The sequence below is a fragment of the Cynocephalus volans genome, chromosome 12 (assembly GCF_027409185.1).
Source record: "Cynocephalus volans isolate mCynVol1 chromosome 12, mCynVol1.pri, whole genome shotgun sequence".
NCBI classification, from domain to species: domain Eukaryota; kingdom Metazoa; phylum Chordata; class Mammalia; order Dermoptera; family Cynocephalidae; genus Cynocephalus; species Cynocephalus volans.
The window spans coordinates 74,034,111-74,106,199 of NC_084471.1; the positions used below are offsets into that span (position 1 = coordinate 74,034,111).

Genomic DNA, 72,089 nt, shown 5'->3' on the forward strand with positions numbered 1-72,089 from the left:
ACCTGCCAGAGAGCTGGCTGCAGGCCGGCGCTAGATTCAGTCTATGCTGGGGGGATACAAAGGTGAACAAGACCCAAGAAAGATCTACACAGTGCTACAAAGGCACCCAGAGCGACCGGTCGTCTGTGCCTAGCAGAAACCTGGTAGACTTCCTGGGCAAGGCGGTCCCGAGCAGGGTCTTGAAGGCCCAGCTGATAGACGAGGGATGCAGAAGACACGCCCCAGCCCAGCACAGTGCGCAGAGAGTGGGGAGACGTGCGGCCAGGGAGGCGGAGACTCGACAGAAACCACACACCCGGTGGGGTTGCCACTGCACGATCTAACAGCCTGGGCCAGAGCACATGGAACAGGGAGAAGTCCTGCACAGGAATGAAAGCTCAACAGCGATCACACACCCTGTGGTACGTGATCCACCAGCCCAGCAGAGTCCAAGCTGACCAGAAAGGTGGATCCCCGGAGAAGCCCAAGACCCGAGGCAACCACACACACAAGGCACTAGAAGCCAACTGAGCAGTCACGGAAGGAGCCATACGAAATTGGCAACCACAACAACATCCTAGTTAGTCATTAGTCTCAAACTGGTGGACTGTGAAACCCCCTGCCACAATGAATAAACACCAAAAAAAAGATACCAGAAATACAAAAAATCAAGAAAGTACACCACCAAAAGTTAATAAATCTCAAACTCTAGATCCTATACAACAAGAAGCCCTTCAAATAACTGACAAGGAATTTCGAGTGATAATTCTAAGGAAACTGAATGAGATACAAGAAAACTCAGCTAGACATCATGATGAAATGAGGAAAAGTATACAGGATCTGAAAGAGGAAATGTACAAGGAAATGAATGTCCTGAAAAAAAATGTAGCAGAACTTGCTGAACTGAAGAAGTTATTCAGTGAAATAAAAAAAAAAAAAACGGAGAGTTTAACCAGCAGGCTTGTCGAAGTTGAAGAGAGAACCTCTGAACTTGAAGATGGGCTGTTTGAAATAACACAAGCAGACAAAAAGAAAGAAAATAGAATCAAGGACATAGAAGAAAATCTGAGAGAGATATCAGACAACCTCAAGCGCTCAAATATCCGAGTCATGGGTATTTCAGAAGAGGAGTAAAATGGAGATTCCATTGAAAACATATTCAACAAAATAGTGGCAGAAAACTTCCCAGGTATAGGAAAAATCACAGATCTTCAGATCCAGGAAGCTCGATGAACTCCAAATGTATTCAACCCAAAAAGACCTTCTCCAAGACATGTCATAGTCAAATTGGCAAAACTCAGAGACAAAGAGAGAATCTTAAAAGCTGCAAGAGAGAAGCGTCAAATCACCTATAAGGGAGCCCCAATCAGGTTAACATCAGACTTTTCATCACAAACCCGAAAAGCTAGAAAGGAATGGGATGATATTTTCAAAATACTAAAAGACAAAGATTGCCAGCCAAGAATACTCTACCCTGCAAGGCTATCCTTCCAAAATGAAGGGCAAATAGTATATTTCTCAGACAAACAAAAACTGCGGGAGTTCACTACCACACGACCACCCTTACAAGAAATCCTCAAGGGAGTACTGGGTTTGGTTCCTAAAAAATAACTACCACTGCCATAAAAACCCAAGAAAAATCTAAACCCGCTAGTATAAAAAAATGGCATTCATGAAGAGAAAACAAGCTAACAAAAACACTATCTACAACCTAAGGAACCAACAAACACAGAAAACAAACAGTAAATCAGAAAGCAAGGAACAAAAGACACCTAAGACAACCAAACAACCAACAAAATGCTAGGAATAAATCAACACCTTTCAATAACAACTCTTAATGTAAAAGGCTTAAATTCCCCAATCAAAAGACACAGACTGGCTGACTGGATCAAAAAGCAGGACCCAACTATATGCTGCCTACAAGAGACCCACCTCACCCATGAAGATTCACACAGACTAAGAGTGAAAGGATGGAAAAAGATTTACCATGCAAACAGAAAAGAAAAATGAGCTGGAGTAGCTATTCTTATATCTGACAAAATAGACTTTAAACTAAAAACCATAAAAAGAGACAATGAGGGACACTACTTAATGATAAAAGGACTGATCCATCAAGAAGACATAACAATCATAAATATGTACGCACCCAATGTTGGAGCAGCCAGATTTATAAAACACACTCTATTAGAAATAAAGAAGGAAATAGACACTAATACCATAATAGCAGGGGACCTGAACACCCCACTGTCAATATTAGACAGATCATCTAGGCAAAGAATCAGTAGAGAAACACAAGATCTCAACAAGACTCTAGACCAATTGGACTTGGCAGATATATATACAGAACATTCCACCCAACAACCTCAGAATATTCATTCTTCCCAGCAGCACGTGGATCATTCTCCAGGATAGATCACATATTAGGTCACAAATGAAGTCTCAATAAATTCAAAAAAATTGGAATTATCCCATGTATCTTCTCAGACCACAATGGATTAAAACTAGAAATTAATAAGAAATGAAACTCTGGAAACTATACAAACACATGGAAATTAAACAGCATTCTACTTAATGACATATGGGTCCAAGAAGAAATCAAGCAGGAAATCAAAAAATTTATTGAAACTAATGAAAACAATGATACATCATACCAAAACCTGTGGGATACTGCAAAAGCAGTATTGAGGGGAAAATTTATTGCATTAAACGCTCACTTCAGAAGAATGGAAAGATGGCAAGTGAACAACCTAACACTTCACCTTAAAGAACTAGAAAAACAAGAACAATCCAAACCTAAAGTTAGCAGATGGAAAGAAATGATTAAGATCAGAGCAGAACTGAATGAAATTGAAAACCAAAAAGCAATTCAAAAGATCAACGAATCAAAAAGTTGGTTTTTTGAAAAGATAAATAAAATTGACAAACCATTAGTATGGCTAACAAAAACAAGAAGAGAGAAGACTCAAATAACAAAAATTAGAAATGAAAAAGGCGATATTACAACTGATTCATCTGAAATACAAGGAATCATTTGAGACTACTATAAACAACTATACGCCAACAAATTTGAAAATCTGGAGGAAATGGATAAATTTCTGGACACACACAAGCTCCCAAAACTGAACCGTGAAGACGTAGAAAATTTGAACAGACCAATAACAATAAAGGAGATTGAAGCTGTTATCAGAAGGCTCCCAACAAAGAAAAGCCCAGGACCAGATGATTCACAGCAGAATTTTACCAAACATTCAAAGAGGAATTGACACCGATTCTTTACAAACTATTCCAAAAGATTGAAACGGACGCAAATCTCCCAAACTCATTCTATGAAGCAAACATCATCCTGATACCAAAACCAGGTAAAGATATAACCAAAAAAGAAAACTACAGGCCGATATCCTTGATGAATATAGATGCAAAAATCCTCACTAAAATTCTAGCAAACAGAATACAGCAACACATACGTAAAATTATTCACCATGATCAAGTGGGATTCATCCCAGGGATGCAAGGTTGGTTCAACATACGCAAATCAATAAATGTGATACACCATATTAATAAACTCAAACACAAGGACCATATGATCATCTCTATAGATGCTGAAAAAGCATTTGATAAAGTTCAGCACTCATTCATGACAAAGACCCTCTATAAGTTAGGTATAGAGGGAAAGTATCTCAACATAATTAAAGCCATATATGCCAAACCCACTGCCAATATCATCCTGAATGGGGAAAAGCTGAAAGCTTTTCCTTTAAGAACAGGAACTAGACAAGGATGCCCACTCTCACCACTCCTATTCAACATAGTGTTGGAAGTACTAGCCAGAGCAATCAGAGAAGAGAAGGAAATAAAGGGCATCCAGATTGGAAAAGATGAAGTCAAACTGTCCCTGTTTGTAGATGACATGATCCTATATATCGAACAGCCTAAAACCTCTACAAAAAAACTGTTGGAATTGATAAATGATTTCAGCACAGTAGCAGGATAGAAAATCAACACAAAAAAATCAGTAGTATTTCTTTTCTCCAGTAGTGAACATGCAGAACGAGAAATCAAGAAAGCCTGCCCATTTACAATAGCCACCAAAAAAATAAAATACTTAGGAATTGAGTTAACCAAGGAGGTGAAAAATCTCTATAATGAGAACTACAAACCACTGCTGAGAGAAATTAGAGAGGATACAAGAAGATGGAAAGATATCCCATGCTCTTGGATTGGAAGAATCAACATAGTGAAAATGTCCATACTACCCAAAGTGATATACAAATTCAATGCAATCCCCATCAAAATTCCAAAGACATTTTTCTCAGAAATGGAAAAAACTATCCAGACATTTATATGGAACAATAAAAGACCACGCATAGCCAAAGCAATGCTGAGCAAAAAAAATAAAGCTGGAGGCATAACACTACCTGACTTTAAGCTGTACTACAAAGCTATAATAACCCAAACAGTATGGTACTGGCATAAAAATAGACACACTGACCAATGGAATAGAATAGAGAATCCAGAAATCAACCCACACACTTACTGCCATCTGATCTTTGACAAAGGCACCAAGCCTATTCACTGGCGAAGGGACTGCCTCTTCAGCAAATGGTGCTGGGATAACTGGATATCCATATGCAGGAGAATGAAACTAGATCCATACCTCTCACCGTATACTAAAATCAACTCAAAATGGATTAAGGATTTAAATATACACCCTGAGACAATAAAACTTCTTAAAGAAAACATAGGAGAAACACTTCAGGAAATAGGACTGGGCACAGACTTCATGAATACGACCCCAAAAGCACGGGCAACCAAAGGAAAAATAAACAAATGGGATTATATCAAACTAAAAAGCTTCTGCACAGCAAAAGGAACAATTAACAGGTTAAAAGACAACCAACAGAGTGGGAGAAAATATTTGCAAAATATACATCTGACAAAGGATTAATATCCAGAATATATAAGGAACTCAAACAACTTTACAAGAAGAAAACAAGCAACCCAATTAAAAAATGGGCAAAAGAGCTAAGTAGGCATTTCTCTAAGGAAGATATACAAATGGCCAACAGACATATGAAAAAATGCTCCACATCACTCAGCATCCGGGAAATGCAAATCAAAACCACACTGAGATACCATCTAACCCCGGTTAGGATGGCTAAAATCCAAAAGACTATGAACGATAAATGCTGGCGAGGTTGCGGAGAAAAAGGAACTCTCATACATTGTTGGTGGGACTGCAAAATGGTGCAGCCTCTATGGAAAATGGTATGGAGGTTCCTCAAACAATTGCAGATAGATCTACCATACGACCCAGCTATCCCACTGCTGGGAATATACCCAGAGGAATGGAAATCATCAAGTCGAAGGTATACCTGTTCCCCAATGTTCATCGCAGCACTCTTTACAATAGCCAAGAGTTGGAACCAGCCCAAATGCCCATCATCAGATGAGTGGATACGGAAAATGTGGTACATCTACACAATGGAATACTACTCAGCTATAAAAACGAATGAAATACTGCCATTTGCAACAACATGGATGGACCTTGAGAGAATTATATTAAGTGAAACAAGTCAGGCACAGAAAGAGAAATACCACATATTCTCACTGATTGGTGGGAGCTAAAAATTAATATATAAATTCACAGACACACACACACACACACACACACACACACACACACACACACACACACACACACACACCGGGGGTGGGGGGTGGGGAAGAAGATATAACAACCACAACTACTTGAAGTTGATACGACAGGCAAACAGAAAGGACATTGTTGGGGGGGGAGGGGGGGAGGGAGAAGGGAGGGAGGTTTTGGTGATGGGGAGCAATAATCAGCCACAATGTATATCGACAAAATAAAACTTAAAAAAAAAATAAATAAACATAAATAAATAAATAAATAAATAAATAAATAAATAAATAAATAAAATAAAAGGAAAAAAAAAAACCGCAGATAGGGAAGACCCAAAAGAGAGGGACACATTAAAGGTGTATGGAGTGGTTAAGTGTGCAGGTTCTGGGATCCCACTGCCGTGCTCCACACAACATTCTATTTGTGTGGCCTTGAGTAAATTTCATTTTCTGTAAAATGGAGATACAAATAGCATCTATCTCAATAGGATTATTGAGAGGATTTCATGAAAAGTACATAGAACAGTGCATGACACATAGTAAACTTCAGTAAATGTCAGTTATTTTTATTTTTACATAAAAAAGAGATTATTAATGATAAAGTCCCCAAGGAGGCAGTAGAGAATGGTGTTTTCATTATTTATTGCTGCAGAACAAACTACCACAAAACTCAATGGCTTAAAACACAATTTGTTATTATCTCTCAAGCTTTGTGTGTTGACTAGGCTCAGCTGAATAGTTCTCTTAGGGTGTTATGCTGTTGCCATCAGAGGGTGGCTGGGGTTGGAGCCAACTGGAGGCTCAATAGGACTGGACATCCAAGATGCCCCATTCATGTCTACTGCCTTGATGTGTCTTGGTGTCTGTCTCTCTCTGATATTCTGTCTGCCCTTTTCTAAGTGGCATCTCTTCTCTAGGCCCTCCTCATGTGACTTGTTTTTTGGGCTTCTCTCAGCAGATCTTTGGGTAGACACACTTCTTGTAAGGTGACTTGCTTTAAAGAGGCAGGAAGCAGAAGCTTCTAGGCCAGTTAAGGGCTACACACAGCAGCTCTATCCATCAGCAACATCTGGGGGTGAACATTCAAGATACTGATTTTAATTCTGATTCAGAGAGTGCTGAGTGATGCCTGACATCTGATTTTTAGCAAGCTTTATGCAGATGGTTCTTATGCACAGCTGGGCTTTGAAATTACAGAGTCAGGAAACCAGAGGAGAAACACTGATTGCCCCCATTGGTTCTCAGCATCAGCCCTCTCCTATCCTTCCCCATCCAAGTTGCTGTTCCTTTTAAAGATCATAAATTCCCTTTTTCAATTTCATGATTATCTCCTCACTGTGAATTATTCTTTTATTTTAATACCATAATTTTTAAAGAACACCTTCTTTTCTGAGTAATTTAGAACCATCAAATCAAATTAATTCAAAGTTAAACATGGATTTCACATTTATAATGTTATCTTATTGATGAGACTTTATTTATGGAAAACATCTTTAAATGGTCAGCTTTTCATTTGAATCTCATTTTCTTTAAAGAAGCGTCCACTTTCTGTAATTCCACCACTCTCATTATTAGACTGGCTTGGTTTCCCTCTATGAACCAGCCTTGATTCTCTGGTCTATTTACTCCTTTTTGAGCACAATAAGTGACTCTACCCTTCCACACCCCGCTGTACGTGTCAGCAAAACTTTGACCTTTCCACCACCAAATCGACAAACTGCTTGCATGGCTATCTCTTCCGTGTTCTGTGTGGTTCCAGCGGAGGATCAGAGACTCTTCCTTCCACAAGTAACCTGGATCCTGTCACTTCTTCTGTTCTTAAGGACAGTTCTTCAGTTTTTCTTCTTCTTCCTTGCATCAAGAATCTCTCTTTTCCTATCAGATTATTCCCATCAGTACACAAAAATGATCTAGTATTGCTAAATTTCTTTTTAAAAACCCTTTCTCACTTCATATTCTTTTCTAGCAACTGCCTCATTTCTAGCTTCTGTTTTATGGCAAAAATTCTTGAAAGTGGCTTTGACACAGTCTCCATTTAACTCTCCTGCATTTCATTCTTCATTTCAATCCCTCTAGCTGATGAATACTTTTCATTCTTATCTTTATAAAGATTTCAGCAACATTCAATACACTGGACCACTTTTGCATTCTGGAACCACTGTCCTCTCTCAGCCCCTGTGTGTGACACCACACCCTCACACTCTGAGGGTATAGAAGGCAGCTCCTAAGATGGCTCCCAGTGATCCCCACTCCCACATGCCCTGTGTAATCCCCTTGCCTTGAGTGTGGGATGGACCTAGAAACTTACCTTCTGAATGCATAGAATATGGCAAAAGTGATGAGATGATACTTCTGGCATTAGATTACAAAAAGACTATGGCTTCCATCTTGCTCACTCTCTCTTGCTCTCTTTCTTGTTTTTACAGAAGCCAGGGCCATGCTGTGAATTTTTCCCTGGAAAGCCTCATGTAGCAAGAAAATGAAGGAGGTCTCCAGTTAACAGCCTGTGAGGAATGGATCCTGCCAACCACAAGTGGGTGAGCTTGGAAGTAATGCTCCTCAGCTGAGCCTTGAGATGATTTGTGGCCCCAGCCAGCGCCTCAACTACAGCCTGTGAGACACACTGGGCCAGAGGACCCCTTTAAGCTGAGCCGATTCCTGATCCACAGAAACTAAGAAAATCAATATTTGTTATTTTAAGGTGCTAAATCTTAGGATAATGCTTCAGGCAGTCATAGATAACTAATACATAGGGTTTACCTCAGAGGTCAGCAAACCATCTGGCCCACCACCTGCTTTTGTCCTGCCTGCAAGCTAATGATGATTTTTACATTTTTAAATGATTGGAAATAAATAAAAAGTATAACAATATTTCATAAACATAAAAATTACATAAAATTCAAATTGTGTCCATAAATAAAATTTTCTTGGAACACAGCCATGTACATTCACTTATGCATTGTCTATGGCTGCTTTTGTACCATAACTGCAGAGTTAAGTAGTTGTGAAAGAGACCTCTCATGGCCTGTGAGGCCTAAAATATTTGACTGTTTACAGAAAAGGTTTTCCACTCCTTCTCTACCTTCTTTGCTGGCTCCACCTCCTCTTTTCTAACTCTAAATGTCATGCTTTCTCACAGCTTTGTCCTGGGCCCTAAATGGCTCTGTGCGTGCGTGTGTGTGTGTGTGTGTGTGTGTGTGTGTGTGTGTGCGCGTGCGTGCACACACAGATGGCATTCAAAAACATGGGAATGGTTTGGATCTCTCTCTGTAAATAAAGCATATATCACATAACATGAACATTATATCATATAACATATTACACATATTATACTTATATATTACTATTTGATGTTTGTACTTCTATATCTAATAAGCTTCTCAGGCTTAACATGTCAAAAACAGTAGTCCTCTGCTTCTGCGACCTTTAAAACCTGCTTTTCTTCTATTCTTCTTCATCTCAGAAGATACCATTATCTAGACAGACACTGAGTGGTTCTCATTTTCTCCCTGTTTCTCATCCTGTATATACAATCCATCAATCAGACCTACATATTTTATCTCCAAAATATATCTTAGAATATATTCAATCCATCTCTATTAGCTCCCTAAACACAGTGTTCATTTTGTTTTCTTATTACTAATCATAATCTATAATTATTCTGTTTATTTAATTAATAGTGTTATTTGAATAACGCAGGGAATATCGCTTGAGAATTATGCCACACAATTTAAGTGGCTGATTATCAAACAGTGCTTACTTCAGAAGCTTTGTAATATTACTCTAAGTTTCCAAGTAAATGGAGTTTCCAAATAAATCAAAGCTTAGAAACTCAATAGAGGACTGGGGAACTAGAAAAAACTGTAGGGATTAATTTCTGTTGATGTACCGAAAACGCCTATTGTATTTTACATGAGACAAATTCTTACAGGGAAATGACACTCTAAAGCAGAGATGAACACATTTAAATTTGGTTCAGAGAGCCTGGATTCATAGCCTTAGAGCAGAGTTTCGCAAGGAATTACCTTCTGTGTGTAGTTCATAATTTTGCAAGTAAATGTAAAACACTTAATTCAATGTTCATCTGAAGGGATTATTTTGGAATAAATATTGGGGAATATGACAAAATTCACAGTGCAATGTATACCCTCACTTTTTGTCCAAAACAGTAATTCAGGTCAAATTAGACAACTGTGTAGGATTTCAATATGAATGGGAGGCACCTGTGACTCTGAGGATATTGAGATAATGGAAAACGGTTGAAAAGACTGCTGCTCAGTAGCATCCCGAGTGAGTTCCTCCAAATCTTTCAGTAGTCTCTCATTTCACTTTGGGCCAAGCGCTAGAAGTGGAAAAGTGGTTAGAAATGATCAATGAGCAAGTAATGCCAAAGAAATTGAATGGCCTGGGAAGCCTCCCAGTTACAGAAGAAAGTCAGTAAAATAGAGCTTGAAGGTAGAATGCAGGGCACGGAGATGCACAATATCCGAGGCATGGCAAAATAATGCACAAAAAGCCAAATAGGGCCAGCCAGAAAAGACATGTGCAGGAAAAGTAGGACAATAAGAGCACGAGTCCCACCAGAGCAAAATGGAAAACATATTTATAAATGTCTTTCAGAGGTGAGCCAGATTTTTAGAATTTATTTTGAAGACCTGAGAGTATAGGGGGGATAGGATGGGGTGGAGGGAATAAAAGAATATTTAAGAAAGTATAGAATTATATACATTTAATTGGGTGATGTTATTAAAGTAGTAACATGTTACTGCACTTTTTTTTACAAGATGTTTTCTTTTCTTTTCTTTTTTTTTTTTTTCCCGTTTTGAAGAGAAAAGATCTGGAGTATTAGGATATAGTCTGCCCAGGGCTCTGAGTCGTGAGTGCGTGTTGAGCTGTGGAGAGAATTCAGAGAGTTAGCAGTTATTTCTCTTTGACTAACTATGCACCAGCCGGATTTCCAGCAGGTTACTAGAAAGGTTACAATGATTCTCTTGAACCTTCTTTCAGTGAACAATAGAACCCAGCTCCTCACAATCTCATCATCCTTCTAAAGATGTCTGATTGTTGGAGCAGGTGCTCAGAGGATGCCAGTGAGAAGTCAGCAATTCATTCCTGGACTTCACCATCCAGAGTCCACATTATAGGGCTGCGAGAAGGCTTCTCTCTCCAGCAAGCATAGAAACGTCTCTTGCACAAAGGCAAGAATTCAGCTGATCATGGCAGAATAGGGAAGAGCTTCTTCAGGCTCCATTATAGAGGTCCAATTCCTACTGGAACTATTGTAAGCATGTGCTGTTAAATTTTTTTTTTAACCCGTCTGTTGTATTTGTCTATTATTTATAGGGTGTGAGGAGGTACATTAAATGGATACACATGCAATAGAACCATTAAAATAAACAAAAGATCTGAAGTCAAATAGGGAGAGAACACACGAGAGAAATACTTGTTCAGACTGTGAGTTACTGCAATTGAACTCTAAAATTAGCTCAACTTCCTGGCAGCCAAAACACGTCAGGAAGCACAATGGGCTGTACAATTCTCATGGCCTGATAAAATTAAGCACTCTAGTTCCTGAGGAGAGACAAGACTTCCTCAGAGGCTAAATTCACAAAAGAATGGATTCCAACTTCTAGATAATTCTCAAATACTCTTGCTTCTATCATCACTGTCACAAAGCCAGTCCAAACTTCTAGAATCTCTCATCTGGATTAACCATCTCCAATCAGTGTCTTCAGATCCTAGCATAGTTTCCATACCACAAGAGGGATTTTTATAAATGTAAATATAATCATATTTCATTGCTTTAATGACAAAGTCCAAAATCCCAAGGGCTACTTACAAGGTCTGGTATGATCTGGCTCCAACTTGATTCTCTAGTCTAATGACAGCTCATGTCTAGGCACATGTTTTCCTCTGCAGGCTTTCTCTCCTGCTCTCCATACCCCCTCTCCTTCAAGAGCTAACTCACACTCCCTATTATTCTACACCTGGCTACCCTATAGGTTTGACCCACCTGTCCCTGACGGCATTTGACTTTTCGATAATGCTCTTGTTTGGGGCCAGATTTCAGCACAGGCTGAAATGGTTCTTTAAGGATTTGCAGCAAAATGGCCTGAACCTATTTGGCCATTCTCAATTATTAGGTTCTTTTTCTTTAATATCAGTATCCTCTAATAACTAATTAATTTAAGTGATATAGAACCATCCCCATTACCCCACTAGCAGGTGTGAAAATGAGTGTCAAACTGAATTCAATAACACATTTATTTATTTATTTATTTTTATTTTTTTAAATTTTTATTTTATTTTATTTTTTTAACTTTTATTTTGTCGATATACATTGTGGTTGATTATTGTTGCCCCTTACCAAAACCTCCCTCCCTCCTCCCTCTCCTCCCTCCCCCCCAACAATGTCCTTTCTGTTTGCTTGTCGTATCAACTTCAAGTAATTGTGGTTATTATATCTTCCCCCCACCTCAATAACACATTTAAACATTCATGTGCAAGCAGGTACATAGTCATATAATATGTTTGTAAGCTCAATGATGTCCCAGCTCTTGGTCCTTTCAAGTTCATACCCTGTATGAAAGATTCACTTGAGGAAATGTGACAAGGTTCCAGTTCTAGAATGCTGCTAATGTCATAGTTGGGTTTAGGCAACAAGAGTTATTTAAGTCAGTGACAGCACAGGGGCTCCATTCTGGAGGTTACACACTTTCATATAAAGATAGGACTGTTTTTCTTCACATCTTAACACTATTTACTTATCCAGTGATGTCATTTATAGCGTCCATTTTGGAAACTAAAAACCCTCTGATGTTAATTGAAGATAAAGATAGAGTACAGCCGAAGATGGTGGAATAGATGGTCCCCAGTATCACTCTCTCCCACAAATCAACCAACTTACAACTATTAAAAAGCAATGACAACCAAGCTGAGGCCGCTAGAGCTCAGGGAAAGAGAAGGAGAGACCTACAGAGTGCATGAAGGAAGAAGAAGCCACAATGACAGAAAGAAAGGACCACTCCTACCATTTTGAGACCTGGCTGCTTCAAGCCTGGCCCTGGTGAGCACATGGAGCAAGAGCTGACAAAAGCCACACCTGTGCCCTTCCTATGAAGTTGCTTGGAGGCAGCAGGGGAGAAGAGGGCCTTGGTGGCCCCCAGATCAGCAAGACCACTAACAGGGTTCCTGTGGACCCACATAGGAGTGAAGGGCCACAACAACAGAGAAAAGGAGCCACTCAGAGGCTGGTGAGTCATTGCATGGGACTAGCTCACAGTCTAACAACCCATGAAAAGTGTTTGGAGTGTGAGCGGTGGGGGAGACAGGCCCACCAGAGGAACACTGGGGCACAGTAAAGACAGATGATCTGCCCTCCAATCAGCACAGGCCCACTCTATGTAGACTGGTCAGGAACAGAGAACTGCAGGGGGCACAGTTTACTGAATAACCTCAGGTCCAGACCAGAGTTTCCACACAACCCAGGTGTACCAGACCTCACAAGACCTGGAAGTGCTTACAAGGTCAACCATTAAAACCTGAGCTGCACAAAAAGCCTTCCCCAGAGAATCAGCAGCAGAGCAGCAATTTAGCTCAGCTATAGGGCTCAAGTGCTGGTCCCCACAGGATGTTTCCCCATTTTAGAAGTAAGCAAAGGATAACAAATTAGTTCCAGTGCAGAGTTTAAGTGGTAGGAACAGTGAATAATCCAACAGAGAACTGAAAGAAAAAACAAAATACCCACAGACAAGATGTAAAGTTTGATATTAACTAGCAAAGGTCTCACTTCACCAAAAAACACCTATAAAACCTAGAAGGACTAGAAGACCCCTGGGCCCCCAAGACAGGGAAGGGGGAGGGCCAGTGGCTTCAGCCATGGCCCCTGACACCCACAACCAGCCACGCAATGACCACTGAGCCACCATAGGAAGTGCCCCCTGCTCCTGAATTGGGACAGTAGGGGTCCAAGGGCCTTGGCCATGCCCTCCTGACACCCACAACCAGCCCAGAGATGACCACTGAGTTGCCCCAAGAAACACCCCGGGCTCCCAAACTGGGGCAGTGGGAGGCGAGGGCTTCAGCCACACCCCCGATATCTGCATTAAGCCCAGCAATGACCAAACCACCACTGGAAGCTCCCTGGTCTCCCCTGCAGTAATGAGGGGGGTGCCATGGGCTTCAACCATGCCCTGCCTCCTTCCTCCTTCTCTCACCCTATTTCCTTCACCCTTCTCCTCTTCCCCTCCCACCCAACTGCTGTGCAAAAACATCTTAGTATGTAAAAGCAGATGGAATCAGGGAGTGACCCCTCCTCCAGCATCCAGGCACACTGCCACTACCCCGGGGCCCACCCGGGGTCCTGAGGTATGGAGCCAGGGATGACTCCTCCTCCTGCAACCAGGCAAGGAGCATGCCAAAAACACCACTTCTATTTGGGTGGCCCACCACAGCCACCACAATAGCCACGGCTTCCACAAAAGTGGCTAGATGCCACAACCACCATGCAGATGGCTCGCCAGTCATTTGAGTGCATTGACACTAGGAGAGTCACCAGCAGAGACCAAAGAAAAGAAGAAAATGTCTCTCTTCACAAAGCCCATGCCAGAGTGACAGAAGAAGCATTTACTCTATGATAATATTGGGGGACCTGAACACACTTCTCTCAGCACTGGACAGATCATCTAGGCAACAAATTAACAGAGTAACCATTACTCTTTCTGAAGGAGAGAAGAAATCTAGGGTTATCAGAGTGGGGTGGGGGGAGAGAATGGGGGAAGGGGAGAGATTGGACAAGAGGCATAAAGAATAATTACGATTTGTAACAGCATGTATGCTAGTCATATTGATTTGATCAACATACTTGGTCAATGTTGAACCCTCAAAATATGTATAATCAATTATGATTCAATAAAAAAAAAAATCAGTATAGCCATTATGGGAAAAATAAAAAAAGGAAGATAAAAATAACTGAAGTGTTTATAGTAGCCTCTTCTGAATTACTGGTTTTTTATTAGATTAAGTGCCAACTAACCAGCCCTAAAGCATGTGTCAGCTAGAACTAAATAACACACGTGTATAGATCCCGGTTTCTTAGGCCAAAGTATTTTAAAGTAAATAACTCTACACATTACAGATACACAGCATTCCAGAGAGCTAAAATAATACTGAAAGATAACTAATAGTACTTAGAAAATAGAGAAATGAATTTTTACATCTCTTAGCATGCTAGCAAGTATATTTTTTCTCAACTATATTTTTGATAGAATTTGGAGAGACATTAGTTTAAGACTGAATTCTCAAGCAAATATTCTCTAATGTATGCTGAAAAATGATTGCTTTGCTTTATACATCAAATATGCTGGTGGCAAAGTTGATATTTATAAACATGTGGGAGAATTATTTGTACATTTAATTGAACAGAGGGCTCAATTGTGACTTGAAGATTTCTCTACAGCAGCAGGCTGATACTGCTCAAATGCTGTACTAGTAATCAGGACCCCACTGCACAGAGGTCTGAGCAATGGGGTTCAGAAGACAATTTTGGCCTGGGATATTTTAAGGGTAAATGTTGTCACTTGGCCTTGATGAGAAAAGAAGTTTGCTGTGGTTTCCACAGAATGTTTTATTTTGAACATTACTTCCAACTGGATGATTTGCTATCAAGTTGATTTTGCCCTTTTGGTTATTACATAAATTACTCGAGACCTACATTTTATGCTCATCAACTTCACTGTCATCAACAGCACATCATGTATAATGATGTATTTATCAAATAATTCCTAAGTATAAAGCTACACATGAGTATTAATTTTATACAGGAATTCATAGAATATGCCAAACACCTGGACTTTGAGGATCTTTTGGTAAAAGTTCATTTAAATTTTGTTTCCTTAAGCAAATGTTTCAGAAGACTTTTCCACAAAACTTCTATTAAACAGTAATTTGGTGAAGAAGGAAAGTGTATATACAAGGCCTATCTTTCTATCACTCCAAAATATGTAAAATTTAATCTAAAAAAGTCTATGTATTTATGGAGAGAATGTTTATTAATGTAAAAAATATTACTTTTAATATCACAGTAGGAAGCCAGTCAAATCTGAAAGGCTAGTTTTATAGATGTCAAATCTTCCCCCCTCCAGACTATTATACATATTTTATGTAAATATTCAGATGTTTGTTATTATGTAGACAAACACCTATATAGTCGTTTCATTTCACTGGTAAAGTATGATTCCATTGTTTTAAACATTATATATACCCCTATACACACAAGTGCGTGCATGTGCATGAATTTGTCTGTATGTGCATGAAAAGAATCTGGAAAAATATATTGTTGGCAGTTGCTTTGGGGAGATAATTGGTAGGTGATGAAGGACTTCTTTATTTTTATTATGGAAATTTAAAAAATAAACAAAAGCAGAGAGAATAGTTCAATGAGCCAACATACTATTATCTATCTTCAACAATCATACGTTCCCGATTGCTCTTGTTCTGTTTCATTACTTTCCAAACCCCATGGATTATTTTAAAGCAAATTCTAGTTATATCATTTCATCAGCAATTACTTCAGTATTTATATCTATATGATATGGTATCTTTTGGAAAATAAGATCAATACCATTATCATATCCAAAAAATACACAATTATTTCTCAATATTATCAAATATTTAATCGATGTTCAAATGTCCCTAATTATCTCATCTTTTTACTATTAATTTGTTCCAATCCAGATTCAAATCACATCTACCTGTTCCATTTTAGCTATCTGTCTTTTAGGTCTCTTTTAAAACTGTACCAGTTCCCTTTTTCTCTTTTTTTCCTTGTCATTTATCTATTGATGAAATGAGTTATTTTTTGTGTAGAATGTCCCATATTCTGGATTTTAGAGATTGTACCCCTGAAAAGTCATTTAATATGTTTCTCTATTCTCTGAATTTCCTGTAAAGATTTGGTCAGATTCAAGTTTTATTTCAATAGTTTGGGGCAAGACTACTTTACTATTATTATTTTTTAGATCTTTTATTTTTTTATTTTTTAAATTTATTTTATTATTTTTTCTCCCTGCTTTTTTTTTTTTAAATTTTATTTTGTCGATATACATTGTGGTTGATTATTGTTGCCCCTTACCAAAACCTCCCTCCCTCCTCCCTCTCCTCCCTCCCCCCCAACGATGTCCTTTCTGTTTGGGCAAGACTACTTTAGAGGCTGGGATCTGATTAGTCTTGGATAGCCTTGGTTGGATCAATTTAGCTCTGCTCCATGTGGTCTCTCACCTTTCAGCAGCTTATCCCAGGCTTATTCTTCTAGAGATTGCAGGGGTCCAAGGATGAAAGAAGAAACTCCTAAGTTCTTTTCTCGAGCCCCTTCTTACTGTCCCATGGGCCAAATTAAACCACATGGCTAAGTTCAACATTATAGTGGAAGGGCATGAATATGGAGAAGCCACTAATTTGGGCCCTTATGAGGAAACACACAATATCAGGTCGTTTGTCTTGTGATATTAAATCGACCAATGAATTCAGGGGTTGTTTGATCCGTCTACCTTTCAGGTAATACAATAATTCTACCATGACTTCTACATTTGCTAGTCTGTATCTAAATTCTTCTGTAAAGCAGCACTTACCCCCTATCAATTATTTGATTATGCTGAAATACAGGATAGATGCTTATTTCCATGCACTTGCTAGTTTTCAGAAGAGTGCCTTAGCATTCAAGCATTCCAAGGGGGCCGATGAGTTCTGTTGTTTTGTTAGATGCCATTATGAACTCATACATTTTTAACTGATATGCTATGTTTCAGTCCATTACAGTCATTATTCCTTTTGATATTCAAGTTGCCCCACCTTTTCCTAGCAAGAGCTCCTTCAGTTTGGCTCCTGTGTCTTTTTGATGTGACCCCAAACAGCTTTGCTGCTTTCTTAAATGACTAGATCTTCCATGTTCTTTCTGCTGCAGAGGTAGTTTCAGCTATTTCTCTGGGCAACTTTGGTTCCTTTTACTGGGGAATATTTAGAGACCACAATCTGGGCTCTAGAGAGAGAGTTTTAAACTACAGGTTTTGTGTGACAACATGATAGTTTTGCACATGGGAAGGCTATGTAGGTGTCTGTTGTCTTAGTGTACCAACCTCTACTTCATTTTTCTGGGAATGTCACCAAAGTCCTCTGCCAGCACCTTTTAAGCTAGAACTGGAGAGAGTTAAGTTACCAACAAAATTTTGAGAGTCAGGTCCTAAAGCTGCCACCAGCCATATTTTCTACCATGTGTAGGAAGCTCGTTTGACATCCTTGGTGACTTCAGTGTCTATGGGGACATTCCACCTAATGCCTCCACCTGCGATATCACTAACCTTCTCAAGCTCATTGGCTTGGACTTCCTTCCACTTCAGCTTCCCACTCCCATGGCCATCATCTTGGAACATTTCATTAACTGGAACTCTATTTCTGAAATCTCAATTCTGGTACTTTCCTCTGCTATTTCTTAAATGGCTATTCCAAACCTGCTCCTAGCTCCTTTCCTCGCTCCAGCTGACTCTACTCTCTTGTCCTCATTTTCAGCAGACAATCTCCTTTTTAACTTTATGTTAACAATGACTCTAATCTGATTCCCTTTAAATGGCAGGTACCGAGCAAGATGCTTTGAATGCATTTTCTTATTTACACATCACAATAGCTCTACAAGTTAGGGATTAAACATCCCATTTTACCCACAGTAAAATGAATTTTAAGAGAGGTTAAATGACTGTCCCATGAGTGTTCAGTACCAGTATATTTTGATTATCAAACCACTCCAACTTACTGGCCTAAAATAATAATTACTTACTATTTCTCAGGAGATATTTTGGGTCAATTGGCTGGTTCTGCTGTGCTGTGCTGGGCTCATTTATGTACCTGTTATCAGCTGGGATCTTGGGGCAATTCAGCTTTGCTCTATGTGGTCTCTGATCTCCTTCCATGGGCTACTACAGGTTTATCCTCATAGAGATCAGAAGAGTCCAAGAAAGGAAGTAGGAACACCCAGGTGCTTTTTCAAGCCTCTGCTTGCTGTCACGTGACTGAGTCCAGAGTCAGAAAGGGAGGGAATGATAAAGCTGCAGGGCAAAGGGAACTCATTCATTTGGACTATAAATGAAACCAATCTACCACACAAAGTGAATAAGTTATATAGATGAGTTTCAAACCCAGATCTCTCTTAACAGAGAGCCCATTTTCTTTCCTGTATTCTCCACAGCTTCTTCACCAAGAAAATGGAAGTCATGAGGCAAAAATTCTAACACTTCCTTCCCCCACCAACAAATCTCACTGAGTCCATCCATTCTTACCTCCTTTTCTCTCATGTGAGGGCAAAAGCTGTCCCTTTGTTCAATTTTAATTGTCCCACTTGGACTGTGGACCTTACTACCCCTACCCCGTGTCCCCTCGAGGACTTTGCTCCATCAAACATCCCCATCTCTCCTTCCCCTTTAGCCTCTCCTCTGCAGTACCTCGTTTCTCTCACCGTACAAAGATACTCATCTCTTCTTTTAACCCTAGCACTCCCCTTTCCCCTATGGTTCTTCAACCTCTACTTCCCCACTTCCTTACCTTCTAGTGACTCTTAACCTCCCACGAACTAGATTCTGCCTATCTTGCCCCCACAAAAAGGCTCTCGTCCAAGTCACTAAAGAGCAAGTTACCTTTTTTATTTTTGGTCCATGGCATTTATAGAGTTAGTATATTAAGGTAGATGAAGACGAACTGTGGGCACCAAGTCCTAAATTTTAATGGCATTACCTAGTGAAAGTTTATTTTTTCATTTGTGTCATATCTACTCATGTCTTTGCTTGTTGGCCTTCCATGTGGTGATCTAGGGATTTAGACTCCTTTCATCTTGTGGCTCCACCATCCCCTAGGGACTTAACATCCTCAGGTGGACCTTTGCATCTGGCAGCTGAAGAGCAAAGAATGTAGAAGACTGTATGGGATGTTAGAAAGGGACAAGACTGGTGGAGAAACGTATCACTTCTACCCTTATTGCATCAGCTATCACACAGCCTGCAAGGAAGGCCGGGGCATGCATTGTAGCTGTCTTCCAGCTACAATGCAAAAGAAACCGCCGAGCATACAGCAGTTCTTTACCAAAGTCTGCCCTCCTCCTTTCTGAAACTTCTCTCCTTTATCTTCCCTGGCACCATTCTCTCTTGGTTTCTGTCCTCAAATCCTGACTACTTATTTTCAATCTCCTTCACACTCCTCTTTCTTTTTTTCACCCCCTCCAGCACTGGCATCCCCTAGTAAATTGCTCTTGATTCATTTCTCTTTTCATTACATATTCTCCCTGGAAGATTCCATAAACATAGATGGAGATCATCTATCTCCATTTTGTTCATGCCACTATGTAAAATCTTCTCCTCTTCCTGTAAGTCCCATCTTGGTAAGTTTGGTACTCCGTTACCAAACCAAAAAACTGGAAGTGATTCTCTGTTCCTCTCTTATCCTCCCTAACCAAGGTTTCTCAGCCTCGGTACTACTGACATTTCGGGCCAGAGAATTCTGTGTTGTGCGAGCTGTCCTGTTCACTGTAGGATGTTCAGCAACATCCCTTGCCTTTACCTATTAGATGTCAATAGGGACACCTTTCTCACTGCCGTGTTGTGACAAGCCCAAAGACCTCCATCCATTGTCAAATGTCACCTGGGAGGGGTGAGATTGCCTCCAGTTAGGAGTTAATATGTATGAAGTATTCAGTAAATAATGGGTAAAAAGGGGGGCTAGATATGGGAATGCCAGTGATCATATAATCTCTCTTTTCCTTGCTCATCTCAAAAGTTGCTATCTCACATCCTACCACTATTCGCATTTTAAGACTCAGTTCAAGGGAGACTTCCTCTAGAGAATTTTCTCTCACACTTTTCATTCCAAATTAGAATTCTATTATCAGATGTCACTTGTTTTTCTCTCCCAACTTGGTTGTAAATTCCTACAAGTCAAGAACCAGATCGTTCTTCTCTCTATGTTTCCAAGACCACTGCAAGTGCTCTACAAATATGAAATGTTCAATACAGCTCTGTTGACTAAATCAATAAATGAATCAATATTGATAGTACACATCAGTCTTGAAAATTACTTCCCTCTCATTTAGCATCAGGTGGTAAAATTGTCCATTGGATTAGAAAAGAATTCCAACTTTACTAATTTAACTTACTAATTTAACTTACTAATTTGGGGAGGCTGGACCTTTAAAAAGTTTTAGACATAGCTAGCGTAAATGAAACATAGATCGACCAATTCACCAATAGGTGAATTTTAATAAGGACATTTATCTTACTAAGCCTAACAACTCCAGCCAGCTTTTTAGTAAATTGAAGACAGCGACCAAATGATTCTTAGGATAAAGAGGAAAACTATACACGTGACTTCAAATTTTGCAGACATCCTTAAAAAACCTTATTCCAAATAAATTCATCTAAATTTGGACAAGAGAGTGGCAATGGTAAGTGTTAATTGCCAGGCAAGTCACAGTTTTAACACTCCATTGATACAGGGTTTCCAAAATGAGCAGCTTTTAAAATTGCCTTGTAAACAGCCTTTTAAACACAAACACACACACACACACACGCACACACACACACACACGCACACACGCACGCGCACACACGCACACACGCGCGCGCGCATTTGCCCAGCTTCCATTTAGCAAACTATTAATAAATTTAAAATTTCTTAAATTTTCAGGAAAAAAAGAAAGAGCGGCTGTAACCCTAAGTAATGCAGTGTTTTCATCTCCGTCGCTCTGCGGAGGAGTACCCAAACACTACTGGCTAGGAGGACTCGGTGGTGGCTTGTCTTCCCTGGGTTTTGGACCTAAGCATCTGCCATTTGGCATTTAACCAACTCTGACTACGATCTCCTTCTCTAGATCAAAATTTATTAGATCGTGTCTTCTAGAGTGAAGATGCTGTAGGCACCTCTCTCCAGAATCCTTACAACAAGTCGTATTAAAAGGTGACCCGAAATGAATCACTGGACACAGAAATTTCTTAAGAGGTCTCCAAGAAAAAACACGATTCCTTTCCCCTTAAAACACAAGGACCTCATTTAATATGCAAACGACTCACTCTCTAAAAGGTAACTCTTCAATGAAACAATCACAACAGTCTCAGTAACACGTAGGACTTTCCCTAACGACAACAGTCCTTCAAACCTCTAGCGACGCCGTTCATTTTCCCTGGATGCCCACGGGTTCCTAAAGAACTGACCCCAACACGTCCAGGGCCAGGGGCCGCCCAACAGGTGGCACGCGGGGCCCTCTCCCGACGTGAGCGCCGCGCGCCTGCCCGCCCTCCGGGCGCTGGGTGCCGGCGTCCCCCCGACCTCGCGGCCCGGCCCAGGGGCTGGACGGGCTCCAGCGTGAGGGTCGGGGCTGGTTCGGGGAGGCCGGGCCGCCTGGCTCGCGTCGCCTCCACGCCCACCTCCTCCCCTACGCGTCCCCTCCCCTGGCCACAGCACGAACTCCCGGGGCTGCTCTTATTGTTGGCCGCGTCTGTCACTTTGCGGGCTGGGTGACATGAATGGATGGGCTGGACACACCTTCCTTCCTTTGCACAGGGAGCGGGAGAGAGTCCCCCGGCGCTCCCAGAGCGTCCGCCGCGGGCCAGGGAAACGCACAGCTGCCCCCTCCCACCCTCACTCCTCCCACCCCCTAAAAAAACGCCCAACGCAAATAAGTACTACCGCTCCGAGCCTGCCGCCGCCCCCGGCGCCCTGTGCTCCCGGCCGGCTCGGCGCGCTCCACCCTGCGGGAGGCGACGGCGAGAAGCGGCGGCTCGGGCTCCGGTGCGGGGCGCGCGGGCGACGGGCGGGCGCCGCACTATGCTCCCCAGCGCCGTGGCGGCCCCCGCCGGCGCCTACTGGGACGTGGTGGCGTCCTCCGCGCTCCTCAACCTGCCCGCGGCGCCCGGCTTTGGCAACCTGGGCAAGAGTTTCCTGATTGAGAACTTGCTGCGGGTCGGGGGCGCCCCGGCGCACGGGCTGCAGCTGCCCACGCCCCACGGCCCGGCGGCCGCCCTCGCCCCCGCCGCGGGCAGCGCGCAGCTCCGGCCCCTGCCCGCCAGCCCGGTTCCCCTCAAGCTGTGCCCTGCGGCCGAACGAGTCGGTCCCGCCGGGGCGCCCTACGGCACGCGGTGGGCTTTTCAGGTGCTCAGCCCCTCGGCGGACGGCGCGAGGCTGCCGGGCCGGGGTGCGGGGGACCGAGACTGTACCTTCCAGCCGCCAGGCCCAGGTGAGCCAGCTCTCCCCTCCCCAGCCGCGGCCCCAATCCGGGGGCGCCGTCGGTGCGCGCTGCACCGAGGGGGCGCCGACCCCGGACCTTCCTGGAGCATCTCGAGCTTTAGTGAAATGCCACTTCGCGAAAGAAGACAGAGGACCACCATTTTTTGTGATTCTGTTTTGCCCCATCCTGTCCCACTAGTCTCCTCCCTATCCTCTTCTCTCAGCAAGTGGGGGGGGGGGGGACACCCTGAAGGCATCCCTGGCTGGGAAGGGCAGCCCCATCCCGGGATCCCGGGGCTGGCTGGACTAGTTTCTCAGGGTTGCCCAAGTTCAGCATGTCTAACCCGCGTGCTCCTGTCCCAGGGCCGCGCGACACCGGCTCTCCCGAAAGTTCTGGGCAAGGAGAGCTTTGCACGGCCCGCTTTTGGGGCTTTTGCCACTGCAACCGTTGCGACGGTCGGGGTTCTTCAAGAAGACGCGCAAAGATCTTTGGAAGGGGAGTTGCGCAAAGTTTTGGCTTTCTCCACTCTCACATTTTGGATCACTTAAGGCGCAAATAAATCAAGGCCGAATTTTTCTTCGTGCTGAGCTGAAAAACAGCTGAATTGGCAACTGGAGTAGGAAGTTCAATGGATGGGAATTTACGAAGGAAGGGTAGTTTTGATTTAATTGCCGTATAAAACCGAACTGGTACTGGGAAGAAAGATGCGGACGGTTTAGTCAAATATTAGCTGAAGCTTATGGAGGGTCAGCCGAAATTGGCGATGATAAAAGGGAAAAAGCCTTTTAGAGGTTCAGAAACTGAGATCCAATTCGGTTAATCTTTTTTTTCTGGCTGCGTCCTTGGACGATCTTAACTCATTCTTTTAATCCCGATGGGTTTGTCCAGAATGACTAATAGATGCTTTTTCAGCAGTTTCCATTGTCCCAGCAAACTGCCGGATCCAATTTATTGCTAATGGCTTTATAGAATTTAACATGTTTAGAACCTGTCCTGGTCTTTCAGTTTGAAATGGTTCCTAACAGAATGGAACAAATATAATTATATGAACACAGGTCTCATTCACATAATGTAAAACCTAAGTGCTAGAAAGCCTTTTGCACCCTGGGAGAGGAACAAATATAGTTAAGGCAAAGTTTATGTACCTGGGAAATGTGGGCCACTCTTCTTTTTGAAGTATTATTAGGAAAACTGGAAATGTATAAGGCAGGTTCACATAGACAAGTGTTAGTAAATAATGTCTTATAAAAATAATATTTCCAAGAAAATTTGATGTTTTGCATAACTTTTGGGGGTTTATCATTGTGTTCATAGAAGCTATTTTCCAAGAATTCTTAAATTATTCATGATCATTATTGGCTACTAAACCATTGAAAGTTATTTAATTTTAACCTTTGCAGATTTAACAAATTAAATTTAAATAAACTAAATGAAATGAGAAACAAATGCAGATATTTCAAAACCCTCAAAAATAATTTCATATGCATGTTCATTTCATTCAAAACATTGCAATTATTGGGTAAAGGGTTTCCTAACTATATTGTTTTACTTTCAAGAACAGGCTCATTCATGCACACTTATTAAATCCAAATCCAAAAAGGATTTTTTGGAATAATTAGAAGGGCAAAAGAATTTTTATTTCCCTTTGAAGTATACTAATACGGTGTAAGTGTATATTCATATTTTTCCAAATACTTTATTCAGTCCTCACTGAAGATTTGATGTTCTCCTAGGTTAATTTTTATTTTAACAAACAACTTTTTGTTTCAAAAAATTGTTTTTGTGAAGAATGCATCAATTTTTGAAACTAGTAAAATATATAAAGAAGAAAATTAAAACCCTGTAAATTTGTGCCCATAAATATCCTGCTTAAAACCAGCATTTACATTCACTTATTTTATAATTTGGCAAAGAATATAGTTTCTGAACATTGCCCCAGTTTTATTTAAACGACAGACTCTTGCCTCACCAAATGTGGAATTCTTTTATACAGGGTAGAATTATAAAGTAATAATGAGTGACAACAATTTTAGCTACCACTTGGAAATTAGATGGAGATGAAATAGTGATCAGTGTTCTGTAGAGAGTAAAAAAGAGATAGAAAAGCGATTGTTTTTTAAAAAAATAACAATATCTCTTTCTGAAATCAATGAACAAGCAGTTCTGATCCTTTAGACACTAACTTGGGAGTGAATCACAAAGTGTGATTTTAATAATTTCAGCATATTGGCTACCTTCTTTTTCTCAACTTTAATTTGTTGAGTGCACCAGTCTAAATGTTCAGTAAGAAAACCCCACAGTTATTTTTAAGTATATTGGTGAAAAATAGCACCATTTAACTAGGAGATTTATGCTACTGCATGCATTTTTGCTTCATTATTTTTGTTATCTATTATTAATTATATCACATTTCATTCATTCAGCAAATGTTTCCTGAATGTCTCCCATGTGTCGGGCTCTGTTCTAGGCCATTGGCATAATCAATGAAAAGAAGAGATGACTTTCTCTGCCCTTGTGGAGTTTACATTGCGAGTTCTGTACTGCTGTATAGGTTACCAGTAGTTTCATAATTGTTAGCTCCTCTGATCCTCATAATAGGCCAGCAAGGTAGCCATTGGGATTCCAATTCTTTTCTATAATGGAAAAAATTATTTAACTTACCAAAATCTTTTTTTTTCCCTCCCAAGTATCACTTTAAACATCTGTGGACTTGTAAAAGAGAAAAAAATTGTCCCAAATCTTCAGGCTCCTACCTTAGGTTAGTCTCTCATTGACTATGAGAAACTAATGAGGAATAATAGGATAAACAATTACGTATTATCATCATAGTAAATCAGACTGTGATTTTGTATCAGTCCATAACAAAAGAAATTGGCTTTCCTTTTCATCTTGTTATAAGTCATATATGAAAGGTAATGACAGTTAAATGGTAACACAAATTTACAGGTTATGGATGAAAATACAGCAGTCAGTGCCTCTTCCATGAAAATTAGCAAGTCAGCATTTGGAGCAAGGAAAGGAACACTCAGGCTACATGTTGTCAAATTATTTATATAGAGTAGTTTAAATACTTTACTTTAAAAGTCAAAAGGCGTTCCTCAAGGCTTGAGAGGGGCACATTTAATGCAATAGTGGGCAGTAAATAGGTTCACCTCCAGGGGTTGTATCTGGGAAAAAGAAGTATTGGACCTGTTATAGCTTATTAGTGGAAACCAGGAGGCTTTGTGAGTAAATTCTAATAATCAGAGATCCTACTCCAGAAATTCACTAATGTCATTATTTGGAAAATATTAATATTAATAGATTAAAATATTCATGTCATAATAAAGGAAGGTCTTGATATGTAAAAAGCTGAAAATTAAGATTTCTCTTGGTAATGAAAATGCCATCAATTTTGTAGTTGATGGTTATGCCATTGAGTTTCCTCAAAGTAAGTGGAACATATAGTCTTGTTTTTTAAGAACATTTGTTATGTTAAACATTTTAGAAAATTTTTGACATAAAAATAATTTCCTGAATATGATTTCCTATACTGTTTATTAAATCTACTCCTTGTGCTGCATATAAAAGGATTGGAAAGCAAATTTTCATTCTGGATAGGTGAGTTGAACTGTTCTTTTTTTAAAAAGTAATTTTGCCGAGTAAGTTGTATTATGTAGTAGAGAAATGGAAGATCCATAGTGTTTTTTTCTGGCTCCCAGTTAGGGTTGTTTCTTACTACTTAACATGCACTCTGGTTTTCTTGTCTACCTCCCGCTCCCAGGTACTGTTTACTTATTAATTGTTGGTTTGGTCTGGATCTACTTACACTTAGGTTTTGTACTCCAAATGGTAGTTTTTCCTCCTTCGTTGAGATACACTGAAAGTATGGAATAAAATAGCCTCTCTTATATTTTAGCCACTTGGGGGAAGAAGATAAGGGATCTGTGCTCAAAATGGAGATTCCAGTCTAACTGAAAACTTTGTGACCTGATTTATTCAGCCAGAGTTTGTAATTTTGGTTGCTAATACTATGCTCTAGATTTGTTATGGCAAATAAAAATCAAGGAATTTTGAGTGTTGATGATGTTGACTCAGACCCTCACAATGAGAGTGGAGGGTTCAGAACAGGACAATGACGGAACCCATTCTAGTGGTTCTTTGCTCTGGCCATCACCCTAGTCATCCTTTGGTAGAATTTGTAGGTATTCTTACTATATCTGTATTTTTCTTTTTGTAATCTTCTTAAGATATTTTTGTATTTAAATTAACTTATTAATAACTTTTACATAGTTTTTGAGTAATCAGCTATGAACAGATTGTTATATGGTCCCTAAATTAACAAACACCTTCAGGCTCAAGGAGTAGTTCTTGCAGTGAATAGAGCCAAGGAACTAATAGACAGTCCCTTTACTTTTGGTAATGATTGAGTAAGCCACACTCCTTACAAAACAGTGTCTGAGTTGGAACTACAATGGGATAACAATTTGTGTACATTAATTTGCTTCTGACTTTAGCACCTATCCCTCCCCCATCCCCCAACATATGCTTCTCTACTTTGCTGTCACAACAAGCAAATTACAACCTGGTAACATGTATTGAAGCTGTTGAGGTTTAATAATAAAATGAGTAAATCCAGTGGCAGGTAGGAACATTTTAGAATTTTCCACCTAATTCTTATTCACTTTAGGGACTTGAGCATTATTTTAAGAGGTACAGTGATTTGAATGCCCAGAAATTTATGAATGAACTTAAGTAGAATTGAATGCAGGTTTCAGAAGGTTCAGGATTACACTATATGAAGCCAAAGAATGCTGTATGTCATGGGCAATTTGAAGGGATTGTCAAGGGGATTTTATCTATATTTGTTTGCCATCAGTGTGACTTAGACGTTGGAACAGAAACTGTGTGTTAGACTTGTTGTATTCCTCCTTAAAGGTGTCACCTTCTTCCTGTTCTTGTACCCACCAGAAGTCTTTTCTTATGTAGAAGACACTTTATGGTTAGGTTTGCTGCTTAACAGTGGTACCAATGGTAACAACTTGAAAGTAAAGGATACAGTGTTCATGCATAATTACTGTTTAATAGCTCTATTCTTAAAATGCTTTGAGATCCTTTGCTGTGGAAGTTTTAACAGAAGTGAAATATTATAATTTTTAAAATATTTAAATAACTGTGTCCTTATGTTAGGGTGGGTGGTAAATACTTCCTTAACTCCTCATTCAACCTACTTTCCACCACATTTCTGTTGCTGACATTGTCTGTAACTTTAGAAGCCATCTTATTGTGTCTTTCAAGAGGACTTGATTTGAGACCCGTAATAGTGTTTGTCCACTTAATCATGGGTTAGGAGAGGCTCTAAATAGTTTTTTCTTATACATACAATGAAAGTACACAACTTTTAAGTCAGTTTAAACAACTAAGTTTTCATTCAAATGCACCTGGGGTCTGCCAGGAATAAAAAGGCAAATTGTAAAATGAAACAATATGATTTTTATCTAGGAATGCTTGTTAGAATCCTCACTTAAGACTTCATTAGATCATGTTTCTATTTTATACTCTCTTAGTAAGAAATTGGATTTTTGCGTTAATGCATAACATGCTTACCAGACCCTTGTATATTTTATTCCAAAATATTTTATTTTACTTGCAGTAATGTTTCCACTTTTAATGAAATCTCTCCTTTCATTCTTTTTAGCCTCCAGTCAATACTTAACTTGGCAATGCTGAGTGATTCATCACTTTATATAAAGTTACCATAACCGATTTCTTTTTTAAGAGCATTATTCATTTTGTCAACCAGCTATTAGTTGGGAATATTTCAGGGGCACACTTTTGTGGGTTATGTGAACAGGAAACTTAAGGCACTAAAATTCTTTCTGAAGTCAAAGATCAAAAAGCCTCCATAAGTTTTTAGACTTTTCTTTTGGAACCAAAGCATCTGCAAAAAGGAAAGAAAAAAGAGAAAAAGGAAAAAAAATTGAGTCTTTTTGTGTATATTGCTGAATATTTAATTGTTGTGTTTTTAATAAATATTGTAGAGATAATAATTTTATTAATTCTAAGTGGTTATCAGCAATAGAATATATAAAATATATATATATTTCTAGAAACTTTTTGAGAAGACTCAAAATTTCTTGTTCTTTAAAACTTTAAATTTCGAATACTTTTAAATTAAAATATGTGAAGGAGCTAGTAAGTTATCTTTTGAGAAACTTTATGTTGAGAATAAAAACCATGACTGCTGGTAAGTTTTTTAATAGACTAACTTAAGGCTGTATTGAGTTTAGGTGCATTGAACCAATTCTATAGTTACATTGGATCTGAAACAAAAGGACAGTCTGATTCTTCAAAGCGGGAACAGAATCATTCCTATTTGTTTACATCTTTTCTATGAGTGCTTTTGCATCACAAATTGAATAGTTGTAATAGAGACCGTATGGTCACAAAGCCTAAAGTATTTGCTATCTCGCCCTTTATAATAAAACTCGGCCAATGCTTGCTCCAAAGCATAAATGGCAAATTGGGAAGAATTTAAACTATCATGTAGTTTTCTGAGCTGGTTTTTAGCAGCATTTCTATAATTTTAAAGTCTAGATTCAAGTCTAAGCTCTTCATATTACTGATTGCATATCTCTAAGCAATTTGCATAACCTTGTTGAGCCTCTGTTTCCTCATTTCAAAATATGAACAGATGTTAGGGTCAGCATTGGACTTTCAAGAACGTACTTCAAAAGCCCATTGATGAGATATAGGAGTAGATGTTAAAAACTCCTTTACGCTATTTTACTATAAGTAAAATATTGGTAAAAGGGGTATTGCTGTGTAAGGATGTCCCAAAATTTAGAGGCTTAAAGAAACAATTTATTTTCTCTTCAAGTCTTGTGGGTTGACTGGACTCAGTCTGGGTGATTCTCACTTGGAATCTCCTGAGGTTGCACTTAAATGTTGGTTGGGGCTGCAGTCGCTTGCAGGTTTGACTGGGCTGGATGCCCAAGATGGCTTCTTATGTGGCTGGCAGTTGATGCTGGCTGTGGACTGGCTGCTCAGCTGGAGCTGTTCATTACAATATCCACACATGGACCTTCCAAGTACCTTGACTTTCTTATAGCCTGGTGACTGGGTTCTGAAAGGGAGAGTTCCAATAGCAAACATTCCCACAGTTTTGGAACCATGGACATTCTGGAACTTCCAAGACTAGGTCCTAAGAAACTTCTAGAATATTACTTCTGCCATATCTCTTGGTTAAACAAGTCTGCAAGACCATCCTGAATTCAAGAGAAGGGGAAATAGACCTCACTTTTGAATGGCAGGAGTACCAAATAATTTGTAGCCATTTCTGCTACAGGGTGAAATCAAGATAACCAACCTCAGACACAATTCCTGCCAGGTCTGTCTTCTGCTGGGGTGGACCAATGCAGGGATTAGTCACATTGAATGGTACTGCTGGGAGCTTAGGGAGCCTTCACAAAATCTTTCAGAAGTAGAGTTTTGAGGGCTACAGTTCCCATTCTCTTATGGTGTTCTCTTCTGTGACATCATCTTCATGGTAAAAGGAGCAAGCCATTTCCTCAGATTTGGCTAATTTCTTCAGATCCGTGTAGTGGAGACTCCTTGAAGGGTGAGGCAGCAGATACAGTGACCTTGGGCACCTGTGATGGTCACAGTGAGCCAGTGTCCCACAGCTTGAGGGGAGGGCGGACTTGTTGGTGTTGTGAGCAAAGATGAGAAGAGGTCGGGGGATGTGTCCAAACAAATACTTATCATTAACTATTGCTACAGCACATTGTTACTGTGGTGGGGCTTCGCTTTAGCCCTTCCATATTCCACTGCATTTCATCCATCAGTGTCGGGCCCATTTTTCTAAAATGTCACCTTGGTCATCTCCAAGCTACTCAGGAAAACCTAAATCATCCCATTGACTACAGATCTAATACAAACAAATACGGATCAAATACAAACAAATACAGACCAAATACAAACAAATACTTAGTCTGGCCTTTAAGACCTTTATTCCACTATCCGTATTTAGCTCTTCTAGCTACTTGCTTAATGTTTACCTCCTTAGCCTTGTCCCAGTAGCTGGGCTGGTGTCCTTAACCTGCCCCACGCATCACCATCATCTTTGCCTCCTTTCCTTTGTGGATCTTTCCTTCCTGGGATGCCTTTTTTTTCCTCTTTTTTTTTTTTTTTTTTTTTGCCATTTCAAGTACTTTCCAAATCAAGGTCCATATTAAGATGGTTCTCCTGCTTAAAGCCTTCTTTGACCAAGCATTCCTAACAGTATTCTTTTTTACTTGCTTCTGTATTTCAATAGCAGCCTGGACCATACTGCTTCTTTTTGTATACTCTCTTGATATTGGCTTCAAATTACATGATAATGGCAGAAGGAAAGGCAAATATATATTGAATGCCTGCTGTGTGGTGGGCATTGTTTTATGTTCTTTTCAGTGGTCTCATCCTGGCCACACATTATAGTAATCACCTGCAGAATTTTTGAAAAAATGCTATGCTAGGGGGCCCGCTCCTGGTTATCCTGATTTAACCCAATTGGTTTGGGGGCTCTGTGTCTTTGAAAAGTAGCCCAGATGTAATTCTAATGTGTATTTAGGGAAATGCACAGTATGAATTATTTTAGATTGCATCTCTTTCTTAGAGAATGTGTCAGGTTTAACAGAACAATGTTGAATTTGGAGTAGTGAGAAATTTACATTTCATTTCATTGATCAACAGATTAAAATGTGCAAGTTAAGGAACATACAAAAACACAAATTCTTCCAGGAAGGAAAACTATTCTTTTTTATCTTTGTAGTCCAAGCACACAGTACAATGGTTGGTACTTGGTAGGTGGGCAATGTGTATTATTTGCCCTGAATTAAAAGGACAGAATCAAACAAGTAGACACTGTATTTGATTTATCTTCTTGAGAGCTGTACCAGAACATTAAGGTCTTTGTTTTTCCGTCACTAAAATATGTTTGAGGCAGAAAATGCTGACTTCCATTGTTTTCTGATGAAAGGTAAAAGATGAATTTTATCTAACTCGCTTTCCCTGGTGATTGAAGGCAAGGTTTGCAATTGGATCACATAAATGAATTATTTCCAGATTGACTGTGTGAGAAAATAAATTAAACCTCATTAGATAAGTGATATTTCTTAGGTCTAATTACTAAAGACAGATGTTTGCCGTTCTTTAAAGTCTTGTTTTTGAGTCCAACCTACTCCAGATAGTCTGTTCAATTGTGTATTATTTTCAGATCAGAAGTTTAGATTTCTTTATTCCCAGTGCTCATGTACCTGGCTCTTGAAGGATGTCATTAAAATCATCTTCTGAAATTAATTTTCCTGTTATTCTTTCCTAGTAAACCCTTTAGTTTCCTTGGTAAAATATCTTGCAACTTTCTCTGATTTCTCCTCTTTCTTCTTAAAATATGCTGCCCAATCTACACAGCATTGCAGTGGGCTTCTGAAATTTATCTGAAGGTTTTATTAGTGGTCTGTAGGGTTCTTTGAAATGTCAGCTGAAGTCAGTCAGTACCACGGTTTGCATTGATAATAAAAAAGAATGTGGTTTTACACTGTTTAGATGCCTGTTGTTTTTTTCCATTAGTAAAGTAGAATGAAAAGAACAAAAAGCAATTAAAATATTATTGTTTTCTAGACAACAGAATTTTGAAAACCATTTCTGTGCAGCTAGGTTTGTAACCATCCTTGGCTGTGGGATACTTATATCACAGAACCGTCCAGTTAGTAAGTTAAAAAAAATCAAGCAAGTTCACCATTAAGTTGGCTGTAAATTCCCATCTTAACTAAATATTTAAAATAACTAAAGAATATTTTGAATCTGTATCTTCAAGTAAGTAAGAACATCTGATTAAGAAGTGTAGAAAGTTCATGAAGTTTTCTATGAATATGTGATTTTAGTCATTTGCAATCAGACACGCCCCAGTTTAGTTCCAAAAATTTTAAGTCATTTTGTTTGTAACTTGTAACAGTTTCCTACAGAATCTGAAAGTTAAATTTGTTGGTGGGATATAAAATTTGAAGCATCCTGAAATGTACTAATAGAACCTAACTAATATCATGCTGTAGAATCTGACCATGTGCATTTTTTTCCATAGGAAAGGCCATTTGTTTTTCTCTTGTGGAAATTTTGGGAGAGATGTTGATTTTCCAGGCTCCAGCTCATATTGAATAACTGGCCAAGTCTCTGTGCATGAAATCTCTATCCTTCATAGCTAATAACTAGTTATTATACTAAAATCTTTTTTGTTCCTCTTGTCCTTTTTTGTTTTGTTTTTTAAATTTTATTCTACTTACCCGATCGTCTCCACCTCCTTCCCTCCCCCACCACATCATATCTGTTCACTTGACTTAAACAGTTTAAGGAATTTTTGTGATTGTTGTGTCTTCTTCCCCTCCTTTATTTGTTTGTGTTTATTTGTTTATTTATAGCTCCCACAGATAAGTGAGAACGTGATATTTCTCTTTCTGTGCCTGACTTGTTTCACTTAATATAATTTTCTCTAAGTCCATCCATGTTGTTGCGAATGTTGTTCCTCTTGTCCTTTTAAAAAAATTTGCTGAAAGTAGTCATAATCACATTCCAGATGCATGCCCAGTTGAGGTTGAATGTTAATAAGTGAATGAGTTAGCGTGTGTTAAATTTGTAGCCAGTCCAGTGCCTGACATATGATATAGTAAGCACTCCATAAATGTTATCATTATAAATACTGTTCAGTAAGCCTACGATGAATTGTTCCTACCATGATAAGTGATAAAGTAATTGCATCTTGATTGCATTAATGGGGTTTGAAATGCATGTTATCTAGGATGAAATTGCCTTGTTTTCTGCCTTTTTTCAGAGGATCTTCAAAGTAGTTTTTCAGGGCTTATAAAAGTTTTAACACATCTGTCAACTTGTCACTTTGTTTTCATCAAGTTGGATTTCCTATTTTGCTTATTACTTAAAAAAAAGTATGTGGTTTACAGATGTTAAGAGTGTAACATATATATTTTAAATTCATTTTATTGTTTTAAATGGTTATTTCCTGAGGCTATTCAGCACTCCTGCAATCACATGTTCTGCTGGATTAGCATTTGACATATATCAAAGTAGGAGCATGTAAAAAAACCAAAAAACCAAAAAAAAAACAGAGCACTTAATTGGAATTTCACAGCAATTTCCACATAAACCAGCTTAAACAAGGTGTATTTGTGCATAGCAATCAGGAATTGACTGATCTCCTTGTGTAAATATGTGTTTTAAAGAGGTGATTTAAAATAGTGAAGAAATTCTACGCAATAGAACTTCAAGCCTGGTCATGTCACAAAATGTGAAAACCAATTCATTAGCTGAAACTAGAGTTGTTACTGTAGATTTTGATTAAATTTTTTTTTTTTTGTAATTACAGATTTTGATACTGTTACGTCGATTACGGCTTTCCTATATTATGATAGGGTAATATATAGCAATATAGCAGACTGATCAATTAAAGCTGTTTTTCAGGTTAAATTTATCATTAAGATCAGATATCTCCAAACCACATTTACCACTAATGAATTTAATTGATCACTTCTGTAAAATAAACCATCCATTTTTTTATCCTTTATTTTTCTGTTTTTAGGCCCGTAGAGTTAGACTAAGAAATGTTTTTGCTAGAATAGGAAAATTTGTAATTTATATATATATACCCTGCATTATTAATTTAATGGTATCATTAGTATATGAGCTTATACTCTCTATTGAGCAAAGAAAACAAAAACAAACAAAAAAACCACCTTTTTTTTTTGATGTTTCCAGCTAACATGGTACATGTTTAATTTTAATGTATGTAAATACAACATTGCTAAATCTTTCTTTTTTTCTTCTTCTATCTCAAAACAAACAAACAAACAAAAAAACCCCCAGCACAGTAGCTGTGATTCAATTATCTATACAGTATTTATTTTGGAGGGGAAGTAAGTTAGCTAACAGAAATGCTTGAGAATAAACATAAGGAGGCAACTTTTATACTTAGCAATCTATTCCCATTTTTCAAAATGCTTCATATATCCGTAGTAATAATAAAAATGTAAATCTGCCTAAATAATTCCATACTCTTAAAATATAATTTAAGATGTAAAATTCAAATGAAATGATTTATCATTTCCATGATGGTTTTATAGTCAATAATAGAACAAATTATGATAACAATGAAACTGAAAAAAATTATAGAACTTTTTGAACACCAAAATGGGTCTCCTTTTCATACCTTTGCTTAGTTGTCATATTTTCAAAACAGTATTTAAACAAACTTTATTCTTTGAAAATCCAGATATTAAAAAACTAAAGACATTAATATTAACAAGTTTCCATTATATTGTAGGAAGAAAACTTCATTTATGATTAATTTGCAATTTTAAAGTATTCAAGACCCTGCAATGTTATAAAATTCTTACTGAGCAATACATTTATTTTGATACATTCTTCAAAGAAATTGGTTAAAATAAACACATGCTTATCAGTTGATTAAAATACAAATTTGAAATTGCTGTGTCCTTCAAAAAGGTATGTAGTCATATTAAAACAATATTCACTGAATGTGATTAAGGAATGGAAAAAAGCTGCCACTTGAATATGAAGAGAATAATTAAAATATTTATTTTCAAGTCATGTTTTAGTTTTTAAGGTAATCTGTTGTGGAAGATATATTTTAGGGTATGTCGGAGAGCAGGGAAGGGGTTATATATAGTTTTAAGTTCAACAAAATTCCCTTGCTTTTATTGTTTCAAATACTGTGTTTATAATTTCATGCAAGAATTTAATATATCTTGATATAATTTAAGTAACTTAAGAAATACAAAGCATAGAAGACCTTAAAATTGTTTGTCATTGCTCGTTTATTTCTTAAACAATGTTGTAATGTAAGTTCCTTTAACATTTAGAATACTTGCATTGCCTGCCTTCACACATCAAGTCTAATTTTAATTTTAGCTTTGTAGAGAAAAAAATGCTGAAGTCCACCTACCTACTGGGAAGGGTTTGCAGTAGGAAATCACTTCTTACTTGAAGTTTTGATATCAATTCTAATTAACGTAGTTTATATATCATTATTTCTCTCTCCCTTCTTTCCTGCTTTTATTTATATATAACTTTTCTATTTACATAAATGATTTGAGGAAACATAACAAAGATAGGTAACATAATAAGATCCATTAGAGTTAATCTAGTCCACTGATTCTTAAAGCATGGTTCTGGTCCCTGGACCAGCAGCATTAGCATCACCAGGGAACCCTTAGAAATAGAAATTCTTGGGGCTGCATCCAAGACCTACTGAATTAGCAACGTGCGTTTTAACAAACTTTCCAGTTGATTCTAATTCACATTAAAGTTTGAGGCCTACCTGTCATTCCAGAATCCACACCAAAGCTGGGAACTCAGAAATAAATAGGAGGTGTGTGTGATGGTGCTAGTGGTGTGGTGGAAATTAAAAGAAAACTAATCCACAGGTTGAGAAAAGCTGTAAGAGTTGAATACACAAAGTAGTCCTGAAGATGAGTGTCACAAAGATTTAAGAGCCTAAGTACGCTCGGTGGCCAAACACGGCTGCTTTTGATTCCTGGATGTTCTGCTGCTAATGAGCTATCTCACCCTGCTCAATTGATTCAACGCCTCCTAGTCTCAGTTCACTTAGATGAGGGTACTTCAAAGAGTTCATGGAAAAATGGAATTAAAAGATAATACAAATCTTTCCATGAACTTTTTGATGTACCCTTGTATGTGTAAGAAGAAGGATTAATTCTTGATTCTAATTTTTTCCCCTGTGAAAACCAGGGAAGTTCCTGTCTGTTAGTTTTGAAGATCATTTGTTCGGTTACTAAAACTTTACTATTTAGAATGTGCTAGGCACTCTGCAGGGTATGTCATGGTAAAAGCAAGTGCTCACTTTCAGGAAATCTGAACCTGCATTTATTTATATCTTATTAAAGGACATGGTGTAGTTAAGACACTTAACCAAAACCTGGCCTGTAGTAAGTGCTCAATAAAGGAGCACTTTCAATTATTCTTGAAATAATTGTCTTGAAAGTTATTATTCACTTTCAATGACATTCTTCATAGCTATTTTTTACTTACTGAGGAATGGAGTTTAAAATTTCACTTAAAATGTTCAATGCAAATGAAATGATTTATCGTTGCTATGATGGTTTTATAGTCAAACTATTAGAACAACTTACGATAACAATAAAACTTCAAGAAAATTCTTATAGAACTTTTTGGACACCAAAATGGGGCTCCTTTTCATACCTTTGCTATACAAGTAATCATAGCTATTCCATGAATATCCCTTGAAAATTTTATAAAGAGTACAGTACAGTAAAATGAGCAGAACAGAATTATATGGCAACTCACTATACTATAAAATACAAATGCTTTCGGGCTAACTAGATTTCTCTTGATAAAATGTGATTATTCTCAAATACTTTGAAACACTTAATGTGATTTTAAAAATACCACTTTTTTCTTATGAAATTTCTCAGTAAATTAACTAATAACAGCTTTGGAATCCGATTAACTATATTTCAAATAACCTTCTGAAAATAATGCAGTGATATAATCTCTTTAAAAATTAAACTTAAGAACAACATTTAAATTGTTTCTTGGTAAGTAGAATATCTAGGGCTGTGCTTTTTAATATCATAATCCCTAGCCACTTGAGTCTATTTAAATTAAGTTAGATTAAAAATTCTCTTAACTATTCATACTAGCCACATTTCAAGTGCTCAGTAGTGACATGTGGACACCGTACTGGACAGAGCAGACATAGATATTTCCATCACAGATAGATTTCTTGGATGGTGTTACTCTAGGGTTAAGGAAATACTTGATATTTACTATTTGTAATTATGACCACACAGAAAATGACCTATTAAGCTTGGTATTTGATAGTTTGAATCTTTTCCCCACTTCTGCCAAGACTTGATGAAATTATTTGGCAAACTCTTTGACAGATGAAGGCTACTTTAAAATGACTTTAATTTCAGTACAAGTTATAACTAAGTAAGGGCTCAGAAAATGAAGTGCTTCTACTTGGTAACTTTTAGGAAACTGCAGTTTTGAATATTGTCCAAAAGAAATGGCTAATCAATGAGATCAATGCTTTCTCTGCAGTGCCTTCCAAACCTTTTTTTCTGAGCGCCCCGCCATTCTACTCAGCGTGCTGCGGTGGGTCCTGTCGGCGCCCTGCATCCCCCACTGCTTTTCCAAGTAAGTTTTTATGCTTCATCAGCAATGCCTCAGTTATTCTGTAAACCAAAGCAGCAGGATTTAATGTGCTCTGGAAAACTAATTGGTAATGCAATGGCAAGGAGCTAATTCCTCACTAAAAAATCACAGCAATCCTATTCAGGAGGCTTCCAGAGATTTATCAAACCTCAGCACACTGAGCAATTGTGAGCGGTTTCTAATGGCATTGAAACCCAGGGCTGACACACCAAGGAAAGCGACTTGTTTTCCGTTTGATATAAAAGATCTCAGAGGGACCAGTTTGGCTCTTTCTGAAATGTGTGGCAACATTCCTTTAAAGAAGAGAAAAGAAAGCAATGGGAAGGCAAAGAAATTGTGATGTGTAAAATTTCCATTCAGCTTAAAATGTGACACAGAAAATCATTAGGTAGGTGTCTATAGAGAATAATTTAAAATAGTCAAGATCATAAAGGAGATAAATACCACCTGTTTACCATCTTGAGGAAAACTGACCAGAGCCATAGGAAATATTTTTGAGAGAACTCTTCTCCAAACATTATAAAAGCAAAATTTAAAATAGTGTCTGGGGATGGAGTGGGAATGACAGACTTCCAAAGGCTCATAGTGCATGTGTGCACAAACACTCTCACATGCAAAGAAAAATGTCTAACTAAAAGTCAAGTTCACCTTGAGCTTGAAGATTTCTAGGTCAGGTAAGAATCTGTAGGCAGAGAATTTGAGTTTATGATGAAGTAGTCCAGTGGAGGGGTGCATTCATTTCAGTTGCTCAAGAGAAAACATTTATTCAGGTTAACAGCTCTGTCAAGGTGAAAGGAGTTGATTCCGGCTGAAGCACACAGCTCTATCATGGTTGAATTCAGATCCCTGCTGCCTCTGTGCATGTGTTTTATGAATGTTTCAGGAGAGCAGTTGCTCAGCAGAATGATGCCTGACAAGTGAGGCAGCAAATGCTGGCCGTTTAATGAGCTGCAAGCTTCTGAGCATCTCTTTAGGGGGCCGATACTTTCCCACAGAGCACTTTACATGGCTGGGACCCAACCACAATGGGTAAAAGACCCGTGACCAATCGTCACTTTCACTTGGCTCATCCACACGCGACCTCACCACGATTTTTCACTCTGCAGATGAACTTTAGGAACCATTTCACATGGAAAAGGCTTGGGCAAGGGTCAGTTGCCCTTTTGTATGGCCATAAAGCAAAGCTCTGTGTGTCAGTCTTTTCTCCTGTCTCACATTCCGAGCGAATTTCTGGACACCATTTAAAGCACTTGACTGAAAAATAAAGCAGTGAATGAAGCTGACTTTTATAGACTCATTCCAGCTCATCTTCCCATATAACCCTGTCCACCTGAAAAGGGATTTAGTGGATGAGCTGAGTGTGTACAGGGACTTGCTGAATACATAGGGCCCATTATCAACTGTGGGGATTGTTTATTAACCAGGACTGATACACTACTATTTTGGAAGTGACCTATTAATTGTCCATTTAACTAGGATGTATTGAATTCAAATAGAAAAATAGAAACCATGACTAAACCTTTTACTCACTCCTTCAAGGTGGTCTGCTATGAGGGCAATTGAAAACTGTCATGCAAATTAAGGAGATATTTATCACCATATATTATAGTATCAGGAAAAGACTTCTGAAGTAGAGACTTAAAACCCAAATATCTGATACCGTATCATAGTGGTATCTCTGTAGAATTAAACCTTGTGGAGTTAGATTCCAGAAGTGGACTTTAAAAGAGGTCCCACACTTAGTTTCAATTATTTTACCTTGATATAATACTGATCTTTTACTTTAGAAAATCTCTGGCAGTACAGTTCAGGTAAGTGGAAATGGACAAAAAAATTCCATGTGACAGGTGGATGTTCATGTATGTATGTGTGAGTGTGTATGTATTTACTTTATAGTGGTGTTTTAAGAGTCTCTAAGCCATAAAAGTTTGGGTCAGTTTATTGAATAGGAATAAAAAGTTGGGCCAGTTTAATAGAGCACATAAAAGTAATGCTAAAGATATTTCCTAGATAGCTTTATCTTCTCATTTGCTTGAAAAATTACATTAGGCAGGTCTCATTTTCCTCCATCTGCTTCTCAGTCTTTCCCACTTTGTGCCTTTTGCATAACTGTTGTAAATTATGGTGTTTATCCCTGGAGGTTTATAAAGTCCTGTGTTTATCTTTTTTTTTCCCCAATTTTAAATAAACATACAAGCTGAAAATCAGCACAGCTCACAACAAGGATAGAAAATGCTGCACTTGGTTTGTCTCTCTTTCTAAAGTTGGAGTTATAAAACAATTTAGAGATGCCACAACTGTTTTTAATAAATGCTGGTGTTTCATATTATTAGTTATAGTTACAACTCTAAAATGAATTTCTTATTTTCTTGTTTGTAATGTTTGTACATATTGGCAACAAATAATGAAATGCTAGAATTATGCTGTCAATAAAAAATTTTACAAAAGTAAGCATGATACCAAGGAACAGTTAATAAGGTTTACATCTGCACAGTAATCCTTTTTATTTTAGGCATTTACTAGGTTTTCTTTTTCCTTCTTTTTTTAATAATAAGAACAATTTTTATGTCCAAGGTTTTAAATTATTTTCCATTGTACAAATGAAGGAAAGTGAATTGTCCAAGTAAACTTGTATTAGGTTTCAGCTTGGACAGCCAAAATTAAGTTTTATACTAAAAGTTTTAATAACTGATGAAGTCAGTGGCCCCCATCATTGTTTCACAATATTGACTTCCCTCTTTCAGAAGGGTAGGATTGGATCAACACATTTGTAATTATGCAAGAGAAATATCATTTTGACTCTTTTAACATGATTCATTTGCTTGTTGTTGACTTAGTTTTTCTTGTTAATGTCTTAGACTTACAAATGACTTTTTGTTGCAATGTGGAAACAATCATTCGTCCAGTGCCCTTCTTACATATAGTGAAAAGTTTAACAGGCTATTTAAGCACAACCCTTACAGTGGGGAAAAATTAAAAGGCAGTGGTAAAAGTTCTCCCCTCCCCCAAAGCAGTGTATGGAAAATCTTTGATATTGCATCCATAAAGTTCTTTTCAAAATAACACATTTCTCCACTAAAATGGAATGGAAAGTTGTGGAAATTATGTAAATAATGACTTTTTAGAAACTACCCGAAAAAGTATAGGAATCTTAATTATGGAGACTAGCTAATTGAATTAACCAGATAATTATTTTGTTTTGCCTTCAACTTGAACTCGGCCTTTTAAGAATTTTATGCTTTAAAAGACAACGTTTAAATTCAGAGCAACGTTGTAAAAATCTGAGGAGGGAAAATACTCTTCTGGAACAAACTGCTCTGCATTTTTCTTGAGAGATGAGCTTATATTCTACATTTTGAGATCATTTTAGTATCTTCTTTTTCTTGTTCAAACATTAAAGAACATAATATACTTGCCAAGTTTGAATTTAGGATTTTGTTGAAGGCAGCAGGGAAGAGACATTATTTTTATTGTTGTGAATGTGGCTTGGTTCTGTGAGTTTCCCTTTCAAAGATGGGAAATGCCCTGATTAGTATTCTTGCCACCCGACCTGGTCATGCTCTCTTTTACTGCTCTCGGCTGGAGTGGTGAGCGGGCTGAGGAAACTGACCAGGACCTATGGGAATCCACAAAAGTCTTCATATAAATATTTTTTTTGATAGAGATTTGACTTTACCACTGTAAAATCTTCAGAGGGGTGCAGCAATTTTGACATCTAATTATATCGTTTAAAACATAATTGGGTGTGTGTGATAAGCTGAATATAGGTTTTGACTTCTCAAAAGTGAAGGAAAGGGTGTTCCATAGGTAAATGACATTTGGTCAACCAAGAAGAATGTTTAAAGGAGTCAAAGAATAAAGACAATAGATTTTCCTAATTGATGGCTCTATTCAGCAGTTCTAGAGAGGTAGTGGAAGTACTGGAGTAACATTTCTGGAACTGGGTTCCTTTTTTCTCCCCAAATGTTCTTAAGCAGTAGTGAGAGGGCAGGAAGTGGGTGGGTGATGGGGGAAGGGGAACTGCTTAGCAATATGGGAGGCTTGTTTCTGATCTTGTCTAGAGTCCTCACCTGAACATAACATGAAATCTAACAGGGCTGCTTATGAAGTTTTGATTTTAGTTTCACCAAAACAAGCACACAAGTACACAGTCGGGGAGGGGAGAATGGGCTGAACAGAACAAAGTAGGAAAGGTATGTGCTGTCAGCTCAGGATGTGTCTATATAATGATAGGGGGTTGTTGAATTGTGCTTTTAGAAACAGACTGTCCAGAACAAGGGCGATCACAGTCCTTCTGAATTTCAAAATGGTCAGACTGTCTACTGTTCATTTCTGGGGGCCCACTTCAAAAGGTACATTGGACAAACTCTTGTATTAAAAACCAGGTTAAGGGGCTGGACAGTTAGCTCTGTTGGTTAGAGTGCAGTCTTGTAACACCAAGGTTAAGTGTTCAGATCCTGTACTAAGGACAAGGGTTCAGATCCTGGTTCAGAACCAGCCACCAAAATAAAAATAAAAACAAAATCAAAAGCAAGAGGGTTAAGAGGTAGGCATCAACTAGAATAGTGAAGGATCTGTATGACTAGTCAGGAATTTTGAAAGAAATTGAGTATTCTGGGGCTGGAGAAGAGAAATGATAGGGAGGACATGAGAATTATCTTCAAATTAGATCTACTGTGTGCAACGTAGATATAAAGGGTAGACCTGGGTCCAATGAGTGGAGTTTAGGAAGAAGTTAAATTTGCGATTGATATAAGGGAAAAATTTCTAGCAAATCAAGTTATATGATAAACATTGTCATTATTATCACGTGGCATTTCCAAATACTAGATTTATAGAGATTGGAGGATAGATTTTTAAATAGCGCAGGTTAGGCAAATGCTATATGTTCTCTCTCCAAACTTTAAATCTACAGAAATTACATAAGATGCACACTAGCATGTACACACACACACACACACACACACACACACACACACACTTGAAAATATGAAGGGTAAGGACACACTTCATGGAAGAGAAGACTCTAGAAGAGAAACCCCTGAAAGACAGGAAACAGGAAGTTGCAACTGTTAGGAATGCTGCTGCTGGAAAAGCTGCTCGCAGACAGGAACCATTCCACATTTGAGGAAAGCTGACTCCAGGAAGGAGAGACATAGACGGGGTTTGAAATAATTGTGTTTGAGGAAACAGTTAATGGAGGCTGATGGCGTTTTAGCTGGCCTGTTGGAGAGGCCTGGATTAAACAAATGACCTCTTGTTTCTTCCAGCTCTGGGAAGCTATTGAATCTATATAAAAGGATGAAAGAATTCTGTTTCTGAAAGAGTTCTTGGTAGCCTCCAGCCTGAGCTGAACTGAAATAATCTTATGTATTTTTTACTCAAAGCCTAGGAGGTGCTTCATAGACTTGTGCTATCACTTTCCTTACAAAATCAGTTTGTACAAAGTCAGTAATTAGTTTTTAATATGAAAAACTGTAAACTAGAAAGCCAGCCTTAAATAACATGGCTTATTAGGAGCGGCCTTCATACAGCACTCCCTGGCCTGCTGTGACCCCAGGGTAGCCCAGATAGGGAACAGATGCTGGTAGGGAACAGGAAACAGAACAAGGCCAGTACCACGGCAGGGTTTAGAAGCTCTGATGGGACAAAGGGCAGCACTAGGCATGTGTAGTCCAGAGACTTTACGGGGCTTCCTGAAGCAATGAAGTGAGAGGATGTGAAACAAAGGAAGCTGCCCAAAATGGGATCAATAATCTGGAGATTTGGATGAGTCCCGGAGAGTGTAAACATCACACAAATTACAGGCGCACTGTTAACGGCCTGGGGTTTTGTTGTATTCCAGTGGTGGAAAGACAGGGCAGAGCTCCAGCTATGTGCTCTTGGGCTGATGTCTAGAAAGTGACTGTATAGGGTCCCTCTTTGTTTTGTAGGGCTCGCTGCCTGCTATAAATAGCGCTGCCCTGTCTTTAGAGTTAGACATGTTTTCTAGAGATCGGGGCGATGGAGAGAGTCGATGGATGGCTACCACAAAATTACCTAATGCTGCGTTTCTCTGTCTCTCCCCACCTTTTCTCCCCAACAATATCATGCACACACAGCACACCTCCATGTGTAGGGCTCTTCACTAGGTCCTTCACACAAGGTTTCTCTGGATGATGGAGATTGGGGAGCATCTCAGGATCCAGGAATCATGCTTTTGAAAAGTTTCCTATCCCATGTCATCCTGCCCTTTTGATAAGACTCTCCCCACTTCCCTGCCTCTTTCCCTGCCCACTCACAACCTTGACAATCTTTGGTGTAATTTTAAAGAGTATTCATTTGCTTTGCTCTGCTTTGATGTGTGACCTCAATTGCACAACTTAACTTTCTGGAGCCTTAGTTTTTTTCCTATGAAAAATGGGGATGTTAATACCTACCTCTAGAGATCGTTAATAAGGATTATATGACATGAGGCACATACTTGACACATACATCATTGAATTGTCCAAATATATATGTTGAGCCTAAGATATATGGAAGCTGCATTATAAAATTATAATAACGATATCCTCAAATTGATAGAGCCTGTAGCACCTTGAATTGGTAACTCCAGCTTTTAAAGCCTCATTCTGCTATATGCCTTATACTATGTATATATTTATTTTTATTTTTATATTACTTATTTATTTTTTTGTCACCTGGAAGTCTCCATACAACTCAGACATTTGTCATGAATCTAGTTGGAAGTGTTTGTTGCTCATAGCTTTTCAGTAGCTTCTGAGAGAATTTTGAGTCCCCACCAAGCTCTTGAAACCCTAATATGTGTTTTGCAGGTATAAATTTGTAGGTTGAGAAGGTATGAAAACGGTGTAGGTTCATCAGTGTAGTTCATGGTTAGATCCAGAGATAGCCCATAAAAGATGCATGGCTGAGACACGGGCCGGAGCATCAGTGGTTGTAGAAGCAGGTTTGTAATATGCTTCTTGTAGGAACCCGAGACAGGCAACCAGCAAAGAAAGGAAGGATGTGATATTCTTTATCTTTGTCATAATTTTGCTTGTTGGTTTGGTTGTATTTGTGTTTGTTATAGGGCAGGAAACCTGAGGACCAGACCCAGGAGTTAATTATTTTGCCCTCCCGACCCCTCCAGGTCTTTCTTTTAGAGATTGAGGTCTGGTTTGGGTTCATGCCCTGCAAAATGTTAGTATCTACCACAATGGTGGTAATAATTTATTTGTAGATTCCCATGAAAGGAATCTTATTTTTCATTACTTAAAAATAGTTCATTAGGAAAACCTATGGGTTTCTATTAAAAATGTTAGGGGCATTTAAATAAATTTTATTTCCCCATTGTTTAATTTTACCATGTAGACCTTGGTGATGAAGGGGCTAAAACAAGTGGAATTTTGAGCCTTACTTATAAAAACTGTACTTAGAAAAAAACATTAATGTGGATATTTTTTACTCTACCTTTATAGGTCTGTAAATTTGTTTTGGACTCTAAATGTAAAAAGTTTTATTAACTCAGAAAATGTTTGCATTTCTAAAATGCTAGGTTGGTCATGTCCTTCTTGAAAGACTTCCCTTGATTAATTACCACCTAAATTAGTTTAAGTCACCTTTGTCCTAATGTACCGTCCCAGCTTATCTCTGTGTTCTTCCTAGTCAATCATACCTGCAATCTGGAAACACCAGGCTGTGTGAGATTCATAGATCCACCATGTTTCATACTTGTCTTCACTGGGCTTCATGCCTCTGCAAATATTAATCCCTCTGCTCTGCCCGTCTTTCCCTAGGTTGCCAGCAGGAGGAATTGCTGTTCTACTTGCTGGGCCTACTTTGTTGGCCTCCCAGACTCAATGCTGTACATGCCTTCTCTGCTATGGTCTGTGGTTACTCTATCGTGGTAACCTTGCTCTTTGCGACTGTGCTCTTCTCGGGCCATTTGTGGTCAACTCTGAAGACCTTAAGGATGGAATGGATCCATCTTCAATTGTCAGTCAGCAAGAGCTTGATACCTCTGTCTAGTTATTCCCAAAAAGTTGCTATAATGTTTGCTTGTTTCCATTAGAAAAGAAAACCAAACTTAAAATGTAGACAGGGAAACGATTATTTGTCTGTAATTCTTTAATAGTCTATCTTAGTGTTTATTTTTGCCTTTTTAATCTTCATTTCTCTGCATTCTTAGTTAGTTGTAAGCATAGTATACATCTCATGTATCATGCTTTAAAAAATTATAATGTATTTTCTTTGCTGTTGCCTGATCTTCATAGTCCTTATCTTTAATGGTTCTTTAAAATTTCACCAAGTGGATGATTTACTTACAAGCTTTTTTGCCTTTGGATATTTAGTTTTTTATCCTAATTTTTAATACTTATGGCTGTAGAAATGTTTGATTGGATACATTTACAAAATTAAGAATGCTGTAATGCAGAGGTGATGGAGTTTGGATGTGTTGTCCCCTCCAAAACTCATGTGGAATTTTGATCCACAATATGGCAGTGTTGGAAAGTGATTGAGTCATGGGGGTGGATCCCTCATGAATGGATTAATGCTCTCCCTGGGGGTGGAGGGATAAATGAGTGAGTTCTTGCTCGATTAGTTCCTGCGAGAGCTCATTGTTTAGAAGACCCTGGCACCTCCTCTCTCTCTCTTGCTTCCTCTTTCTTGACTCCTCTCGCCATGTGATCTGCTTGTACCTGCCGGCTGCCTGCCACTTTCTGCTATGAGTAGAAGCAGCCTGAGGCCCGTGCCAGATGCAGCTGTCCCAGAATCATAAGCCAAATAAACCTCTTTCCTTTATAAATTACCCAGTCTCAGGTATTTCTGTTATAGCAACACAAAATGGACTAATACAAGAGGAAAAAGCCAAGAATTTGAATTCAGAACATTTTGGTGCCAGCTGAGCTCTGTGTCTTTTGTGTAGCTTTGGACCTTGACTGATCACACTTCATCTGTAGTGAGGGATATCCATGCATGTGACTCTTGTGAGGGTCAAATGAAATTCAACAAGGGGAAGTAAAGTAGATTTGTGGGATCCTCGATGTATGCTAGGCACTGAAATTTTCTTACGCTATTTCGTTGAATCCTTGGAGCAGCCTTATAAGATCAGCTGAAAGAGACGAGGTAACTTGCTCCAAGTCATGCAGGTAAGTGCCGAGATCTAAACCCACTTCTTCCATACTCCAAAGTCCTTTGTTGGAGGCTTCCAGGAGAGACATGATCCCAGCAGGTTGATCTGTACACTGAAATAACACAGAAGGGCCAGTTCCAAGATATCCATATCAAAGAATGTTCAGAGAAGAAAAGCATTTAGAAAAAGATGAACATATTTAGATATTCAGATTTTTTTAATCATTGATCAGTATTTCATAAAACTTCTTAAATTTCTGATAAAGAATAGTGAATCCATTGACAAAACCTGACTTCAAGATATGATCTCGGCATGAGACAGACAAAAAGAATTAGTGCTGTACAAGGGGAAATAATCAAGATCCCATGTAAGGATGAAGGGAAAGGGCATCAATGAAAGTAGATGTTTGTAAAGAATTGGTCTTGATGACATCCCAGGGCTATGAGATAGCTAAGGAGATGCAGAGCTACAGAACTAGGAGGGAAGAGGGAGAGGTCAGTGGTTCTTCTCGCATTGTGAGGATGAACTGGAATGAGGTGTAACCCAGGGCCCAGAGATGAGCCAGGATATGTTTGTAATATTTTAGACTAATAGGAAAGGAAGCTATCATATTGGAAAGAAGCAAATAGGAAAGAAGCAAAATTGACAAGATTTATTGTCATTGTAAATACAAATCAGATCATGGAAGTATTGTGTAGGGTTGAGAGGACTTGTTTTGGTATCAGTCTTCCTGGCTGATTTGAAACCCTAGCTATGTGACCTTAGGCAACGTTACTTAACCTTCCTAAGTTTTATTTCTGTAAAATGAGGAGAATACTAATAGCATTTATGACATAGATTCATCATGAGGATTAAATGCAATAATGCACATTAGTGGCTTAACTGGCCACTTAACAGTGCAGAATGAGTGCTCGGTGCATGTTTATTATTATCATGTCCTGTCCTGCCTGAGCATCTTCTCTTGATATTCACTACCTACTAGATAATATCCCAAACCCTTGCAGTTCTCTATGCTCTAGCTCCATTCCACTCTGTAATCTCTGTGCTAGAGCCTGGCAGGTAAAAAATACAGCTGAGGCCATGGCAAATTGGGGGCCACATACTCCGTCTAAAAGGGATGCCTGGTACTCACTCTGGTAGCTCTTCCCCCAGTGTAGTTACCTTTGAAGAGGCAATGAAACCTGGGCTTCACATGAAACCTTCTAGTTACTAAATGTAGACAACTAAATCAGAATTCTCAACCAACATCTACAACTGAACAAAGCCCATCTGCAGGCTGGATGTGGTGGTTTCCAGCTTACAATCTCTGCTTCATGCCTTTCTCCAGCCTTGCAGACTTCTTGCTTTTCTTTGTATGGACTTTATTCCTTTGTGCCTTAATGCTTCAGACATGCTAGCCACTCTGCCTGGGGTGACCTTGGTTCTTTCTCTCTTTGACTGGAATGTTGTTTTAGACTTAGCTAAACCTGTTTTCTCTGAACTCATCATTTCCTCCTTTGTAATGCCAGAGCACTTTGCAGATCATTCTGGTCTAGTACTTATGACATTCATTTACTTGTTTATTCAGTGAATAATTATCAAGCACCAGAATCTTATCAGCTACAACTGTAAACCAGTGTCCCAGCTCTCCTGGTGCCTGCATTATGGAGTGTCCATCCTCCCATAGAAGATAAGCTCCTTTAGGGCAGGGACTATGGGCTGTTTGTTGGTTTCCTCAGCAATTAGCCCTGTGAGCCTGACACCCAGTGAATTAGTTTCCTATTGCTGCTGTAACAGATTCTCACAAATTTAGTGTCTTAAAACAGTACATACTTATCTTATAGTTATTGAGGTTAGAAGCCTGAAATGGGTCACGGGGCTAAAATCAAGGTGTCGGCAATCTGTGTTCCTTTTGGAGGCTCTGGGGAGAATTGGTTTCTTTGCCTTTTCCAGCTTCTTGAGGCTGCCTGAATTCCTTGGCTTGCAGCCCCTTCCTTCTTTTTCAATGCAAGAAGGGTAGCATCTTCAAATCTGTCTCTGGCTATGAACTCCTATTTTGCTTCCCTCTTCTATTTATAAGGACCCTTGTGATAACACTGGGACCATCTGGGTAATCCAGGATACTCTCCTCATCCCAGGGTCAGTTGATAAGTAAACTCAATTCCATTTACAACCCTAATTCTCCCTTGCCATGTAATGTACCATATTCACAAGTTCTGGTGATTAGGACATGGATATCTTTGGGAGGGTCATTATTCTGCCTGCCACACCTGGGAAGGAGAATGAGTGAATGAATGAATGAATGATGAATGCATGTGAACTCTCAGAGGGTGGGAACCACTACTGTGCTAGCCACAAAATGGCTGAAAAAGTAGCAAATGCCTCTGACTTCAAGGAGTTGATGGTCAGTGAAATTGGATGGGGGCTCGTGATGGTGGTTGAGAGTCCTTCAGCTCCTTCTTTGGATCTCAGATTAAACATCTTGGACTCTTGCAAACTTTCTCTGACATCCCAGATTTAGATTGGACCCCTTGATTTGTGTTCCCAAAGTACCCTCTTTAGGAATACTTCATCACACTTGTGATGCTAACTCAGCAGATGCCCTTCCACTAGATTTTACAGGTAATGAGGACAATAAAACATATCTGTTTCATTTCTGAATGTGTACTATTCAGAGTGCCTATCATAGGGTTGTGTTCAAATATTTGCTGAAAAAAATGAATGAGTAAATAAAATGAGGAATTAGAGAAAAACCAAGTGTTTAAACTACCCACTACTTGTTCTGTAGTGGGGCTTTGTAACCTGAGACCATGGACTTTCCAACAGGACAGGCGACATTGGGAGGGCAGACATATGTGCCACCCCCCCCCACTCCTGGGTAGCAAAGAGCATTTATCAGATTCTCGAAGGAGTCCATAACCAAAACAAGGTTAAGAAATACTGCTCTAAGCATGAAGGGTTCAGAGAAGAGATAATTTGGCCATGGTTCAGATAGGAGAATACCGTACTCTTCTGGGAAAGACAGACTGACTTCTTTTTAAAGCTAACTGGTCTTTTGTATCTCCCCTCCCCAGGAGAAGAAAGTGTGCTGCCTCTCCTGACACAGGATTCTAATTCTAAAGCTCGGAGGGGCATTTTAAGAAGAGCTGTCTTTTCTGAGGATCAGAGAAAGGCTCTGGAGAAAATGTTTCAGAAGCAGAAGTATATCAGCAAAACAGACCGAAAGAAACTTGCCATCAACTTGGGCTTAAAGGAATCACAGGTACTAATGAGCAGGAAGAGGTCTACTGCTCCTGATTTCTGAAGGAATAAAGTGAAATCCATTCAATTGGGAAATATTTCTTGTTCTAGCATAGTGTTGTACCCTGAGGTGTTCTTGAAATACTTTTCATAATTTTTCAGTGGGTAGAAATACTCGTATATGTTCTTATTTAGATATAAGTCCATTTGTTGCCATTGGGCTGATGGATTGTTCCCAAATGAAGAGAAATGCCAACGATGTGATATTTGCATGATAAATTGTTTGCTCTGTATTCAGTAATTTTGCATCTGCAGCACTTACACACCTTTCTTGTACATTGATGTTTTGTGTAATTGTGAATGAAACTTTCTGGCTTTTTGGGGGTCCAGAATACTTTATTTAAAGTATTCTTTATTATAATTAATTAACATCATAAGGCACTAGCATTTTCCTATTTAATCAGCTTTATAATCACCATATGAAATGAGCACAATAATCATTCCCGTTTTTTAGATGAAGACATGTAGAGCATTGAACATAAGCCTAATGTTATGTTGCAAAGCTGTTTTAGAGCTGGGCTCCCACTCCAGGCAGCCTGACTTTGGCGTTTGTGTTCTCCTTAACCTAGAGTCACCATGGAGAGTTATTCAGGGTGTTCACTGTACAAGGGGAATCTGGCCAAAGGGGATGGTGGCAGCTGAAAGGTACTCTGCTTGCCAAGCTAGGTTTCCTGGTGCAGGCCTACAGCCACCTAAATTTTTCAAATTAGCATAAAGCCCTGAAGGGCTACCAGAGGCTCTGTCTTAACCAATATGTTCTATTCTTCCTCATTACAAATGACCTGGTTTGTAACTTGGGACCTTATTAAAACCAGTTTTTATTGGATGAAACTCTCCTTAACCTTGCTTCTTTTCCCTAGGGAAGTGATCTGTCTCTGTAAACCCCCTTCAGACCCCCACAAACTTTTTTGAGTAGCGGGAAGCAGAATGTGGAGTGGTAGAGGGCAATCAGCTCAGATCAGCCAGTCTGTGCCCTCCTTGCTGTGTGGTACTAATGAGCCTTAATTGATTGATCTGTGTCTCAGTTGCTCATTTAAGAAAGCAGGAACATATAGAAATGCCATCTATGTCACAGAGCAATGTGTATATGTAACAGATAAATCAGTAGGTATATCCTGATGGCCTACTGTGTGCAAGATGCTGTGTTAGGTAGGCAGTAAGAGGGAATACTGATAAACGCAAAGTAAGTAAGACATACTCTTTGTACCCAGGAACCTGTACACCTAGTGGAAGCTCATGAAAAGTTAAATAATGTAAGACTATATAATAATACAGGGGACATCACCTAGTAGGTTAGATATACTGCGAAATAAGGAAGCTAGGTGAGTAGTTCTCAAAGCTACGCAACTGTGGAGCCTTATGTTAATCCACATCTCTGGAAAGGACACCCTTATGACAGGTCCTTATGCCTCCTGGGAAGTCTAGTGATGGAACTGTCCTCAGATGAGCTGTTGGGCCTGAGTGAGCACTGCACGGGGACTCAGTTGACCTGGCCTACATCTCATTGGTGTGGATAAAAAGCGCCATAGTTAGAGGGGAGAAAATGTGCAGGTTTGGGGGGCTGGGGAGCCTTTGCAGAGTTAGAACTAGAAGTAGGTGTTAAAAGATGGATGGTATCTGGTTTTGATCTGACAGTGCTCTGAGAAAGTGTGAAAATCTCTGATAGTAAATATCATGTTCCTAAAAAGAGACTCTGGAAAAGAGAATGCAACTACCATATTAAAAAAAATGCATGGGGGGGATGACTATAATCTCTCTCCACCCCCCAGAAAGCAACTGTTTTCCTATTTGTATGTTATCTTCTGCTTCTTATACATAAGCATATAGTTTTACATAGTTATTTGTATTGTTTTTAAAATTCAGGTGCCTCAGGAAAGAATGCCTTTGGTCTTATTGAATATGGTGGAACATCTCAGGAGTAATTTAACATTTTGTTATTTGCATACATGTCCCACTATGTATGGTATTATGGTAAACTCAAACAAAAGGGAAATCAGTGCAGTTAAAAATGAAAACTCATCTTAGTCTCCTCTAATTCAACTCCTTGGTTACTACTGTTGTTTTTAAATGGCTCTTGTTTGAATATATTGACACATCATGTATGTGTCATTGTATGTGGGTTGTATATGCAGAAACATACGATAACACTAACATTTGCATAATGCTTACCACGTGCCCTCACATTTGATGTCATTTAATTCTAACAAAGATCCCATCAAATAGCTACTTTTATTACCCCTACTTTACAAATGAAAAAGCTGAGACCCAGAATTGTGTATATATATATATATTTAAATAAAAAGAGAATCATACTGTGCACATATTTTGGCTTTTCCTGAAGAAGTGTACAACTCACCAGTACAACCAGCATGCAGATCAAGCGGCAGAAGCCAGAAGTCCCCCGAATATCACCTCCCAGTCACTTCCTGCTCCTTCCAGGAATATCCACTATCCTGACTTCCAACAAAATGGATTAGTTTTGCCTGTGTTGGTACTCTCTATAAATAGCACCGTTCAGTACATATTCTTTTGTATATGACTTCTTTCACTTAACATTGTGTTTGTGAGATTCTTCATGTTGCATGTGGCAGTAGCTCATTCAAGCTCATTGCTGTGTAGTATCACCATGACATGGGCCATCACAATTTGGCCATTCTGCAGATGGTGGACATACATGTTATTCCCAGTTTTTGGCTGTTATGAAGAATGCTGCAGACAATGTATATTTTTTTGTGGTTTTTCTTTTTCTTTCAAATGTTGTGGAATGCATCCTTCCATGTCAGTACATACAGATCTACTTCATTCTTTTTTTGACCATGGCATGGATATATCGTAATTAATAAGTTGATCCTCAACTTTAAGTTGCTTCCAGTTTTCACTACTGCATATCTTTATGCACTTTTAAAAAATTCCCCTAGAGGGAACTAGGAGTGGGACTTATATGTTAACATGTATGTACATTTTAAATTGTGATAGAATACAAGTTCCTTTCCAAATATAATATTGTATCAAATTAAGTACTGAATTACATCAAATTTTCACTCTTATTAACAAAAAGTCCCTTTTTGCAAACCATCCACCATTTATCATTTTTAAAAAATGTGGACAATCTCAAGGGCTATGGTATTTGCTATTTTTAATTTGAATTTTCCTAACTACCAAGAATTTGAGGGATTTTTAATCACTTACTGGCCAGTCTGTGAATTGGCCTTTTTATGGCTGCATAATTTTTCCTATCATATTGTCTTTTTGTTGATATGCAGCAATTATTTTGGCTGTTAATAAATATATTTGAAATATTATGATTAGTAACATTTTCCTGTTACAGATGTTGCAAAAATCTCCAAGTCTGTGGATTTTTTTATTGTGGTAAAATATGCATCACATAAAATTCACCCTTTTAACCTTTTTTTAAATGTTCAATTCATTTGCATTAAGAATATTCATTCACATTGTTGTGCAACCATCACCACCATGCGTTTCCAGAACTTTTTTTGTCTTGCAAAACTGAAACTCTGTATCCATTAAACAACTCCTAATTCCCCCCTCCCCCCAGCCCCTGGCAACCACCATTCTGCTTTCTGTTTCTACGAATGACTATTCTAAACATCTGATATGAGTGGAATCATACAGCGTTTGTCCTTTTGTGACTGCAGTATTTCACTTAGCATAATTTCTTCAAGGTTCATCAATGTTGTAGCGTGTGTCAGAATATCCTTCCTTCTTAATGCTGAATAATATCTCATCGTATGTATATGGCCATGTTTTGTTTATCCATTTATCTATTGATGAACACTTGGTTGCTTCCATTTTTTGTGAATACTGCTGCTATGAACATGGGCATACAAATATCTCTTCAAGTCCCTGCTTTTCATTCTTTTGAGTAGTTTGTGAATTTTTCATACATTTATGGTGTGTTTATTTGTATAGAAATTTCTCATTTTTATGTAGTCAGCTCTGTCTTTTCATTTGTGGCCTCTATGTTTCATGGGATGCTTAAGAAAACATTGATCTCCTAGGGCTCTAATGATAATCTCTTATATTTTTTTCTAGAACTCTTATAGTTTTTATGTTTAGCTATTTAATCCATCTGGAATTTGTTTTTGTATTTGTTAGGAGGTAGAACTTGTATGTTTTCCCCCAAATATATACATTTGTCCCAACACCATTGATTATGAGGAAACTCCTTTTGTGTTTTTTATTCATTGAGATATCACAAATATTTTCAGATGTTCAGAAAAGCGGAGGGAAGAAAGAACAGTAAATGTGATGAAAAAGGCAGGAATCACAAATGGGAACAAATAACTGTCTCAGTGAAAACCCATTAGAAATACTTGGCATGCTTTCTAGGAGTAAATACCCACTGCAAATAATAAATGTGGTCATGAATAGAACCAAATGCTCTGGTATGTACACATTAGTCCTGTTTTCTTATGAAAAGCCTTAATCACAGGATTGTAACTGAGATCCAGTTTGTTGGAATCAATTGCGTGTGGTCAATTTCTTTTGTGGCCATTTTGAACATTGCCAATCAAGTTGAAAGAATGAAGAAATTGCTTTGCCAACCTGGAACGATCTTCTCAGAATTTTTTCTTTTATTGAGAGAAATATTTTGTTGGTGTATTTTAATAATTATTTCTTTAGGTAAAAAAAAAATTGCAGTTTTTGTTTTAAAAATAGAAATCTACTAAACCCTTGGTATAAGGATGTAATGTAATACACAGGAAAAGAATGTGATTGGCTTTTAAGATATCAAGAAAACAATTGTGAAGTTTTCTGCTCAGCACAGTTGGCTACACAGTGGATAAACAGAGAGGTTAATAATAAAGAGAGACTGGAGCTGGGTGGGTGATATGAAGGTATGACTCAAATTAGGAACCACTATCATAAGCACTTTTGGCTTAATTACAATCAATTGTTATTTATTGAGACTGATGCTTAGAGTTTGATAAATCCCGGGAGTAATCAAGACTTGAAAACTGTATAAAGTGCAATTTATCAAAGTGTTATAAAATATATTCTTAATTTAGTCTCAAAAAACTACTGAATGTTTACAAGAGCCTGGGCCCTGGAGTCAGACAATCATGGGTTCTAGTCTAAGCACTTTCATTTTACCAGCTGTGTGACCTTGAGCTGGTCAATTTCTCCAAATCTCAGTGTTCTTACATGTGAAATGAGGACTTCTTACAGCCATTGTCAGGACTGTCAGGATCAAATTGTAAAATCCACCCAGTGTACTATGTAGTCTGATGCCTGGCATAAACTAAACACTTAGGTGCTATTACTAGTCCATATATTTCCTTGGGATAAATACTTTATCACAGAATAAGTCATGTTTTAAAATGAAAAGAGTCAAGTCAGTTTTGAAAGATATCAGACTTCACAAGAAGTAACCAATTTGCTACAGTCATTTTGTTTCAGAAGTGTGTGTGGAGATATTACATGAAAGTAAGTTAGTTCTCAGACATTTTTGAAGGAGTCCATGTGAAAAGCCACAGGAACTTTGCCAGGTTGGCTGTCATACTAAGGAATTCTGTAGGAGGGATAGTAGAAGCAATTACAGCTTAAAATACTAAAGTGAAATAACCTGGAGCAAGTGATCATTTTCTCCAATTATTTTATCAATAGGTGAAAATTTGGTTTCAGAACCGAAGGATGAAATGGCGGAATTCAAAGGAAAAGGAAGTGCTTTCCAACAGGTGTATCCAAGAAGTAGGCCTCCAAGAGGATCCCCTCTCTCGGTCTGCTCTGGGTTTTCCTTCTCCATGTCCTTCAATATGGGAAGTCTCCCAACAGCACTCAAGTCCAAGATGGAGAGAGAATTCTCCAGAACCTTCAGAAAGACTAATCCAGGAGAGGTCAGGGCCACCCCTCCCAGAAGCAAATTCACTCCAAGATGCCTTGTATTTGTGTTCTGAAGAAGAAGCTGGAGACAAGGGTGTACTTACTGGGGCTGTCTGAATGGAAGCGTTCTTCTGCGTTAATTTAAAAGAACACTTAACTAATAATTTTTGGACTCTAAACCAGCTAGCCTGTGCCTCATCATTGCCTAAAACCTAACAGCTTTGGAGTAATGCATGAGCTAACGCTTTAGGAAACCCTCTCCAATGTTCTCTTCTTTGGTCCTAGACTCAGGCTTAATCTGTACATGGAGTAGGATCTCCCAGGAAGTATGATGGAACTGAACAGGATAAGAGCAATAGTTGGCTCGGTTCCTGCTCTGAGTACATGTATATATGTGTGTGTCTCTACATGTGTGTACATATATAAATATTCATTAAAATGCATTAGTAGAAGCTAGCTCCTCTTTAAGTATTACATTGAGTAAATTCATTTCCTTTTATATGAAGAAAAATAAACCATCAACAGAATGTTATTCCTTTTTTGAAAATAATGTAAAATTTAGACTCTAGTCCAGACTTTCATACCACAAGAACATGTTTTAAAAAATTCTGTTTTCTGATTTTTTTTGGTATCCAGCTGTAAGTGAATTTTAACAACTCAGATCAGCGATCCTAATCAAATGAGTCACTGTTAGATGCATACAGTTTTAAAAATATATATTTAAAATGAACCCAGGCTGCCCATTTAGCCCAGTTGGTTAGAGCACAGCTGTGTAACTCCAAGGTCAAGGGTTCAGTTCCCCATACTGGCCAGCCAATAAATAAATAAGCAAATACATAAATAAACAAAATAAACCCAACAAGCAAATTAGAATTTCTGAATGTTGATTAAAATGATCAGAGATGCGAAGGAAGACGCAGCAGACGAGATGCAGGTGAAGAGCGGGGGGCCACTGCTCTCTCAGGCAAGTAGCACCGACCCAGCTGCTGTTCCAGCTTTTATTACATTTAGCAAGCTTGTGCATGAGAGATAAGCATTAATGCATAAATTCTGTTGTACTTTTCTCAAGAGCAGAAGGCCGTTACCTCCCTTCTCAAGCACTTGGTTATCTATAACGTGCCTCCTGGGAACATCCCAAGAAAGTGTTCTCACAACTTCAAGCGTTCTCAAGGATTGTTTGCAATCCTTGACATTTCTTGGTTAACTCGTTTGCGAGTTCATCAAGTGAACACGTCCTTGGGTGCTGACCACAGAAGTCCATTAACCATTTCCTTCATCTGAATGTAATTATTACTGTCCTTAATTTCCACGTCTCTGGACTTTATCGGGCCATCAGTGAAGCAGGTACCCATTTAACTAATAACTATCTTTCGATCTCTTCTCTGTAAGGATGGGCCTAGACCAGGTTTCGCAAAATAAAATGACTTTAAGAGCGTGTCAGGTAAATAGAGGGCATGGCCCATCTAAAGATATTTGAGTTCATTGATTTTTCAAATAGTGTGTTGGCCAAACAAAACATCTGTGCCAAGCAGTTTGTGATCTCTGGTCAAGACCAAAGGAAGCCATTGTGTCACAGTTCTTAAAATGTTTCCAACTGGACTTAAAAACACAACAGTGATGGAATCTATGATGATTTCTGTTTGCACTTCCAGTTATAGACTCAATTTTCTTCTTAGGTGATATACACTGTATATATTGGGTTATGTTTTTGTATTAACAAACACCACACAGATGTATAATGTTTTTTGACAACCCTGAAGTAGTATTTTTATAAAATTGCATTTCTGGTAATGATTTGCCTAGTTAATCCAGAAATTTTTACTCCAGGTCCAAAAAAAATTATGTTTTACTTTGAAGGAAATGAAGCAGAAAAATGAAATGATGTGGTTTTGAATTAAGTTGTTATTAATCTGTGGACAAGAAACATTGTTAGAAGTTTGTTATGTGGCATTTTGTTAGTGAGCAAGCTACGTGGCTTCTAATATGCTTAGCTATAGACTGAAGGTTTAGTGTTTAGAAAAGGTAATATTTCAGAAGATAATGGTTTTAATCAACACCAATAAGTTGTTTTTTAATGAATGGAATTTGAATTGGTATATGTTAACTCGTGTCTTTGTCACATGACCTTTTACTTCAAAGTCATCTTAGAAACTTGTCTTAGTGACTTATTTTGGAGAATGAAGGCAGGGATCTGCTGACAATAATTTAAATTTAAAAACCTGGTTTCAAGATGGCGGCGGCTGCGGCGGCTGGCGCGGAGTAGCTGAGGTGGAAAAGGTGGCCACTGGGCCTCAGGCAGCCGGGAAACTTGTGGACCTTCCTCTGGCCATCTCTTAAGGGAGGACTGCTGCTGCTGGCCGGTCGTGGGGGCTGAACGCCACTTTGCCCCCGGCAGGAGAGGCTGCCTCATTTACCGGCAACAGCTTTGAAGTGTGGAGCAGGAAAAGAACTGATTCTTAGCTGCAAAAGCGAGTCTTGAAACAGGGAACACGGCGCCAGGGCTGCTGTGGATGCAGCCAGGATCCCGGAGGCTGGGGCCGCACTGAAGGCGGCCAGCTGCCCTATTCAGGATTCGAGGATTCAGGCCGGCATTAAAGAAGATTCCTGGGAGCGCCCGAGCGGCGCCGCGACTGAACAGCCCGAGGCGGCAGCGCCGAGAACACGGAAGGCAACAAACCAGAGACAGAGCGAGCGCCCGACCTGGCACAGCACTGTGAGTGATCCCTGGCACAGCTCTGTTCGGGGGGTGGTTGCTCACCCGGCTCCCGCCTGCACCACCAGGCCACTCACTGCCCCAGTGCTGCCTCCATTTTCCCAGGTGCGGGCAGCTCCGCCCTGATCGGCCATCACTGAGCCCATTTGCTTGGCCTGGCGCGGGGCTTTCCGGACCCTGCGGGCCGGCCTCCTCTCCCACTCCCTCCGCGGTTCTCTGGCGGGGCTGGGGGTGTGGGGCGTCCCGACCAGTGTTGGGAGGGCTAGGAAATACGGGCGGGCCGACTGTCACTCCACCACACCCTGGACTCCGGCCCGGTAAACTTCCTGTTACTGGGAGGCAGATACCATCTCTGTGACCACCAGTTTGGAAAAAAGCCTAACGAATTTCTGGTTGGGAATAGTGTGGTAGGAGAGTTCCCAGGTCCGCTAGAACCTGCCGGAGAGCAGGCTGCAGGCGGGCACTAGACTCGGTTTATACCGGGGGGATACAAAGGTGAACAAGACCCAAGAAAGATCTACACAGTGCTACAAAGGCACCCAGAGAGACCGGTCATCTGTGCCTAGCAGAAACCTGGTAGACTTCCTGGGCGAGGTGGTGCTGAGCAGGGTCTTGAAGGCCCAGCTGATAGACGAGGGGTGCAGAAGACACACCCCAGCCCAGCACAGTGTGCACAGAGGGGGGAGACGTGCGGCCAGGGAGGCGGAGACTCGACAGAAACCACACACCCGGTGGGGTCGCCACTGCACGATCTAACAGCCTGGGCCAGAGCACACGGAACGGGGAGAAGTCCTGTACAGAAAGTGAAAGCTCAACAGAGATCACACACCCTGTGGTACGTGATCCACCAGCCCAGCAGAGTACAAGCTGACCAGAAAGGTGGATCCCCGGAGAAGCCCAAGACCCGAGGCAACCACACACACAAGACACTAGAGGCCAACTGAGCAGTCACGGCGGGAGCCATACCAAATTGGCAACCACAGCAACATCCTAGTTAGTCATTAGTCTCAAACCGGTGGACTGTGAAACCCCCTGCCACAATGAATAAACACCAAAAAAAAGACACCAGAAATACAAAAAATCAAGAAAGTACACCACCAAAAGTTAATAAATCTCATACTCTAGATCCTATAGAACAAGAAGCCCTTGAAATAACTGACAAGGAATTTCGAGTGATAATTCTAAGGAAACTGAATGAGATACAAGAAAACTCAGCTAGACATCATGATGAAATGAGGAAAAGTATACAGGATCTGAAAGAGGAAATATACAAGGAAATCAATGTCCTGAAAAAAAATGTAGCAGAACTTGCTGAACTGAAGAAGTTATTCAGCGAAATAAAAAACACAACGGAGAGTTTAACCAGCAGGCTTGTCGAAGTTGAAGAGAGAACCTCTGAACTTGAAGATGGGCTGTTTGAAATAACACAAGCAGACAAAAAAGAAAGAAAAAAGAATCAAGGACATGGAAGAAAATCTGAGAGAGATATCAGACAACCTCAAGCGCTCAAATATCCGAGTCATGGGTATTCCAGAAGGGGAGGAAAATGGAGATTCCATTGAAAACATATTCAACAAAATAGTGGCAGAAAACTTCCCTGGTATAGGAAAAATCACAGATCTTCAGATCCAGGAAGCTCAACGATCTCCAAATGTATTCAACCCAAAAAGGCCTTCTCCAAGACATGTCATAGTCAAATTGGCAAAACTCAGAGACAAAGAGAGAATCTTAAAAGCTGCAAGAGACAAGCGTCAAATCACCTATAAGGGAGCCCCAATCAGGTTAACATCAGACTTTTCATCACAAACCCTAAAAGCTAGAAAGGAATGGGATGATATTTTCAAAATACTAAAAGACAAAGATTGCCAGCCAAGAATACTCTACCCTGCAAGGCTATCCTTCCGAAATGAGGGGCAAATAGTATATTTCTCAGACAAACAAAAACTGCGGGAGTTCACTACCACAAGACCACCCTTACAAGAAATCCTCAAGGGAGTACTGGGTTTGGTTCCTGAAAAATAACTACCACTGCCATAAAAACCTAAGAAAAATCTAAACCCGCTAGTACAATAAAAATGGCATTCATGAAGAGAAAACAAGCTAACAAAAACACTATCTACAACCTAAGGAACCAACAAACAAAGAAACCAAACAGTAAATCAGAAAGCAAGGAACAAAAGACACCTAAGACAACCAAACAACCAATAAAATGCTAGGAATAAATCAACACCTTTCAATAACAACTCTTAATGTTAAAGGCTTAAATTCCCCAATTAAAAGACACAGACTGGCTGACTGGATCAAAAAGCAGGACCCAACTATATGCTGCCTACAAGAGACCCACCTCACCCATAAAGATTCACACAGACTAAGAGTGAAAGGATGGAAAAAGATTTACCATGCAAACAGAAAAGAAAAACGAGCTGGAGTGGCTATTCTTATATCTGACAAAATAGACTTTAAACTAAAAACCATAAAAAGAGACAATGAGGGACACTACTTAATGATAAAAGGACTGATCCATCAAGAAGACATAACAATCATAAATATGTACGCACCCAATGTTGGAGCAGTCAGATTTATAAAACAAACTCTATTAGACCTAAAGAAGGAAATAGACACTAATACCATAATAGCAGGGGACCTGAACACTCCACTGTCAATATTAGACAGATCATCTAGGCAAAGAATCAGTAGAGAAACACAAGATCTAAACAAGACTCTAGACCAATTGGAATTGGCAGATATCTACAGAACATTCCACCCAACAACCTCAGAATATTCATTCTTCTCATCAGCACATGGATCATTCTCCAGGATAGATCACATATTAGGTCACAAATCAAGTCTCAATAAATTCAAAAAAATTGGAATTATCCCATGTATCTTCTCAGACCACAATGGATTAAAACTAGAAATTAATAACAAACAAAACTCTGGAAACTATACAAACACATGGAAATTAAACAGCATTCTACTTAATGACATATGGGTCCAAGAAGAAATCAAGCAGGAAATCAAAAAGTTTATTGAAACTAATGAAAACAATGATACATCATACCAAAACCTGTGGGATACTGCAAAAGCAGTATTGAGGGGAAAATTTATTGCATTAAATGCTCACTTCAGAAGAATGGAAAGATGGCAAGTGAACAACCTAACACTTCACCTTAAAGAACTAGAAAAACAAGAACAATCCAATCCTAAAGTTAGCAGACGGAAAGAAATCATTAAGATCAGAGCAGAACTGAATGAAATTGAAAACCAAAAAACAATTCAAAAGATCAACGAATCAAAAAGTTGGTTTTTTGAAAAGATAAATAAAATTGACAAACCATTAGCATGGCTAACAAAAAAAAGAAGAGAGAAGACTCAAATAACAAAAATTAGAAATGAAAAAGGTGATATTACAACTGATTCATCTGAAATACAAGGAATCATTCGAGACTACTATAAACAACTATACGCCAACAAATTTGAAAATCTGGAGGAAATGGATAAATTTCTGGACACACACAAGCTCCCAAAACTGAACCGTGAAGACGTAGAAAATTTGAACAGACCAATAACAATAAAGGAGATTGAAGCTGTTATCAGAAGGCTCCCAACAAAGAAAAGCCCAGGACCAGATGGATTCACAGCAGAATTTTACCAAACATTCAAAGAGGAATTGACACCGATTCTTTACAAACTATTCCAAAAGATTGAAACGGACGCAAATCTCCCAAACTCATTCTATGAAGCAAACATCATCCTGATACCAAAACCAGGTAAAGATATAACCAAAAAAGAAAACTACAGGCCGATATCCTTGATGAATATAGATGCAAAAATCCTCACTAAAATACTAGCAAACAGAATACAGCAACACATACGAAAAATTATTCATCACGATCAAGTGGGATTCATCCCAGGGATGCAAGGTTGGTTCAACATTCGCAAATCAATAAATGTGATACACCATATTAATAAACTCAAACACAAGGACCATATGATCATCTCTATAGATGCTGAAAAAGCATTTGATAAAGTTCAGCACTCATTCATGACAAAGACCCTCTATAAGTTAGGTATAGAGGGAAAGTATCTCAACATAATTAAAGCCATATATGACAAACCCACTGCCAATATCATCCTGAATGGGGAAAAGCTGAAAGCTTTTCCTTTAAGAACAGGCACTAGACAAGGATGCCCACTCTCACCACTTCTATTCAACATAGTGTTGGAAGTACTAGCCAGAGCAATCAGAGAAGAGAAGGAAATAAAGGGCATCCAGATTGGAAAAGATGAAGTCAAACTGTCCCTGTTTGCAGATGACATGATCCTATATATCGGACAGCCTAAAACCTCTACAAAAAAACTGTTGGAATTGATAAATGATTTCAGCACAGTAGCAGGATACAAAATCAACACACAAAAATCAGTAGCATTTCTTTTCTCCAATAGTGAACATGCAGAAGGAGAAATCAAGAAAGCCTGCCCATTTACAATAGCCACCAAAAAAATAAAATACTTAGGAATTGAGTTAACCAAGGAGGTGAAAAATCTCTATAATGAGAACTACAAACCACTGCTGAGAGAAATTAGAGAGGATACAAGAAGATGGAAAGATATTCCATGCTCTTGGATTGGAAGAATCAACATAGTGAAAATGTCCATACTACCCAAAGTGATATACAAATTCAATGCAATCCCCATCAAAATTCCAAAGACATTTTTCTCAGAAATGGAAAAAACTATTCAGACATTTATATGGAACAATAAAAGACCACGAATAGCCAAAGCAATGCTCAGCAAAAAAAATAAAGCTGGAGGCATAACACTACCTGACTTTAAGCTATACTACAAAGCTATAATAACCAAAACAGTATGGTACTGGCATAAAAACAGACACACTGACCAATGGAATAGAATAGAGAATCCAGAAATCAACCCACACACTTACTGCCATCTGATCTTTGACAAAGGCACCAAGCCTATTCAGTGGCGAAGGGACTGCCTCTTCAGCAAGTGGTGCTGGGATAACTGGATATCGATATGCAGGAGAATGAAACTAGATCCATACCTCTCACCGTATACTAAAATCAACTCAAAATGGATTAAGGATTTAAATATACACCCTGAGACAATAAAACTTCTTAAAGAAAACATAGGAGAAACACTTCAGGAAATAGGACTGGGCACAGACTTCATGAATACGACCCCAAAAGCACGGGCAACCAAAGGAAAAATAAACAAATGGGATTATATCAAACTAAAAAGCTTCTGCACAGCAAAAGAAACAATTAAAAGAGTTAAAAGACAACCAACAGAGTGGGAGAAAATATTTGCAAAATATACATCTGACAAAGGATTAATATCCAGAATATATAAGGAACTCAAACAACTTTACAAGAAGAAAACAAGCAACCCAATTAAAAAATGGGCAAAAGAGCTAAGTAGGCATTTCTCTAAGGAAGATATCCAAATGGCCAACAGACAAATGAAAAAATGCTCAACATCACTCAGCATCCGGGAAATGCAAATCAAAACCACATTGAGATACCATCTAACCCCAGTTAGGATGGCTAAAATCCAAAAGACTCTGAACGATAAATGCTGGCGAGGCTGCGGAGAAAAAGGAACTCTCATACATTGTTGGTGGGACTGCAAAATGGTGCAGCCTCTATGGAAAATGGTATGGAGGTTCCTTAAACAATTGCAAATAGATCTACCATACGACCCAGCCATCCCACTGTTGGGAATATACCCAGAGGAATGGAAATCATCAAGTCGAAGGTATACCTGTTCCCCAATGTTCATCGCAGCACTCTTTACAATAGCCAAGAGTTGGAACCAGCCCAAATGCCCATCATCAGATGAGTGGATACGGAAAATGTGGTACATCTACACAATGGAATACTACTCAGCTATAAAAACGAATGAAATACTGCCATTTGCAACAACATGGATGGACCTTGAGAGAATTATATTAAGTGAAACAAGTCAGGCACAGAAAGAGAAATACCACATGTTCTCACTTATTGGAGGGAGCTAAAAATTAATATATAAATTCACACACACACATACACACACACACACAAACCGGGGGGGGGGGAAGAAGATATAACAACCACAATTATTTGAAGTTGATACAACAAGCAAACAGAAAGGACATTGTCGGGGGGGAGGGGGGGAGGGAGAAGGGAGGGAGGTTTTGGTGATGGGGAGCATTAATCAGCTACAATGTATATCGACAAAATAAAATTTAAAAAAAAAAAAAAAATTGAATTATTTAAAAAAAAAAAAAAAAAGGAAAGTAAAGAAACTGAACACTAAGGAACATATCGTTTCCCCACAAAAAAATAAGTATGTGAAGTAATGGATATGTTATTTGGCTTGATATAGTCATTTCACAATGTATCACACATTTATCAAAGCATCGTATTGTATACCATATATACATATGATTTTTTTAAATAAAAGAAATTTTTTAAAAAGAAAAAAAAAAAAATAAAAAAAAAATAAATAAATTTAAAAACCTGCCTTAAAATGACTTATAGTATGGTTTCTCTTATTTATATAATGTTAACGTCATTTACATTTACAGGGTGCTTTCTATGTGCTAGAGACTGTGCTACGCATGTAAGATAGATTAATTCATTTAATCCTCATGGCAATAACCCTATGGTGTACAGTATTACTATCAGGATTCCTGTTACCCAGAAAAGAGAACTGAGGTAGGGTATGGTGGGGCTGATAATCCAAGATCTTAAGGTTAATAAATGGGATATGGACCCTGACAGTCAAGTTTCAAATCTTGAAATCTTACCCACCACTGTGGAATGTATTCACCCAGCTATGGGATGCATTGTAAGAGATACATTTTTGGGATTGGGGTGAGATTTACTAAAGAAATTCAGGAATACATTGTACTGTACAGTCTCTTACTTGGGGACTGTTTTTCTCTTCAGTATTCTCTCTTCTGTTAGATTTTGAAGTGTAGGGAAAATAAGAAATTGTAAAAACCTTTAACTGTGAAGCCTCTATCGACAATAGTCTCATAGGAGTGTTTAAGAATGAAATGGAAATGTGTTTTTTATCACTTACTGCTAAAAATCATAAAATGCTTATCTGTGGTCAATGTTTCTTGAAAATAACTTGAAAATCAAACGAGAGAAACCTGTGTCATGGCCAACTGAGTACCCAGGTTGTAGAAATGGGCTAACTGGTGCTTAATTGATCTTTCCTCAGGGTTTTAACCGGGAGCTCTGAGAACTAGCAGAAGCTTCTCAGGTGTAATAATTGGCCTGATATTTGAATATACAAATCAATCTTTCAATTATCTTCCACTTTGGAATGCATTAAGGCTTAGGAAAAGCACGCTTTGGATGGATATGTTAGTGGTTCTTAGGAAACATAAACTTGTATACAAGGTAGACACACAAATGCCTGTTGTGCTTTTACTTTGCCTTCATTTGCCTGAATTGTTGGAGAGAATGGCTGGGCCCTGTTATCCTGTTGACAAGGGCCTCTCTTCTCTCTTAACTTGTTCTCTGCTACTCATCCCTGCCCGCCCCCGCCCAGTGCACAGTCGGCCCTCTGTGTCCGTGGATTCCACATCCACAACTCAACTAATTGCAGATCAAAAATGTGAAAAAACACAGTAAAAATAATACAACAATAAAAAAATACAAATTTAAAAATAATACAGTATAACAACTATTTACATAGTATTTATGTTGTATTAGGTATTATAAGTAATCTAGAGATGATCTAAGAATATGGGAGGATGTATGTAGGTTATATGCAAGTGTACTACACCATTTTATATCAGAGATTTGAGCATCTGTGGATTTTGGCATTAGGCGGGTAGGGTGGTAGTGGGGGCGGTACTGGAACCAATCCTCCGAGGATACCGAGGGATGACTATACTCAATGTGTGTATTTTTCTCTGTTATCTAGATGTAGACTCCTTTTCTCCAGGTGATCATATTTTATTATGTTTGTTGCCTGCTTTCCACATAAACACTGCTCTAATAATAAACACCAGGACCCTAGAAGCATGGAGGCCAAAACATTTTAAATTTTTTAAAAGAAATTGTCAATTGGATCTTAAACAGATGAAAAGAAAAAAATGGTCAGTATTATCGCCTCAGCTTTTATAAAGATAAATATTTAGGGTTGGAAATATGGTAAGTAGTTTAGGAATAATCACTGGCACTTCAGACAGTGTAGGCCATGATATTTAATATTTAAAGGGCAGCTCTATTTTCTTAGCAATAAAGAAGTTTGAAAAGGGAAACCAATTATTTAGTTCAGTGGCTCTCAAGCTTTAAAAATGCATACACATGAACATGCCATACCTTCTGACCAGTTTTGGATATGCACTTGGGTTTGGACGTATACTTCATACACAGTACTTTAGCATCCAGGCCTCTCACCCCACCCCCTGAGAATCTTTAATGCACATATTTTTTTCACTTTTCAAATATAAAATCTTAATTAAACATGCTTGTTCTTCTTGGTCCCTTTCACTCCTCTTTCTGATGCATACCTTTAAATGCTACACACTCCCCAACATGTTTCATGACTCATCCCTTCATGATCAATGATTCCATCAAGCTCCGTTGCCCTTTAATACAATTAGGCTCAGTCTCCTGCATTCACAAACTTGTTAGACATGGCATCTGTAGCCATCTAACTCCCCCAAATATTTTTTTCTTTATTTCAACATTTATTGGGCATTATTATGAGTGAAGCACTGTCCTAACCTCTATGCAAAAAATATGAGGAAGGGCGTGGTCCTTGTCCTCAAGGAGCTTATCATCTAGTCTTCTTGCCAAGCAACTTTTGAGATGTTCCATGCTGCTGGGGACAGAATCCAGTAAATTTGGGGCAGAAAATCTTCTGACATCCTTCAAAAACATTTCTCCATTTGCAGTGGGAGAGTTCTTAAGTGTTCCACTATTCATAAAACTACAAGCTGCTCAACACTGCTGGTTTTCTATGCTGTCCCTCCTCCACTTAGGCCATAGTGGTCCTAAGAGGAGTCAGAAGGAGTCCAGAGAAGAATTCCATAGCTTCCTTTTGTGCATAGTGTACCCTATCTCTATTTTTTCTTTTTACTTTCTCAGCCCCAGATAAACCATGGATGGTAAGAGGGAAGAGAGAAGAAAAATAGCGCGAGTGGGGATTCTTGACTATAAGTCAAGTAAGATGGTGAGTGTTCTTGCCTACATAGGGAAAATTTTGCAGAGTTAATTTATATTCTACCATACAGACCATTTCTGAAATAAGCAGCTACCTTAAGGACATAGTACTAGTTCTACCAAGATAGTTCTTAGCTTCCAGCAATTACTTGGGTTACATTATATTATTATTTTTGATTATAAAGAAAAACACTTGAAAATATAGCTAACAAAGTAAAATTCATATGTAATTCCACTCTCTGGAGATAGCCAACTTAGCTCTTTTCTGAAAAATGTTCAGTCATTTTTGAATGTCTGTACATGTAAAGATGTGTGTCTAAACAAATTTAGATCATACTATACATCCAGTTTATCCTGCTTTTTTTTTTTTTAACTCAAATTTGTACACAGAACATTTCCCCATGTCCTTTAAAATGACTTGGAGTTGTTTGTGATGGCTGCATTTATTCCACTGCAGCTCCTTCACTTCTTGAGGTAGACCAGGGCATGGGGCCAGGAGATGACAGGGCACAGAAAGAATGGTCATGGGGCTCCTGTACTGTAGAATGTTCTTCAGAAAAATAAGCTGTTGTGTATTATTTCTTTTAACTAAGTGACGCTTCAGCAGACATAGACTTAGAATGAGAAGTGTGGATGTTTGTGGTTATTCTTCCCGTGGTGTTGAATATCAAGGCATTTCAAACATACCAAAGGGAAAGCCTTTCCTAAGAAGCCACCATGAAGTTTATCAAAACATCCCCCATCTATTCAAAATCTAAGGGAGGGTCCACACTTGGATTTCAGTCCACAGGCAGCAATAAATATAATAATGTAGGGTAATATTCCACCTCTCTCTAATTATGCTTTGCAGTCATTATTGATACATTATTAAGCTTTCTGAAACATATATTATAGCCAATTGTATATAAGCAGGCAGGAATGAAGGAAAATAATGAGGATCTGGCATCTGTCACCACGTTGAAGGCTGAGATGATAAGGCTTGTTTGCCTGTTTAATCTAGAATCTCTCAGTTCTCACAACTTTATGGATATTCTCTCAAAGATTTTTATATGACAGACATTACTGGGGGAGTCTTTTGGGATGAGAACATTCCAAGGTTAAAAGGGAGCTGTGGAACCTTTAATGTTATTTAAATCCAAAGCAGAACCATCAAGTCCTTGATATTAACTGAAAGCCAAAAAAATCAGGCATGTCAAATTTGGATAAAATACAGTGATATAATTAACTCATATTGTATATCTAATCCTATTACTATGAATGCCATTTCAACCAAATGCTGAATAACTATTGTAGTTTCCTGGAGTTGCTGTAACAAATTACCACAAGCTGGGTGGCCTAAAATAACAAGAATTTATTCTCTCACAGTTGTGGAGGCCAGAAATCCAAAATCAAGGTAACAGCAGGGCTGTGCTCCCTCCAATGGATCGAGGAAGCTGCCTCTTCCAGCTTCTAGTGGCTCCAGTTCCAGGCATTCTTGGTTTGGGTCTCCTGACTCGAGTCTCTGCCTCTGTCTTCATATGGTCCTTCCTCCAGTTTGTTCTCCCCTATGTCCCAAATTTCCATCTGCCTTTCTAAGAACGTTACAGCCAACACTAAATCCTGGATGACTGTATCTCAAGATTTTTAACATAATTGCATTTACAAAGGTCCTTTTTTCTCAACTAAGGTCACATCCACAGGTTCCAGGGTTTAGGACATGATATCTTTTTGGGGACCACTATTCAATCCATTGCAATTATATTCTATGATATAAGAGTAAAAGGTCTAGAATAAAGAAAAGCAAAAGATTTAGGCTCCTTTGACATGCTCTGTAATTAAATTCGACTTACAGCCCTTTGACTTGAGCTTTTGTACCAACCTAGCAATGCACTACTTGCAAAAATATTTGGGGCAGGGAAATTTTTGTGAAAATTGCCTCCAGTTTGGATTTCTTTCTACACTGGGAAAATGCAATGCTAATTTTCTAAAGTTCTCACATGGATTCCAGATGTTGACCATTTAAACCAAGAAGGTGTTTCCTTATTATACAAATGTGGTGCACATGAAAAAATTGGCATTGTTTAATTTATGACTCACACATGAACCATTGCTTTTTGGGATGTAGTTATTTTAAGTGATTCATAAAGTAAACAATGCCGATATTTTGGACACATCCCATACTTGTATAATGAGGAACCACCTTCTTGCATTAAGTGGTCAACATCTGGGATCCATGTGGGAATTTCTTTGACATTTTGAATAAGGACAAATTAGCATGGCATACATTTTCTCAGAGATGCAACCAGCTGGTAAGCAAAAGACAGGGTGAACTTGGTACTATATTGAGGTTAAGAAAATGGGGAGACAGAAACATCCAATTATGTCTTTACAGTACTATTTTGAGGATGGTATAAATGGAGATGTGGAATGAAATGCAATATGGGCAGTGTTGAGTCAGGGATCAAAAATCAAATTAAGTGGACTCTCTTAGTAAGAGTGTAAGTTACATTAAAAACTTTCTGGAGGGCAATTTGGTAACACCACTGTATTAGTCTGCTTATGTTGCTTATAACAAAATACCTGAAACTGGGTGATTTATAAAGAAAAACGAAATTTATTGCTTACACTTTCTGAGGCTGGGAAGTCCAAAGTCCATCTGATGGTGGCGACAGTGACCCAGGGGTCTCACATTGCAAGATGGTGGAAGCAGAGAGAGCAGAGAGAGCAGAGAGACAGACTCTCCTCTTCTTTTAAAGCCCTCAGAACCATGCCCCTGACCACCATTTTTAATCCATTCACTACTACACGGTTCTACAACCCAATCACCTCTTCAAGGCTCCACCTAGGATTTCCCACCCTGTTTACAGTCACAGTGGGGGCTAAGTTTCTAATACATAAAACTTGGGGGACACAATTCAAACTTCAATGAGCTTTGGGGGGACATAATTCAATCTACTACAGCCAGCAACTTGTTAAGTGAGCATACCCTTCTACAAGACAACTCTACTTACTGGAATTTATCTTGAGGAACTAGTCAGAAATGTATAAACAGTTTTATATGTAAGGACTTTTCTCTCTCTCTCTGATATATACATATCTGATTTACATATATATATTATATAAATCAGATACTTATATATCAGAGAAAGAGAGATTCTTATATATAAAACTGTATATACATATATATATATATATATATATATTTCTCATACCTTATTTTTGGAGAAATTTTAGGTTCACAGCAAAATTGAGTGGAAAGTGGGAGGTTCAGTGATTTCCCATATACCCCGTACCCCAACATACTCACAGCCTCCCCCACTATCAATATCTTGAACCAAAGTGATATATTTGCTACAACCTACATTGACACATCACTATCACCCAAAGTCCATAGTTTACGTTAGGGTTTAGTCTTGGTGTTGTACATTCTTTGGGCTTTGACTAATGTATAATGACATACAGAATAGTTTTATTGCCCTAAAAATCCTCTCATAATAAATTTTTGATAATAATAATGATTAGTTAAATCAATTTTAGCAAATTATATAATGAAATCCTATGCATCCATTGAAAATAATATTGTAGAAGAGTGATATCTATAAAAATGGCCATGATGTTAAGGGGAAAACAGATTACAAAATAATATGTTAATAGCCAATGTGTGTGGATGTGTGTGTGTGCAGGCTTAGAGAAAAGACTATATATCCATATATTAGCTGTGGTTATTTCTGGGTAGTGGGGTTAAAGATGATTGCTTTCTTTTCCATGTACTCTATTTTCCAGATAATCTACTATAAACCCATATTACTTCTTAAGTCAAAAATCACACATTTTGACTTGGATGTTTCA

The 72,089-nt window shown here is 38.7% G+C and overlaps 1 protein-coding gene across 1 annotated transcript; it reads left to right on the forward strand.

Moving 5' to 3' along the window:
- Nucleotides 1–22,476: 22,476 nt before the first annotated feature.
- On the forward strand, nucleotides 22,477–56,474 carry DBX2 (developing brain homeobox 2). The gene is made up of 4 exons (XM_063115616.1): nucleotides 22,477–22,885; nucleotides 38,006–38,101; nucleotides 50,288–50,475; nucleotides 56,142–56,474. Exons 1-4 carry the CDS (start codon nucleotides 22,477–22,479, stop codon nucleotides 56,472–56,474), a joined length of 1,026 nt encoding a protein of 341 aa, XP_062971686.1.
- The last annotated feature ends 15,615 nt before the right edge of the window (nucleotides 56,475–72,089 follow it).

What these genes read in the sequence shown, in the direction of transcription:
- DBX2 (XM_063115616.1), top strand. Translation starts at nt 22,477, where the DNA reads ATGCTCCCCAGCGCCGTGGCGGCCCCCGCCGGCGCCTACTGGGACGTG. An exon ending in CTTCCAGCCGCCAGGCCCAG is followed by an intron (nt 22,886 to 38,005) that starts GTGAGCCAGCTC and finishes CTTTCTCTGCAG; the next exon opens with TGCCTTCCAAACCTTTTTTT. An exon ending in TGGGCTTAAAGGAATCACAG is followed by an intron (nt 50,476 to 56,141) that starts GTACTAATGAGC and finishes TTTTATCAATAG; the next exon opens with GTGAAAATTTGGTTTCAGAA.